The sequence below is a fragment of the Physcomitrium patens genome, chromosome 2 (genome assembly GCF_059467195.1).
Source record: "Physcomitrium patens ecotype Gransden chromosome 2, ASM5946719v1, whole genome shotgun sequence".
NCBI classification, from domain to species: domain Eukaryota; kingdom Viridiplantae; phylum Streptophyta; class Bryopsida; order Funariales; family Funariaceae; genus Physcomitrium; species Physcomitrium patens.
In genome coordinates this window covers 15,552,583-15,624,390 of record NC_143411.1, presented here as the reverse complement: position 1 = coordinate 15,624,390, position 71,808 = coordinate 15,552,583, and the positions used below count along the sequence as shown (strand labels likewise).

The following is a 71,808-nucleotide window of genomic DNA, read 5'->3' as shown; positions in this document are numbered from 1 at the left end:
AATAATAATATTAATTTTGTTATATATATTTTTTACTAAATTTTCTATTGTATATTCTTTTAAATTAATTATGTAGTATTTCTTGCATAAGTAACTTGCTATCTCTTACTTATTACTTTAATTATACTTGCCACTATCTTTTGAATTTAGATTATTCTTTTGCATCTTTTAAAATAATTTTAAAATTCTAGATAATCTCCATTAATATTACTAGTAAATAATGTATTTCAATTTTATTTTTATAATTTACTGCTTTTCTTTTAAATTGCTTTATCACTAGTGTTTATTTGTCACTTATATCACACTAGTCTTATTTTATTTATTTTTCTTGTATTTATTCTATATTATATTATTTATTCTTTGAACTTATTATGTAGTGATATTTTTATATTATAATTTATTTTTCTTCATTAATTACTATTATATTGCTACACGCTTATATATTTTATTTATAATATATAAATTTATATTGCTACTTTTTAATGAATCAAAGTTAAATAAATATTAATTATATTTACTAAAAATACTCTCTTTATATTAATATCATAAATATATATAGGTATTCTAAAATAATACCTATATGATTAAATAGAAGTAGATAAAGTAGATAAAAGTAGGTTAATTTTATTAATTCTTTCTAAAGAAGCTTCTTAAAAGTGAGTGAATTATCCCACTTCAATTATTGTATTTTGAATGGTACAGTCTATCTACCTTTAAATAAATAATTTTTTTTTCTAATATTAATCTTTTCCTTAAAGAAAGTGGATTATCCATCTTTATAGAAATTTTTATTTGATATTAGAAGTTACAGATTATCTTCTTCTAATTTTACATTTTTAACTTATTTGAATTGCCTATAGAAGGAAAGATTATGGATGGTACTCTCAACGAAAGTGAGAATAGATTTATAACTATTACAAATCTTCATAAGCTTATCAACACTTTACGAGTAGAAATCTCATGTATTTTCAATGTAAATCATGGGGTATTATTTCAATGCCTATAGAAGAAGTTCAGAGTTTGCAACAAGAAATTATGCTATTGAAAGAAGCAAATAGATCAAATTCAAAACTAAATCTAAAGAGATTTGTTTCTACAAGTATGATAAGGACAAGGATTAATATGCATGAGAAGTTTGATGGAACAAAATCAAAATCTCAAGGATTTTTGCAATAAGTCAAGCTCTGTCTAAGGTTGTATCCCTTCCAATATTCCATTGGATTTTCTCAAGTCGGATTAATAGGTACAGTTATATCATGAAGTGTTCTTTCTTGGTTTGTAACTTTAATAAAAAAAGGATTTGTGACTCCTTTATATTTTGAATTCATTCTTAAAAGTATTTATGGCTATATTCAGAGAAAGTGATAAAAAAAAATAGCAAAAATCAAGATTTTATTTTTGCAACAAGGATTACAGTCAACACTATATATGCTATTAAATTCTAAAACCTAACTTGCAACATAGATTGAAATGACAAAGCCCTTATCAATCAATTTTGATATAAATTAAAGAATAATATCAAAGATTTATTACTAATAATATCAAAAGAAGAATGAAATAGGACCAAATTATCTCAAAAACCTAAGACCTTTCTAATCTACAATAACATAAAGTCTCATTACAAAATAAGACGAAATAGACTTAAATAAATTAAATAAACTAAAAAAAATAGGATATGAAAGACGAAATTGACCAAACAAAAACTAAACAAAATAGAACCAAACATAAAGGTATAAAACCAAATTTTACTAAGAAAAAAGGTTTAAAGTCATACTTGACCAGATACTCCAAAAGGTCCTAACTAATCCTATTTATATCTTATTTTATCACCTTGGACTTTCTAGAATGTTCTTAGGTGATAGATCCTACCTAGATAACTACCTTAAATTCTTTTTTAAAAGATTTTATGATAGATTCTATCTAAATAATTATCCTAAATTCTTTTTAAAATGTTCTATGATGGATTCTACCTAATCTACTAACATATCTCTAATTCTAAAAACTTCCATGGTTCTAACTATCTATACAATTATTTTATCTATACCTTGTTATAGTTAGTCCTCCTCCACTACTGCAAAATATCCTTGTTTTACTCCCTATGGTATCTCCAAATTGTTTGTTGGAAATGGGTGAGGTTTTGTATAGGTTTTCACGTTCTATCATGAATAGGATAACTTTTCCAAAGAACTTTGTACTAAAGTTGTTGACATCTATTGCTACAACAAAGGTAGCAATGCTCCAAAATATTATCCACTTCATATTCTCATTGATCATCAATTATAATTAGTGGTGGTGGTAGATAGTATTGATCCAAAAAGTACTTTGGCTCAATATGAAATTCCTTCAGTTGCAAAATATGGAAGACTAGATGGATCCAAATATGTGGTGGAAGCTCAATGCGATATATGACATCAAAAATCACTACAGAAATGCAGAAAGGTCCAAGCCACCAAGGTACTAATTTACAGATTTGAGTTGATGTAGCGAGTGGCAAATTGGCATTAGAAAGTAATACTTGATTACACTCTTGGAAGGTCTTGTGTTACAAGTGGTTATCCGCATACTGCCTCTGTTAATTCTATGCAGTAAGAAAGTGGTATCATGCCTCTTGTAAGGCCATTATAAGTTGTTGTATAAATTCTATTGTTGTCAAGTTGTTGGTGTCAATGGAACAATAGAAAGTTGTTGGCATAATTGGATGCTCACTAGTATTAAAAAAAAATGGTGAATAATCGATATTTGCTTGAATACTATCATTGTAAGTAAATTCTAAGGATATTAAATATTCATCCCAATCATTATAATAAACCACTATAAATGCCCACAACATATCTACTAAGGTTTGATTTGCATGCTCTATTTTTCTATTTATTTGAAAATAGAAGAATGTAGATATAGCAAGTCGTGTACCTAGTAGCTTAAACAAGGCTTGCCAAAAACTTCCCTTGAAGCCTGGATCTCGATCTAAAATAATGACATAAAATAATCTATAATGACAAAAGACAGTATCAAAGAAGACTTGTACAAATGCAACGGTATTAATCTTCGAGCGCATCATAGCCAAGTAAAGTTGTTTTGAGAATCAATCTACAAAAATAGCAACCAAGGTATGATTCTACTGCAATCACGTAGTGAGATCTATAGTCACTTGCTTTCAACATGTTGTAAGTAGCAGAATTGGCTGCAATGATCTAAGAGATGTTGTGTTATGTATTTTATTATGTTGATATAATTTGTAGGAGTGTACAAAGGCTCAAACATCACAATCCAAACTTGCTCAAAACCATGTCCTTGAGATTCATCCTAGAGTCTTCTCTTGTCCAGATCTCTAAATATTGGGATGTCATATTTCTCTTGAAGTATGTACATTTGGAGTATAGCATTATTGGATACATAAATCTGCTTCTTAAAATAAAGCAAGCTATGACTAAGAGTGTAATCTTAATACTGTGTATTATCTACCTTCAGTCGATCACTAACCATATTAAAATAGAGCAAGCCTTTATTAGGAGTGTAATCTTGATACTATATATTATCTACCTTTAGTCAATCACTAACTATCTTAAAATAAGAATCTTAATATATAGCTTCTTTCTATTTTGCTTCTTTTTTTAGATTTGAAATGATACTACTAATGATAGTGATTTTTGCCTTGTCTCCTAATTTGTCCTTTAAGTCTGGTCTTTACAATATGTTGTCTAGTATAGTATGTTATCACCCTTGCTTATACTCAAGCTGTATATCACAAAGCTACAACCACTCTTACCAATAATGATGCCACAATTTTATATTTTTCAGATGCAAATCATGTAACAAGGATCGATGGTCAGTTTAAACAACCACTAGCTTCTCTAATAGCTAGTGTTACTACACCTTTGTGGCATGTAGAATCACTAATTGCTCTGAATCATATGCAAAGTAATTGCACCTTGTCTTTTTGAGCTTGTGTATTTCATATGCCACAAGTTGAAGGCTCCTACTAAAGTCTTGTTGAAGAACCACTCCAATAGTAAAGTCAAAAGCATCAATGTCAAGTGTAAAAGAAAATAAAGATCATAAGATTGCAATATTAGAGTAATAATGAGTGTCTCCTTCAACTTATCAAAGGCATTTTGTTACTCTAATTTTTATTCAAATGGAACATCCTTCTCCAATAGGTTTGTCAATGAGGCAATAATGTGAACAAATTGCCAAACAAAATGGCAATAATATCTAGCAAGGTCTAAAAATGAGCAAATTTTAGAAGCATCCTTGGAGGTTGGCCAATCTTCTACTGCTTTTATCTTATTTTGCTCCATATGCATGCCTTTGGAGGACACCACATATCCTAAATAGGTGACCTTTGATATCCAAAGTTCACATTTTCATTACTTACAATAGAAGCAAATATTTTGTAGCTAGTACGACACTTCTTATGGATATTACTTAAGTTCTTTATAGATTTTATTATATACAAGAATATCATCAATGAAGACAACTACATACTTGTTTAAAAGGTCTTGAAATAATCTATTTATTTGATCCATGAAAGAAGCTAGAACATTAGTGAGGCCAAAAGATAAAACTAACTATTCAAAATGTCTATAGCGCTTACAAAATATCATCTTTTTTACATCCTTTGGGTGCAAAGAGTACATATATTCTCTATAGTGATGTGCTTTGTTGAATGAGGTCTTTTTCTAAGAGTTCATCCAATGTCTTCCGTAGCTTTTCAAGTTCTTTTAGTACTAGGTAATAAATTGGTTGACTTCTTGGTTTGGTTTTAGGCAATAGTTCTATTTGAAAGAAGGCATCTCGATCAAGAAGCATGCCACTAGATAGGTTGGTTGAAAAGACATCATGATATTTTTATATAAGTTGTTCTACCTGTTCTACTTTTTTGCTTGTCTTTCCTACCATTGATGCAAGATTTGAAACCACAATATATACCAGTTGCTCATGTTATATTTGCTTCTTCATGAAAGTTGTTCCTATGAGTAAATCTTTGGTTGTAAATTACTTTTCTTCTTCACTTGATGCGGAGTTACAAAAGTCACCTTATGTCCTCCATCTTTAAAAAATATTGTCCTTGCTATTTAATCAACTTGCTTATTTCTCATCTATAGCCATGGTATATCAAAGATAATATAATAACTTAGCTTTATTACTTTGAATCTCTCTCTTAAAATATAGGTATTTTTCAATTTTAAGGTTTCTTCTTCTCATGTCTCATTTAATATGTTTTCTCAATCATCTACAAAGTATATACTTCCTCATTTGATTTCTTTAGTTTTAATTTCAAGGTGGTCAATAATTTTAGTTGAGATGCAATTTTTTGTATAGCCACAATCTATAAGTATTCAATATGGTTGTCATCTTAGTAGTTCCATTAAATGTACCAGTCGACTCTTTTTATAGTTGTTTGAAGCTATGTCATTTGTCTCTGAGAGACAATAGCTAATCCTAATATTGGCCTTTGGTGCCTTTATTAGGGAATCCCATTTTTTTTGCTCTAACTCATTATCGATTTGGTGAATATTAAGATTATGAAGCCTCCTTGTCATACTTGTGCTTGAATTTTGACGTTTTAAACAACCTCCAATCTAATGGCCTAGCTCTCAATAATAGAAACTTAATCCCTATTATATCAATATTTGTTATTTTTGTGGTATCAATGATCTTTGTAGGCCATCAATCTCCATTGGTGTTGGTTGTTATGCCATAGTATTAAATAGCAACATAAGACTTTATACTATAGATTGTGCTCTATAATTTTTGAAATCTATAGCATCAACCCTCTCTATAATTCAAATTGCCACTTCAAATGTTTGTGGATTCCTTAGCTCTACCTCTTGTTAGACCTAAGGTTTTAAATGTCATAGAAATCGATCCATCATCTCTACCTCTAAAACATTGCCAATTTGGAGACATAAAGACTTCAATTGGGAGATATAATCTTGCATAGACCTAGTTTGTATAAGATTTGGCAACTGATCACATTCTATCTTCTCAACATTGTAGGACCAAAATTGATTCCTTAACTTGATATGAAACTCTTGTCAATTACAAAATCTACCTTGAGCTCCATAATTTTTAATTCGATGTCACTACTAAATGGCTGTTGCATCTTTCAAATAGCTAGCTGCATATATAATCTCTTCAACAGTATTTGCTCGAGATATTTGGAGGTATTATTGCATGTTGAAGAACCATTGATATACATCTTCTAGTCTTAAAGTCTTAAAATATGTACTAGGCTTATTCAATTTTAACCTAGCAGATGTTGATTCTCTTGCCTTCAAGTCTTCTATTTGCCCTTGCAAAGTAGCTATTTGGCCTAAGAGGTGTTGTATTTGTACCTCCATCTTGGATTGCTTTGTAATATTTCTCATATTGTAATTTTTTTGGTAGACTCTGCTATTATAATGTCTTTTCATCTCTTGATTAACTTTTTAAGAGTAGCTTGTAGTAGCCTCAACATAGTACCTAATGTGACCACAATAACTGACGTTAGACTAGATGATGACTATTGATACTTTATCAAAAATAAATAGTCTAATACTTACTCTAATATCAATGAAACATGACCAGATTATCTCAAAAATCCAAGATCCTTTTAATCTACAATAACAAAAGGCTTCATAACAAAATAAAACAAAATAGATAAGAAAAAAATTGAATGGAATTAAATAGAATAGGACATGAAAGATAAAATTGAGCAAACGGAAATAAAATTGAACATAAAGATACAAAACCAAATTTTACTAAGAAAAAGGATCTGAAGCCATACTTGACCAGATGCCCCAAAAAGCCCTAGTCAGTGTTATATATACCTTATTTTACCACCTTGGACTTTCTAGAATATTCTTGGATAGTGGATCCTTTTTAAAATATTTTATAGTAGGCTCCACTTAGATTACTATCCTAAGCCTTTTTTAAAAGGTTTTATGGTAGGCTCTACCTAAATAACCGTTCTAAACTCAATGTTCAATGATGGATACTACCTACTCTATTAATATAAGTTTAATTCTAGAAACTTCTATGGTTTTAACTGTCTATACAATTATCTTATATATACACTGCTGTACAGAATCTTTGTAATAATTTATTATTTAAAACATTACATGTGATAATTGATTATTTAAAAGACATCAAGAACTTAGATCTAGCTAAAGACAAATAAATCAAATAATAACGGTAGCTTCTAAGTTTTCAGAAACTCATTCATTGAGGCCAAAATCAAAACAATTTAATATTATATGTTTTAAATCCTTCATAGAGAATGAAAAGATTTGATGATGTCAAAAAGGCTTATGCTTATATTATAGAGAAGCTAAATATATTGATCAACATTTTCTAAAGAAACAATACAACTACAAAATGAAAAGCATGGTTGCCAAAGAAAACAATTTATCAAAAAATAAGTTTTTTCAGCTATAATATTGTCACGGACACAAAATACACACTTGAAATCTAACAAGAAGTTCAAGAAGAAGTGGCAGAACTAGATTAAACAGATGAGTACAAGAACAACACCAGAAAGGTGAGCTAGAACTCCAAGAGATGTGTTGTCGAGACTGAAGAACCCTTCAGCCTCGACTCCTATATATACTACTGAATAGGAAGCTTCTCGAGCTACTTCCGCTAACTAGGATGCTCCTCCAACAACTTCTACTAATTAGGAAACTTCTCGAGCAACTTCCTAGAATCTATCAGAATATTTTAGAACCTTCTAAAAATATTCTTGAACCTTCTAAGAGAATCTTTAGGGAATATTCTAAGAATCTTCTAGAACCTTCTAAAGGAATCTTTAGAGAATATTCTAAAAGAATATTCGAAGAATCTTCCAATGTATGTCCATGACATCACCTCCTCTTCTAACTTCGAGGTCTCTGAGAAGCAATGTTGTTATCAGTCAATACCAACGCAAGAAAATGAAAATCTGTCGCATCACATCCGCTATGAATTCCAATTGTTGTTCGCGAGGCTAATGATTCATCGGCCCTTGGAGCCAACGGTAGTGACCAACACCTTCAACCTCTGACCAAGCGTGGACTTCTGTGTCTTCATTGTGAAACTGTCCTCCAAACACACCTTCTAGCTGACCGTCGTAGGCAGGCTCGACCTCAAATACAATTACTAGCGATCTGTTGCTCGGTATCCTCCGACGTCGTCATGGTGCAGGCGGTTCTTCATCTCGCAGTCGTCTTCGTGAGCTAGTCGCTTGAGATGACATAACAAGTGTAGTATCTTGACTATCCATGTCCAAAGGCTAAAATGATGAGAGCAAACTATAGTTGCTAACAAAGTTCTACACTATCGAACTATGGGTTTTGGAGGTGCCCTCCCCCCTTTTTATGCTACTTGATGAGCAAGCTTCAGCAAGAAGCTATCGTTGAATCGGCTTAGGTTTATGAGGATATCGTTGATGAAATTCTTGTACCTTTTTTGGTGCATTGGCAAGATTTTCGGCACGCTCCCACGTTCGTTCATTGATGTCGTATCCACTCCAATGCACTAAATACTCCAATTTTCTCCTATTACGCCGTGAATCTAATACCTTTTCCACCTCGTATTCCTCATGGTTTTCAATTTCGATACTTGGTGGCGGACTTTGTACTCTTTGGGGAAAAGCTGACTCTCGATAAGGTTCCAACAAAGACACATGAAAGACTGGATGTACCTTCATAGTAGCTGGTAACTCCAGACGATATGCCATCGGATTGATCTGCTTCTCGATAACAAATGGCCCTAATCTTCGATAGTCCAATTTGTCACATGGCCGCTTGGTCTTGATATTCCGTCGAAGAAGCCATACTTTACTTCCAACTTTAAAAGTAGGCGCCTCATTTCGATATTTATCTGCAGATGCCTTGTAACTCTCTTGGGCAGATTGCAATTGAAGCTTCAACGTCGCTTGAAGCTCCAATAGTTGCTTCACAAATCCTTCAGCTGCTGGGTTGTTATTTGCTGAAGAACTCAATAAATCGAGCTTGGGGTGGTATCCGTAGTTGGAGAAGAATGGTGTTTGTTGAGTTGACGCATGAAGAGTGTTGTTGTATGTGAACTCAGCAAGCGGTAGATATGCAGTCCAATCATCTTGTTGATAGTTGATGCTGCATCGTAAATATTGCTCCAAAACTTGATTCACCCGCTCCGTTTGACCGTCAGTTTGAAGATGAAAAGCCAAAGAGAGCTTAATATCCACCTTCAATATCTCAAAGAGAGACCTCCAAAACTTGGATACAAACTGAGTACCTCGATCCGACACAATATCATCTGGTAGGCCATGATAACGATATATGTTATCAAGAAAGAGTCTTGCAGTGTCTTTACTTGACGATGTTTTCTTGCAAGGCACGAAATGCACCATCTTTGTAAATCGATCCACCACAACAAAGATACTGTCAAATGAATTCGATGGCGGTAGGTCCGTAATGAAGTCCATAGAAACTGAAGACCATGGTCGATGCGGAATAGGCAATGGCTGAAGAAGTCCATACAGACGATGTCGAGGGATCTTAGATCTTGAACAAACATCACAAGAAAGGACAAATTCCTTGACATCCTTCCACATTTGGGGCTACCAAAAATCTCGTGAAATGAGCTCCAAAGTCTTGTTGAATCCAAAATGTCCCGCAGCTGGAAAGTCGTGGCGAGATTGAAGTACTCGGAGTCTAGTTGGTCCTTTTGGGATATACAACCGCTCTTCAAAATACAGAAGATCTCCCTCCACCTTAAACTTGTCATTATCGACACGTTGTTTGATGTCAAGAGCTATAGAATCCTCAATGGTCGCAGTACGTACCTCGCTGAGGAAGCCGTCATCGATAGTTGCAACAGTAGCAAAAATCCTGAATTTTTCTGGTTTCAACAATGTTGTACATTGTTGATCAAACGCTGCTTCTCCAGCCTTTGGCGCAAGATACAATCTCCTCGATAATGCGTCAGATAATCCTTGCTGTTTTCCAGGGCGGTAGGTGATAATAAAGTCAAATCGTGATAGAGACATATTCCATCGAGCTTGACGACGATTCAAAATTCGAGCTGTCATGAAGTACTCCAAATTCTTGTGGTCCGTATAAACAGTCACTGGATGTGCAGCTCCTTCGAGGAAGTGATGCCATTCTTGGAAGGCATCCACTATAGCAAGCAGCTCTTTGTCGTGGATCTCGTAGTTGATCTCAGCAGCAGAGAACTTCCGTGAATAGAACGCAACTGGGTGAAGCTTCTTGTCTATGCCCATCTGTGAAAGCACAGCTCCCAAAGCAAAATCTGAAGCATCGGTCTCTAAATAGAAAGCCTTTGCAAAGTCAGGGTGTACCAAGATTGGAGCCGTAGTGAATGTCGTCTTGAGATCTTGAAATGCTTTTGCTGCTTGTGATCCCCATTCGAGCTTGTCTTTGCTTGTTAGACCCGTGAGTGGTGCAGCAACTTGAGAATAATTCTTAATGAAGATCCGATAGAAGTTAGCAAATTCAAGAAAACACTGAACATCTCTAACCGTCTTCGGAACTTCCCAAGATATAATTGTTTCTACCTTTTTTGGATCCATCTTCAAGCCCTCTGTAGTCGCAATGAAGCCCAAAAATTCCATCTCATTCTGGTGAAATTGACACTTCTCCAACTTGGCGTAGAGTCCTCGTTCGCGTAGTTTTTCAAGAACCAAACAAACGTGCTTCTCATGTTCTTCTTCATTCTTGGAAAATATCAAAATATCATCCAGATAGATGAAAACAAAGTCATCGAGGTACTCCCGAAAGATGTCGTTCATCATATGCTGAAAGACCACTGGAGCATTGGTAAGACCAAAAGGCATGACATTATACTCAAAATGGCCATACCTTGTACGAAAGGCTGTCTTCCATTCATCTCCTTCTTTGATTCGCATAAGGTTGTAGGCTCCTCTTAAATCAATCTTTGTAAAAATCCTTGCACGTCCAAGTTGATCTAAGAGGCCGGAGATCAAAGGTAAGGGATATCGATTTTTCTTGGCCACCTTGTTGAGTCCTCGGTAGTCCACGCACATCCGCAGTGAGCCATCCTTTTTCTTCACGAATAGGATTGGTGCTCCAGCTGGCGACTTTGAATGTCGAATAAAATTCTTGGCTAGATTCTCATCGATGTATTTCCGCAATTCTGCCAACTCCGTCTGCGATAGGTTGTATATTGGACCAAAAGGTGGTTGCGCTCCTTCCTTTAAGTCTATGGCGCAATCATATGGTCGGTGTTCCGGCAGTATATCGGCGTTCTTCTTCTGAAACACGTCTTCAAAATCCCTATATTGCTCTGGTATATTCGATGTTGAGATATTCTCGCCGCTAGTTGGAGCTGCATAAATGACAAATGGTGCGCCTTCCTTGGACGATCTTAGGAACGCTCTCGCTCCAATAAACAAGGATTTCTTCATGTAGGTTCTACCAACAGGTTTATTATTATTTTTTTCAGGAAATGTTATCCTTCGTAGCCTCCAATCAATGGACGGATTATGATCTTCTAACCAAGAAAGACCAAGGATAACAGGGCTTGATGGGGTTCTAATAATATTAAAAATAACGTGACTACTATGGTCCTTAAACACCACTTCTATAGGTTCTGATTCGTGGGTAACGTTGCCTGACAATAAGGGTCGTCCATCTATCACCTCTACGTGAACAGGTTTGGATTTCTGTACTAAACGGATCTTGTGGCGTTTAGCAAACTCTTCATCTAAAAAACAAGTAGATGCCCCCGAATCCAATAAAGCTAAAGTTTTTTGTTTTTGAGGGCCTAAAAACAAAGGAATTGTAAAACAACGGGCAGGTTGGACAGAGAAGGAGGAACCTGATTGTTGTCGTGATATTAGATTGTCCAGCCGCACGGTTCCTACTGTGGCTGGGCGTCGTCGTTTTCCAGAATCATCGTACTTCTAGTCTTGACAGGGTGCCAATTTTGCTTCTTTGGGCAATTTCCAACCTTGTGACCTTCTTTTCCACAGTACAAACATAACCCTTCCTCTATACGCCGTTTCTTCTCTGTTGGAGTAAGAGATCGGACACGCGCCGTGTCGATTTACATGTCTGTTGCCTCCGAATGTGAGTTTAAGCTATTTGCAGACATAGTCACGTCGTAACGAGTCATTTGGTGTCTTGGACGTTGGTCTTGGCGACGCTGGAATAGGCGGTTATCACACTTTACAGCTTGGCTAATGGCTTCGTTGAGCGTTTGAGGATCAGGAAGAGATAACAGCAAGTCCTTCACATCATCCTTCAAGCCCCAATAAAACTGACTCACCAACGCCTCTTCACCCCAATTAATGTCACTTGCCAATTGTCTGAAATCCGAGGCATAGACTGATGTAGAGCGTGTTCCTTGTCGTAGCGATCGGATCTTTGTTGTAGCCCATCGAACTTTATCATGCTCGCCAGATGCTTCTGCAAATGCCTCCAAGAACGTTTCAAAGTTGCTCAGGATTGGCGATCGCTTCTCGAATAAGGGAGTAAACTAAGACAGAGCTTGTGCTGTAAGCAAGGTTCCAACAAGCCCAACACGCGCTTCCTCCGTCAGATAACGTTTGGGCTATAAAATTGTTATGAACCTGATTTGGTTGACAAAACCTCGAAACTTGGAACGAGTTCCATCAAACTTATCCGGAAGACTAACTCGAGGCTCCTTTCGTTGTAGGACTATTCGATCTTGTTGAAATGGAGGTAGAACTGCTTCTTCTGGCGCAGAAGTTTGAGACTGATATGCTTCAGATGGCGCTATCTCAGATGCTCCATTGTTATAGAGTCCTACCATGACTCCTTCGATCTTTGTTGTCCTATGTGACAACGAGGCAAGAGCATTTATGATGGCGTCTAGTTTGGATTCCAAACTTTCAGCCATTTTAACGTCTTAACCTTCGGCTAACCTTCAGAAAGAAGAAAAAAGAGTTTTGACAAGAGGACAATATTGGTTCAGAGGAGAGTACTCCGCAACCTCTAAAATGCCTTAAGACTCCAAGATGAGGGGTAATCCACTCTCTCCAAGAAGAATAAGGCTCCAATATTGAGAAAGAAGAGATATCACTTTAGAGGAGGGTAATCCGCAACCTCTAAAACACTAGTACACCTTCAAGAAGAGGGGTAATCCACTCTCTAACAAGAAAGAACTAGCTCTGATACCAGTGAAAATGCAATCTCGACAAACTGTCACGGACACAAAATACAGACTTGAAATCTAACAAGAAGTTCAAGAAGAAGTGGCAGAACTAGATTAAACAGATGAGTACAAGAACAACACCAGAAAGGTGAGCTAAAACTCCAAGAGATGTGTTGTCGAGACTGAAGAACCCTTCAGCCTCGACTCCTATATATACTACTGAATAGGAAGCTTCTCGAGCTACTTCCGCTTACTAGGACGCTTCTCCAACAACTTCTACTAATTAGGAAACTTCTCGAGCAACTTCCTAGAATCTATCAGAATATTCTAGAACCTTCTAAGAATATTCTAGAACCTTCTAAGAGAATCTTTAGGGAATATTCTAAGAACCTTCTAGAACCTTCTAAAGGAATCTTTAGAGAATCTTTAGAGAATATTCTAAAAGAATATTTGAAGAATCTTCCAATGTATGTCCATGACAAATATAGACCATACGGTTGGAATCTTAAGTAACTATTAATAAAGATCCTATTCTCTCCTCAGATTCTTCACTTTGTTTTACAATAGAAGTTTATTTAGGACCAAAAAATCATAAGGACTTAGCTTTGTTAGATTCAAGAACCTCAATCTATTTTATAGATGAAGATTTTGTTAAAAAATAAGAGATATCTTTAGTTAAAAAAACTAAACCTATATATGTAGAAGTCATAGATGGTCATTTGCCACCTTCTCAAAAGGTTACATAAGAGACTGTTTATTTAGATGTAGCAATTAAAGATCATAATAGCATAATAATATTTAATATAATAAAATCTCTATCCAATCCTATTATTTTAGGATTATCTTAGTCAAAAAAATATAATCCTCTGATAAATTGGATCTTTCGTAACCTTCATTTTTATGATTTTTTACTCTAGAATTTTATTAATCAAGTAGAAATACATAAGAATAGTACATCCAAATCCTTATTAGTAGGTATAAGAGCTTTTATGTATGGCACAAAAAAAGGATTATCTTTTGTTTTTTATGCCACATCCATTTTTGATAGCAAGAAGATATCAAGTGGTATTTTTAGCTAGTATCAAGATTTCTATGATATTTTTGAAAAAAAAAATATAGATATTTTTTTTAGAGAATCGTCCTTATAATTGTTCTATTGAACTTTACAAAGAAGCTCTACCACTATTTGGACCAATCCATAGCCTATCACAAAATGAATTTGTTGTACTCAAGGAATATATTTATGAGAATTAAGCTAAGAATTTCATATGTCATTCTAAATCTCTAGCTAGAGATCCTATCTTATTTGTGAAGAAAAAAAACAGATCTCTGCGGATGTATGTAGACTATCAAGGACTCAACAAGATCACCATTAATAATAGATATCCTCTACCTTTGATTTTAAGACTTTTTTATCAATTGAGTCAAGCAAAGATCTAAATAAAAATAGATCTACGAGGAATATATAATTTGGTATGCATTAAAGAAGAAGGTGAATAAAAAACTTCATTTCGAACTAGGTACCGACATTTTGAATATAATGTCATGTCTTTTGGACTCATGAATGCACGATCTATTTTTCAATATTTAATAAATGATGTCTTTTGTAAATTTCTTGATAATTTTGTGATCTATTATTTAGATGACATCTTAATCTACTCTAAAAACATAGAAGAGCATGAAATTTATATTTTTCGTGTGCTACAAAAATTTAAAGATGCAAGATTATATGCAAAGTTAGATAGTGTGTATTCCACACTACTCAAGTTTACTTCCTAGGATATAACATTTGCAACAAAAGGCTAATAATGGATTCAAAGAAAGTCCAGATTATCATAGATTGGGAGATTTTAAGAACAATAAGACACATACAATATTTTTTGGGCTTTGCCATTAACTATTGGATCTTCATCAAGAATTTTTTTCAAGTTGTAGCTCTATTTATACATTTGACTTGTAAAGAAAAACTTCAATAGAGTAAAGAAGCCAAAACATTATTTGATGCTTTAAAAAAAGAATTTACTTCTATACCAATGTTGTATTGTATTGACTTCTCCAAGGTATTTTTTATAGAAAAAAATGTATCAAACTTTGCCTTAGATGCAATATTATCACAAATGGAAGGAGATGACAAACTCCATCCAATAGCTTTTCATCCCAAAAAAATTTCAACAGCCAAGTTTAATTATGAGATCTATGACAAAGAGCTTCTTGCAATTATGAATTCATTTCAAGAATGGCATCATTAATTAGAAGGTGCCTTGAGTCCAGTCACAATATATACTAATTTTTAAGAACTTAAAGTATTTTATGTCAATGCATGTTTTGAATTACCGCCAAACTCGTTGGAGTATGTTTTTATCAAGATTTGATTTCAAGACTACTTATCAACCCTGAAAACAACAAGATTTGTTGGAACCCCTTTCTAAACATTTTTATTTTGCATCATAAGAAGGAGATTCATCTTTTGATCAAGAAAGAATAATTCTCTTCAAGCCAGAGCATTTTCACCTATGAACAATAAAATTAACATTGACTATTGATTCAACCTTTATCAAGCAAATTCAATCAAGTATGTCCTATAATCATCTTGTCTATGATATGAAGATTAATTCTTCTAAGTCTCACGATACTTCCAAGTTTGAATTTTAAAACAACCTACTTTATTTTAAGGGACGATTGTACATTTCAAAAGATAGAGAATAATTATTGGTTCTTTAAACTTCTCATGACTTTTTAGTAGTCAGACATTTTGGATACAATTAGACTTTGAAGCTAATATTGAAAGATTTTTGGTAGCCTCAAATGAGAAAAGTAATCAAAGACTAAGTACAATCATATGATATTTGTTCAAGATCCAAAACTCCTCACCATAGTCTTCTGTTTCTATGGATTTAATCATGGATCTTCTAGTCTCAAGTTTGTATGATTCTATATTTGCTGTAGTAGATCATTTTACCAAGATGACATATTTTGTACTATATTCAAAATCTATCACAAGTAAAAAAAAATCTAAGTTTTTTCTTAACAACATCTATTGTTATCACAATATTGTGTTGTGGTTTGGCTACTATATGAAAATAATGTAATTACGTTCTTAATATATAATTTATTAAGTAACATAGTAAGAGCCATGTTAGTAGATTTTAGTTGGTTGTAGAATATAATTTGATTATTATCTTAAGAAGAGGTTATTTAAAAAGATTACTATAAAATTTGTATAACTTTAATTTCCTTTTGATAGTGGCTTTTAAGATTGGTTTTGGTTGATAGTAACTTCTAAATATTTAGAGTCACCTTTATTAGACATTGGTGACATTTAAAAACTTATTTTGGTTCTTTTATTTAGTGTTTAAAGCATAAATTATGTAAATCTTATAAGAAAAAATATTGAAGAAGGATTTTGGTAGCAAAGGAAGTAATTAGGGCACTAATATAGATGAATGGAGGTGGATGATAAAAATCTCCATTCCTATTGGTCAAAAATCATGACCAATGGGCTTTGAGGAGGCTGCCTGAGGCCATATTAGAGATTAGGGTTAGTTTTTCGGACCCATTTAAACTTTGAAGGCTAGGATCAGCAATTTTAGGTTTCTAGCTATGGTTTTGGTACAAATCTTATATGATTTGGAGTTTATATGAAGGAGATATAGGTGCTCAAAGTTAAGGTATTGATTTGGAAGCTACTGTCACTCTTATTGACATAATGCACACGTACAAAGAGAAATTGAAGATCGACGATTGCGAATAAAAAGAACACTTTTTTGGCTACACTTTTTACATACTTTTTACTGTATTCTAAGTTGAAATGAAGGAGTTATTAGATTTTGAAGTCAGTGTATGCAATCTAAGGGTAGTAAGTGACCCGATTTACTAGTAGTTGTGTCTTGAGCTATATCTTGAGCAATTTGATAAGATTTTGGCTCAAAATTTCAAAAAATGTGTAATTTCATGTTAATAAACTTTGAACATAAGTTTAATGACATTTGAATATTGGGTTCTTGAGATATTAAGAAAATAGTGCTTAGGTGCTTGTAAATTAGGGTTTGGAGCATCTGCTAGGGTTTCTTAGATGCCAAAAGCTTGGGAGTGAATTTATAGTTGTTTTTTTTTTTTTGATAAAAGTGAAGGGTGATTTCTACCTATCCTATGAAATTGAAAAAAATTGAACAGTTAAATCAAGAGTTATGAATTTCTAAAGCTTAGAAAGAGAAAATCCTTTGAGGGAAAAATATATTTTGAAGGGATTTTGTTATATTTTGAGTTTTATGCAAATCAAAGGAGTTTTGGAAGATAAGATAAGATTCAAATAAAGATTTAAGCTAAACTCTCTATAGCTAGATACCTAGTGTATTTCTAGATAGCAAATCATGCCATATGACAACGGATTATCTAAAGCTATTATATTATATCCTTTTTTAAGATTTTATAAAATCCTTTTTAAGATTTTAAATATGAATATAAAGCTCCCTTTGGCTTTTCATTCTCAAATTGATGGACAAACGGAATGGGTGAATCAAGTTTCAGAGCAGTACTTAAGATGTTTCATTAATTATCATCAAGAAGATTAAACAACTCTTTTACCATTGGCAGAGTTTGTATACAATGATTTGATACATTCATCCATTCAAAAAATACCTTTCTTTGCCAATTATAATTATCATCCATAACTTGATACTTTTAACTTTTCAAAAGTTGATAATCTTACGGCAAAAGTTTTCATAAATTTTTTTTAGAAGTATATGCAATAATGAAGGTGCAATTAAAGGGAGCTCAAAGACAACAAAGAATCAATGCAGATGCCTATCTCAGAGAACAACCACAATTCAACATAAGTGACAAGGTATAGTTACTTTGTCACAATATCAATACTATCTATCCTTAAGACAAGTTCGATTACTATAAGCTTGGATCTTTTTTTATTAATAAATAAATAAATTATGTTACTTATTGATTATATCTACCAGAGTCTATGAAGATCTATCCTGTATTTTACATATCTCTTTTTGAATCATATAAGACAATGAATATCTTGAAAAGAAGACAAATGCTACTTCTTCTTATAGAAATAAATAATAATCAAGAATTTGAGGTAGAAGAAGTTTTAGATTCAAGGTGGTGCCAAAATAGGTTAAAATATCTTATTTACTGGCACAGATATGACATTAGAGAATGCACATAGAAGGCAGTAAAGAATCTTGTAAATACTACAATGAGAGTTGAAGCTTTTGATTGAAAACATCCATAAAAATCAAGATGAAGAATAGCAGATCTTTGCTATAAAAAAACAAGATCAAAAGAAGATAATACTCTATCTTTTATCTTTCTTTGTAGCTTCTATGTATTTGTAACGCTAAAGAGATGGAGAACCAACAACCAGCACATTCAACTAAAGAGCTTTTATTTGTTCATTTACCAAATGATACAATATGATTATCACAATCTTTAAGATGACATAATCAATATGAAGATCTTGAAGAACAACATATCATTCCTTGAATAGATGGCAAGATATAATGTGTTTGGTATCATGACTTTTGAAGACAGTCTTGATGTTTGATAATTTTATTAGACGTAAAAACAACTCATGACAGTATTTCAAATATTTTATTTGAAGAAGGTTAAAAATGCCTCAACAACCATCAAATAATAAGATCATCTTATTGCCTTGGTATAGAACATTATTGATGGCTGAGAGGACCTATCAACTGTCTTTGAAGAAAACTAAGATCAAAGTATGTGGCAAATACAATTTGTTGCATCTTAAATTTCATCAACACATAATGATCGCTCTTCATAGAATTCATCTCTAGAAGAGGAGATAATGTCATAGATATACATAGGTACTCTAATAAATACCTATATAATTAAGTAGAAAGTAAAAATAAAAAGTAAATAAAAATAAGTTAATTTTATAATATTTTTTAGATAAGCTTCCTAGAAGCTTTAAAGACTTTGTTTTGACTTTATATGTATGAAGTTGATTAGTAGGTTATTAATTTAGTCAATAAGTTAATCATTATGAGCTAAAATAAATCTCTACTAATTGAAAGTTTATTTTAACTCATAATAAGTGAATTAACTATGTGAATTTAAAATAAAGTTATTCTTTAAATTCTAATCCACTTATTACTTGTTATTATTTAAATTCTAATCCACTTATTACTTGTTCTTAAAACACCAAGTTATTCATCAAATCTTCTAACATTACTCACATTCACAATGATAATTCACTCTTTAATTTCATGCAAAATAATTCTTTCTTTTTCTTTTAACTAGATAATCTGGTTTAATTTTTATTTTATTTTATTTTATTTTTACTATTATTATTATCTTTTTTTATTATGCCATTTTTATTACGTGTTATTATTTTATTATTTTATCATTTTAAAAAAAAATAAAAATTTTTACTTCTTAAATAATTGATGGTAAAAGTAATTAATAAATTTATTATTTTTAATCCATAGTTACTATAATTTTTTAAAAGTTTGGATTAAAAATTAAAAGTTAAAAATTAAAATTAAATTTTTAAAAATAAAAATAAAATAAAATATTAAAAAAATAAAAGTTAAAAAATAAAAAATAAAAAATAAAAAAAAAGAGAGAGAAGATTAAAAGTTAAACATTAAAGCCAAAATTGAAATATAGAAGTTAAAATTTATTATAAAAAAATAAAAATAAGAATAAAAAAATAAAATAAAGAGAGGTATCAAGAGAAGTACCTTAACAACGCCCAAGGATTGAGGGAAGCACCTTCTTTTTACTCCAAAATTCGCCAAAAATCCAAATTAGCTCCAAATCTAGTGATTTTTATTGTGTTGGAAATTTAACTTCAAGAATCTCTTGCTTTGCAATTTTCGTGGAAATCTAGTACCTAAACTGCGAGCAATGCTTCTTCAAAGTTGGATCATTGGGCCTGCTACTACAGCCGACCCCCTTCACTCAAAAATTTGTTAAAAATTCAAAATTGCTTCAAATTCAATGCAATCTATGCCACTGGAAGATCAGCTTGAAAGTGCTTGTATTTCCAAAATTCTCAATCGCCTTTTCAAAATTGAGTTATTGAAATTGCCAAGGCAACCGCCTCCTTTGTACTAAAAAATTCACCAAAAATTCGTTTCAACTCCAAATTGAGCAGGCCTTAGCTCGTTGGAAAGGTGATAAAAAGGGCTACGTGATGAAAAATCTTCAATTACAAAACATAAAAAACCATAGACTGATTGAGGAAAATCCGAGGCTCGTCAACCCTTTTGACTATGGAAATGGTTGGTGACCACTAATTGCAAAGGGGCACCTTTTAAACCACAACAAGCACCACCCATGGCACAAAACCAATGCTCATATGTTCCTAAAGTTCACAATGAAATCTAAGATCAAGAAAGAAGCAAAAAAATAAGATTAGGATTAAGGTTGAGACCACATTTTGGTATGGCTTCACCCTCATCAAAAGAAAGACAGAGAGAGGCTTGAGAAACCAAACCATTCTTATACAATTGAGTGGTGGCTTGTGGAAGGGCGGCCACATCTCTACCCTTGATCTCTAAGATCCCTAATGTGGATCTACGGCCTTCTTTCATTCAAGAGCTAATTTTGTGACCAAAGTTGATGGCTCTTGTAAGTATAAAAAAAAAAAAAAAAAAAAAAAAAAAACTTTTTGATAAATCTAACTTAATCATTGTCTTTAAAACACCTTTTTATGCTAAGATTGACTACTCACATGCATCAATCTATGCTCCTTTGCAACTTTAATGAAGGTTTTTTACTTATAAGGATTTAGGTAATATTTGTAAAATTCTTCAAAAAATGAGAATTCCATTTCTATACTTTTACTTTGAAGGAAAGGGTGTTGATCTTATTTTCTTCACTCCACGTGGTACATTTGATGCCTCCATTGCATTTGAAAGGCTTCCATAAATTAGGAGAATCACTTTGCCACTTGGATTTATTGAATTTGGAAAAAAAATCTTCAAATCTATCATAATTAAACCTCACTATATTTTCTTTTTTCTTTTTTGACACCAAGACTACTTCTTTTGTAATTCCTCTAGTATTAGCTAACTAGAAAAATATAGTCTTTATAGTTTTTTCTCACTAAACTCTATCCTAGATAACATGTCCGCTACTAGCAATCTATTTTCTATTTTTTATTAAAATTCTAATATTAACTCATAAAATTTATGTTTTAAGCACAATAAGTGTATTTTTTATACTAAATATCAAAATGAGTCAATTCAATGGCTCACAACCACGTGTTGGTAGCTTGTAGAAGAAGATAACTATGTCGCATACATATAGAAAACTTACTTTGTAAGTTATGATATGTATCTTGCAAAGTCAACATGTTTTAGAGGTCCCATAGGACATTGCCACATAGCTCCTAATTAAGAGTATATATGGAGGCAAGAGTGAAGCCTTCTTCACTCTTGTCAATGCCTTTTTAGTCCTTAATCTTGTTTCTAAACTTTCTAATCTTCTTGTTTTTGGCAATAGCCATTCTAGTTCAATAATTCATCATCTTTGAGTGACTTTCTAGTTCTTTTCAATGTTTTAAGAGTGTATTGAAGATTTCTTTCTTCGAGATTCATGTCCTTGACAATTAGTTTATTAATACAAGTTCTTGACACAACCAACATCTTGGCTTTGAAACTTTTTATGTACACAAGAATGTGGATTTTTTTTAAGAGACATTTTACTAGTAACAAATTTATTTTACATTGTTTTTTAGAGAATGGTTGTTCAATTGAATTTACCATCCTTGTACTACCACCATCCCAAGCTTTGGATTTGGGAAAAGTTCATCCCTCCCACAAGTCGGCACCACGAAGGAAGGGACGGGAAGGGAGATGCACAGCTGGATACACCATCGTCGTCATCGCAATGCTGGAGGAGAGCAGCCCTCATCTCAGTCTGCATAATCATCACTGTCAATGTCGGCATCATCTATCTCTCTCTGTCTCTGCATCACACTCTTCTCTTCTTTATTCTCTCCTCCCCTCCCCTTCTCTTCTCTTCCCTTTCGTGCAATCCATCTGGTGCACCGGACAGCGTCAGCCCTGGTGGTTCCTGCAACTCAGCTCAGCTGGCTACCAATTAGGGTTCTCTGCTCCCCTGTTTCTTCTTCTTCCTCCTCCTCCTCCGCGCATGGCTTGCTGCTGACTCCGGTCTTGCTGAGTACAGGTTCGGAATTGATCCCAATTCTGGTTCTAGGGTTCCTGAGCGCGTGTTGGGGCGTTTCATGTTTGATGCGTTGACTCTCGTGGACAAGCAATGAGCCTCTTTGTTTCTTTTTTTCTTTTTATGATTTCCATCGATTAGGGGTTTGTGTTCTATCGGAGATGGTTTTTCGTAGATTACAGTTTTTGGATTGCCACAGTCTATGTTTGATTTACTTGGTATAGTTTAATCGGTTGTAGAGGCAGCTTTGATTGATCATTGGTCGGATCGCCAAGCACGTCACTTGCTTGAATCTTAAAGTTCTGCTGGGGTGCCCGTATTCAGGGTATGGAGTCGCAGCTGAGGCGTTCGGAATATCGAACTTCACACGAATTGAAAGGGAAAGGGAAGGATGATACTTCAAAAATGACAAAACCGCCCGGGTTCCACAACAAGTCCTCTACCGCGTTGGATCCTTATAGTAGTCTTTCCGTCTTTTCTTCTGGTGATTCCAGTGCTTTCAGTGGTAATGTACCAGATGTAGGGTCCTTTTTCGGCACTAGCAGCACGACTTCGTATCTGATGAACTCTGATTTCGATAGTTTATTTGACGATGCTACCCCAGAGGTTGCACTCAGCACTTCCATTGCTGCTCCAAGAGGCAATGAGGTCAAGCATTCAGCATTTAGTGCGGCCAAACTGCAAGGGTTGTTTCTGCCTTACCTTCCTCAAGACGATGCTGTGGCCGCGGGATTGGGGGAGAAGGATGGAGGAATTGATGCTTCAGAAGCACAGGAGGTCGTCGATTATTTAAATCAACAACTTGCTTTCCTCTTACGCTGCCCTCCACCGGAATTTTGGCAGAAAGGTATGCTTAATGCACTTCATTATTTGATGCACTCTTGTTTTATTTAAGCTGTCTGTCCCTTGTCTACATTAATAAGGGAGTTTTATTATGGCTTTTACGTGGTGTTTCTGGGGCCCTTGTTACTGCTAGCAAATGATACAAGCTTTTATTTAAATTATCATGTGTATCAGAAGGTGACAACCAGGTGCGTCCGGAAAATATCAATTAGAGGTTCTCCTCGTAACAGATAGTTGCGCTTTCAGTGTAAGATGTAGCTAACTGAAGATTAAAATATGCAGTTACAATGGATGAATCGCTGGATACCTTTATCGACAACTACCTTCATTTTCGAAGAAGATGGTATGATAGCACTGCATTCATAACGAGCAGCAAGCAGACAGCTGGGGTCATTGTTGGTGATGGAGACCTTAGTCGGAGAGTATTCATGCTTCTATACAGGATGTGAGTGCTCTCCCTTCTTACGATTTTTGTTCTATTGAATATATGTAGAGGCAGACATACACTTGTGGTTTCTCATTAGTTTATCAGCGTTATTCTATTGATGTTTGTTTTCAACCGTGTCAAATTTTGATTGCATGCTCTGGTGTTGCTGATTTTGGCGTATGTAAATGCGTTTTATTTCCGCAGTTCAACGCATCAAGAACCCGGATTACCATCTAGACAATGTTTATCCGCTAAAGAGCATGCCGGTAAGGTTTTCTATATGAAGTCTGCTGTCAGCCGTTTAGATCTTGATAAGTCTATTGTGTCTATTGTTGCGCTTTTGTGTTAATTTTTGAAGGTTTTATATGCCGAACCTAACCTTGCAGGCGATCCTAGATGCAAATAGTTTATTGGCTGGTTCATGCTCTGATGTTTGGTGGTATGGTGGTGTTCCTGCTTCAGGTCTTTTGAAGGACTTTAAGCTACTAAGTTTACCTAAGCTTCTAGATATTTGCGCTGTATACGAGCACGATAATCATGAATTGACCAGCCGTTTGGTAACTGTCTCCTCGTTATTTCTCAGTTTAGAAGAATCTTGTTTCTCGAGTTTGCTCTCATATTTTTTTTCTGTAATTGAAATTCGGGATTATCATTTGGAATTTGTGGGTATGGTTCAAGGTTTGCAATGTTTTTAGAGCTCAGCCCAGCTTCGCTAGTGAATTGGCCGCAATGGTGGCTCCAGTTTTGGAAAGAATTGATGCAGTGTATAACCGCTGCCACATAATGATGCTTGTGAGTGTTCAATACTGTTTCACAACTTTTTCTTTTCGTTGGGTTCATTTTCACTTTGCTTTCAGCTGCATCACAGATTCAAAGCTTCACAAACTCATGTTGCATTCTTATATGAACGGGAGTTTATGTGTTATTTTTTGAGCCTCTTTTTCTGCCATCTGCAATCATTGCAGAAGAGTGGAGTGGACGCAGCGAAGGAACAACCCACGGAGGTGATTGATATTTCATTGCCACGGATCAAATTCAATATTGTACCTGCTTAAAGGAAGTCTGAACTATTTAAGCAGCGGAGCAATTCGATGCCTGATATCATCATTTTATGTTGTTTTCGCTGACGTTCTCTAATATGATTTTTGGCGCAGATTGTGGAATACTTGAATGATGTGATTATCACGCTTGATTCTTTTATTAGGTCATATTCACCTGCAGCTTTTACTCTCATTACTGCCGGAACGACAAGGTACTTGCTTCTACTGACCATTTCTTTGCGGATCTTAAAAATGAAAACGTGATAAAATTGATCAAATCTGTTTTCAAATGTTCTTCTCAAAAATTGCCATTGGCATTACTCACACTTTATATTTGGTGTGGCAGTGAGAGGATTGGCATGTTCCTTCCTGCTCTAAGTGCAATCTACGAATACATGCTACCAGTATTGAGCAACTTAATTCAGAAATTGTCATCAGTGGAGGCCGTAGAGGCTGCTTGTCAAAATCAGGTGAAACGCCTCAAATCCAGAATTGTAAAATTTACCTGGAAAATCCTAGAAACATGCTTTCTGGAAACGGAAGATGAAGAAATTGCTAAATTTGGTGACTTTCCTAGTTTGGGTGGAACTGCTGAACCCATAAAGGCGATTTTTGATCCAATTGCGAAAGGGGAACTGTTAGTGCAAGCTGCTATTGTCATGACTCAAACTCTCGAAGAAAGCCATCTAGAAAAAGCTTTGGCATCTTTTGTTTCCAATAAATCAGGAACGCACATGGGAGCTCTTTTGCGTGTAATGGAAAAACGACATGGACTTTGTGAGGTAGTTCACGAGCGTTGCCAGAGTGGTGAGTATCTTCAGTCCTCTCCCAAGATTTTTTTGGTTGTTTGTAAGTACAGTTCCAAGTGAATAACGTTTAGAATCAAGAACTTGGGCACATTCTAGAGTTTAAAGTTATTAGAGATACCACTTGTGCCGTAATGCAACGGTAGTGCCAACGTTTAGTTTGTCGACGTGTTTTTTTCATTATATGACATGGTGAAACTTTCAAACACAAATAACGTACTACCGAATTAGTGTATGATTTAAATAACTTAGTATCCGATGTCAATCCGTCAACAGGAAATTACTCAGGATATAAATCTTGCATTGTAGTAAGTATATCTGCCGTTAATTGGGGACTTTTTGTAGATCAATCGGCCGCCTTTCAAGAAAATTTAGTGTCCAGCAATTACCAAGGAGCAGGGGAATCAAGTTTATTGGTTTATGATTGCAGGTTCATTACTCCTAGATGGTACTCAATATGAGTATCTGCTGTCCTTAGTTAGCGGGCGCCAAGCTCCGCGAGTATCCAACCAGAACGAACGGTTGAAAAAGCAGGACAACGTGCAGGAGGAAGAAGCAGTTATGTTACAATCGAAGATTAGTCAGGTCAAGGAAATATTTCCCGAGTTCGGAGATGGCTTTGTAGCTGTATGCTTGGAAGCATATGATAATGATCCTGAGAGAGTTATATCTTGCATTTTGGAGGATAAAATCCACCCCGACTTGGCTTCTTTGGACCGCACACTGCCCACAAAACCTAGCAGGAAAGTTGAATCTTCAAAAGACAAAGGGAAGGGCAAGTTACTTGAGGAACCTCGAGTGGAATCGAAAGGGAAGGGTGTCATTGGTTATGACGCCAGCGGCTCATCTGCCAGGGTTTCTTCTCGTACGCTGGATGGGAGTGCAACTAGTAGCGAAAGAGAGGGAACTCCAAGTAGAAGACCGTCATTTTCTGCTGCAGCTACGGAAGATTTATCGAAGGCACAAGCTGCCAACGCTAACCAAGGACGATTCATAAGACGTGGCAAACAAGATGGAACTTTCAACCAGTTCATCGATAGTAGGGAGAAAGATGCATCTATTAGTGCAACTCTTAGGGCTGCGAAACAGTATGAGTATGAAGATGAGTATGACGATTCATTTGATGATCTGGCAGGCACTTATTCAGCAGACATTGATAAAGAAGAAGAAACTGAGAATTTGGTAGATAAAAGCAAACGTTATTCTGCTTCTGGTAACGCTGTCGGTGAGGTCTTAGACCGGAAGTCCGACGGAAAAACGATCTTCACGAAAGGTGGGTTGCACCAACCAACGTCTGACCAAACTTCTGATCGCAGGCAGATCAGACAACACGAAGCCTCCAAGTCGAGAGGTCCAGCAGTGCTGCACATGCCAGACCCGATTTCCTCTGCTAACACTAGTAGGACAGGGCACCAGCTCTCGGGCCGTGGTGACCTTCAATCTACTTCTAATCGCAAGTCCACTTCTATAGCCCCTGAATCTAACAGCTCCGGTTGGGTTGCCCCATCTGATGAAAGTTTGTCTAAAATAGCAGTGAACCCTGCAGATGGGGGTAAGGTTCCACCATCTCAAGGAACTTCTGCATCTGCACGAGGGGGCAAGTCACAAAGAGGAAAAGGAAGAGGAAAAGGAAAAGCTGACCCAACTGCAAACTTCTATCTCAAGGATGGAAAGCTTTACACCTACAAGGTATCCGCCACTGTACCACAAGTGCTCCTTTTCTGGTCTAATTTGCTGGAATGTTGGTTTTTTGTAAATAAGCTGTATAGAATTTTTGTCAGCTTCTATGATTTTAGCTTCATGTATGTTGCGGCTTCTTTTTCCTCTTTTCTCACACATCTCTAAGAACATGTTCATGGAGCTACCTGTACGAAGTTGCCTATTATATCAAGGGATTAGGGAAGCAGCTTTGACCACTTGTTCCTAGATGGCACACGGATTTGTAATATTTGGTGGAGCAGTTCCAGTGTTTAATTCGGATATTTTCATTGTGCAGGTGGCTGGTGCAGAAGCGAGCTATGCTACGGTTGAAGAATATGAGGCCTCCCGCATGGAAGAAGAAGAGACGATGTTTGGTTTAGGAGCCGGTGGCAATGTGCCAGCCGTGATTGCAGATGAAAGAGAGAGTTCGGGGAACGTGGGCGCACAAATACCTGGTGGTAGAGGCTCAAGCACTCGGGGTAGAGGCGGTCCACCTGGCAGAGGACGTTATTCATCGAAATCTAACGATAACCACCGGAGAAAGGATCAGTCGATGAAGAAGCATTTTGCAGGTTTATCGGGCTTGTAAGGGACAACTCATGAAATGCAAGAAGATACAATAGTCCTCATTCAACGATATCCCAAAGCAGTTTTCATTTCTAGATTTGAAGTTATAGCATTGGCATAGCATTGCTTATCTAAAACTTAAAACGAATAGCTAATGCCCACGTGACGTTCTTAAGCTGAGTATATTTGAATGTTAATAGATGAGCTGGTTTATTAGACCTACGCATCAAAGGTTCAGCCTGTGATAGCACAGCTTGCAACCGTCATTAATACTTGGCCACAAGATCATTTATATAATGTACATCATCACTACAAGAAGTTCTATGTCATCCTAATATCAAAAATCCTTGGTTTACGGCAAAAGAGCTTAAATCTGCACCATAAACCCAAGAAACTTTTTTGGAGATTCGCAAATGTACATAAAGTTTACAAGATTGTCAAGGTTCTACGTATACGATCTGTGAATGTACAAGAGAGAATTCTGCTGCTCAGCACTATGTTCTCTTCAACTTGATTACCCTTAAAATGTTCGTCACCACGATCAGCACTTTGATCCCTACCTCTCTAGCCAGATCGCAACAGTTGTACACGTCAGGAGAGATGTGCAAAACATTCAGGGAGGCGTCTGATGAATATATCAATGGGTAGGTTGCGAACACAATCATGCTGCGAGTGCACACAACCCAAACTCTCGGTTTTATTACTGTCTACGGTTTGCACGTACTGGAACCTATCAGATTTAAACTCTGCTAAGTGATGGCCGACACAGTCGCAACTGTGATACGCATAACCAAGAGAAGTTATAAAAGCGCGTGAGAGCTTCAAATGCACTCTTCAGATTCGCTGTGGATCTCTGTAAAGAGAGAGTTGGAACTACATGGTTCCATCTGTAAGTTCATGGCAGACAGACTCACATTTGTGGCATCTGGTCTAAATCGATATCTGCACTAGAAGTTTGTTTGTTTGTTTGTTTGTTTGTTTGCTTGTTAAAAGAATCCCTTCGCGCCTAAACTACGATATCCTTCACTGGAAGTCCAACCTTCGTCTTGTCCTCGACGCCCTTCAGCATATTCTGCACCACATCGGCCTTAGTCTCCTCTACTTTCGCAGTATCCTTGGTAGTAAGTGCTTCTACCTTAGTCGCCTCACCTTTGCCTTTTTTGAAAGCGCCAGCATTCTTCAATTTAGGGTGGAGGGTACCTTTCTTATGTGCTGCTTTAGTGGCTGGATTACAATACCCACCACATTGTCAGGATACAGGCTCCCAGTGCTTTTAAATAGCTTCCCCCCACCAAAGCCATGCTCATAACAGCAGTACATATGCAAAGATTAGAATCAGCAATCAGCACAGAAGCGAAGGCTTAACAGACCGCATCATCGCACAGCCATGATTACAATAGTGGTACTTACCATCATTACCACCAATGTGTTCACCTCCGACAAAAACATTAGGCACTGTTCATTGCTTAGAGACTTCCCCAAGCTCATTTAGCATCTCAGCTCCATCCTCTGCCACCCCGACTAAAGTTAGAACACAGTTCATCTGACTTGAATAAATATCCCATTGAAGGACGTAGTGCTCAATCTCATACACCGATGGTGAATATGCTTTCACGAACGATTCACATGCATGCTCACGAACGAGACCTGCACTTAGGCTTCTATGGCTAGCATCTAGAACAAAAAGGAACATATTTGTAACACTTGCAACAGCAGGTATCCCTTTCACAGCGCTTGATATATTCCAGGGAAAACTTAAATAAGTCAGAATCCTAACCAACAGATGGCAAAAATCACTGATTCTGCTTTAGATGCTATGCACTGCTTACTTTGTACTTTGATTCGAACAGACTAGTCATGTTCTGAATCTGAGAGGAACCTGAATGTGAATACAAGATGGAAAATACAAAATAAACTTACTTTCTCTGTCGAGTTCTACCACTTTAGCTTCAGCCCCTAAACCCTTCAGGAGCTCCTTGACGTTTCGGCAGTAGGGGCAGTAACTCTTGCTGCAATTTTAAAGCCCATACAAGCAGTGGGTCAAGATCATGCTGTCTTCACATTCTACCACACTATAAAACTAACTGCCAACACTCCACGGTCCCAAAAATTGATCACATAGCATGAACTCTCATCTCCACGAGGGAAGCATTTTATGTGAAAATTGTTTACTTTTACAAGGACAAGATATCGATATCAAACAAAAATAAACAAAAAAATATCGCTAGCACAGTTCTCCATCTACAAGAGCACAAAGACAAATTCAAGAAACTGTCGGAGAAGAGTCTCTGGCCCTCAAAATCTAAGAGACGAGGTAGAGGGTCCCTTATACTTGCAATTGCATTGTGTATTTTACTTGAATGAAGACAATATATTTTTTTTTCTTTTCACTCAATCATTTAATAGAGCAATTCTGCAGCATCGGAAATCGGAGCACACCTGCAACTTAACCACCTTTTCAAGAGCTTTTAGAAGTGGAGTGGAAAATCCTTATGGAATGCCCACCTGAAAATAATGAGAGGATTCTGCAGTATCAACTCTTGAACCTTCTCGACTCCCATGGCTCCAACTCAAAAACAATCAAATTCCACGCAATAGCCTAATCTCTGTAGAGGCCAACTCAAAAGATTTAACTAAAAACAACCCCAACTCTCAAGCAAGCGTTTCAAGTTCCAGTGGCGTTTTGAGAAAATGATCTTGAGAACATTTTCTAATGAGTGAACGATCCCAGAATGCAAGAGGACGAGTTACAGAGTGGAACGAGGAAGCTTATTTACGCAGGAATAAGGGAAGGGAAGGGAGGAAAGGGAATTCTGAGTGAGTTAGGTGCATGGGAACGTGACAAATGGATGCGATGGCGACAGGTTTCATGCTCTCATTCATCCCCAACAATCCCCTCAAGCTGGAGATTTGATTCACTCCATTCTCACACACACACACAATTCTCTCTCTCACATTAAGAAGTAAAGAAACAGCTGAGCTGAGAGAGAGACAACAGGAGGCCCAGGCCCAGCGCCTTTTTTCCATCCATTCCTGCCCTTCTTTCATCCACTCTGGCAACATATTTGTTGTTTCAGAGGGTTCACTTGTACAATAATCCCTGTACAGCTGTGCTCTGTAGCTCTAGAAATAATTTCTTGATATATATATATATATATATATAAATATATATATATATAGATACTTTATATTTAGGGATGAAGTGAGAGATCTTAACTTTTAAATGTTTTGATTGGTTGAAATTGGAAAACATTTTAAAGTTGGCTTCATATTTAGATAAATAAGTCCAAAAGAACTAAGAGAAAAAGGTGAGGTAGAATACAGATTCTTACATGATAGTGAATAGTATTGTCAGCTAGAACCTTCCTTTGATAATAATATTGTATAGTATTGTATAGTATTATACATGATATTGAATAGTATTGTATCCAAAGGACAAGGTTTCCAAAAGACAACTTTTCTTCACCAAGCAAGGGACCTCAATAGGATCTGTGAACATGTTCTTTCAAAGTGGGCTTCAAGGTATAAAGTGCTAACACAACAATAACAAAAAACAATAATTATGATATATAAATTATCACATCAATACCAATACAAACTTTAGTGTTATATATTAAATTATCCTTTTCTTCAGAAACTTGTATTTTATTTCTTGTACACAACCCTTTATTGAACAAACACATGCAGAGTTGTTATTTAGGTTTGTAATCCTAAACAATCCAGATATATATATATATATATATATATATATATTAATCTCACACATGGTCACAGGCATTTTTTTCCTTAAAAATAATGAAATAATGGAACCTTAAGTTATCATGACGCATGTTATGCATATTGATATGCATCATTGTAATAAAATTATTCTCAAATTAAAAATATATTTAATTTTTTTCATATTTTTCTTAATTTAATGTTCATATTTAAAAAAAAAATGAACTACAATGTAATTTGCTTAATTGATTGAACTGCAATTTTTTAAAATAAAAATCTTTAATTTTTGAAAGCCAATTTATATAATTGTGGTTACAAATTGAAGGCATCGTTTTTACAAATTTATTTTATTTTATTTTATATAAAAGCGCACTGTCAAACAATTAAAGTTTTGATTGCGAGTTTGAAAATGGAATATTATTTTTATTTGAGTTAGTAGATTGAGAAAATATGTCAAAAACAGTAATGAACTAACTGTCAATGTGTAGTTAGTTCTAGACTAACAAATTGTATGAAGTGCAGATGATCAAAGAATACTTATTTGGGAAGGGGGGGGGTTTGAGTTTTAGAGTAATCTCTGGTCTTAGGGTAATCTTCTCCTTGTTGATGGGCCCCTGCCCTCCTCTTCTTCCTAAACTGCGGTATCTTTTGAAATGAGAAGATTGAGAGAATCTTAAGAGATCAGGTTTATCAATCTAAAAATACATAGACCTTGGGCTGCACAAAAGAGGGAAATGTCTGCCCGAAATAGCAAACGGTCCATTTCTTCACTGGGAGGAGGGGCAGCAGAAGCGGGCAGGAGCCTAGTCGGGCCACCAAGGAAGGGAGGGGGGGAGGGCGGAAGCGGGAACTTCAGGCGCTCCAACCCCTTCACTCATTCTTCTGCCGAGAGCGGGAGGGAGGTTCTGTGACCAAGTTCGCTATGGCGGGAAATCAAGTGCCGGAGCCCAAGCCTTGTGGGCAGCATTCCATCCCTTCCATGTTCACTAATCCTCGCATCCTGTAAGCTTTGCGCATATTTTTTCTTTATTTTAGAAATGAATTTGGAAAAATTTAATTGTTCAATTTAAAAATAAATTAATTGATCGATATGTAATCATGTTTTCAATTGCAGGTCGACTCATTTCCTGCTTGTCTTGAATTCTTGAGTCTATGCGTGACCACATGCGGCGCAATTTCTCTTGCAATGATGAAATGTTTTTCACGTATTGATTGATTGAGAATGGAGAATGGAAAATTTTCGATTATCGTGAATCAGAAATTTTGGAATGTAACCGTTGAGGATCGTAGAGTTGAGCCTGCATTGTGGTTTTTTTTAAAAAACCTTCTTACTATGTGTTGTTGCAGGGGTGGGCGATCAGGAAATGGTCGCTCTTTACCTCTCATGGATTTTCTGAACCGGAAATCCGAGAAACGTGCGTCACTTCAGGTGAGCTAATTCTCGGGGTTTCTGACACGCCTCTTGCACACACACATCATCATCATCAATGAGGCGTATACCGACTTTCAATTGGAGAGCTAGGCGGAACCTCGACAGTCATGATGTACATTAACAGTTCTCACATGAAATTTATTCTTAGATCCAACTGATTTTATATTGTGCAGGGCTGTGTAGTGGATGCTGGTTTGACTCCAGAAGTGATAGAGAGGTTAGATGCGTCTCGTAGGAACGATGCTAGGTAACCTGAAATTGATTTTATTTGATTCTGCAGCAGAGAAAATGTGATGCTGTTAAAACCGCTTTATTGTTCTGCCTTTTTTAAGATCTGTTCCGCTCTCAATCGTCTCAGCAAGGGAACTTATTCACATCGTTCGATTCTCAGTTCTTCCTTCATAATTCACTCACTGGATACTTTGCTTTTGCATAATTGCAGAAGCAATAAGCATTTCGAAAACAGGGAAGACTGCCATGGCATCGGGAAGGACTTAGTAAGTCAATGATTCTATTTTGCGATTGATTTGAAAATGATTTGGGACTCATGATGCAGCTCATTTTTCGTTCTCGTTTTCGTTCACTGAATGTGGTGCAAATTTATCGAGTTTCGTGTTTGCTTTGTTTCAGCAGAGTTTCCAGAGGAAGCTTCTTTGATTCTGCAAAAGAATTTAAAATTTTTGAGGTCAGAAAGCTCGCAAATGTTTAATATTCCAAAACCAAATTACCCCATAGTTGGCATCACATTGCAGGATACCTCTAGACAGGGTAAGGACATTAGTGAGTGTCGTACATCAAACCGCGAGCTGGTGTCTTCAACAAGCAAGCCGTGGAGAAGGGCCCAAGCATTTGCAGAGCCTAGCAATGGTAAGCTGAATGAATGTCTCGAAGATTCAACAGTCATATCTCACGCTCCCGACCGGTCCACGGGTCAAGTTCATATATCCCTCAAACTGGAGATATTCAACAGTCGAAGTAGTTCCAGTACTGCTGTGGAAGCACGCTGTGACTATGAATTCCTGGAACAAAATTCGGACAGGCTTATTCAAAGTAATGACACTCATCAATTTCAATGCCGTAGCATGAACTTCATTGATTTGACTGAAGATGAAGATCCGGCACTCCAGAGGTTGGGAGGCAAAAATCATTCACATGAGAACACTGAAACCCAAAGAAAGAGGAAAAGATCGCACGCTGTAGCCGCTGAGGAGGCAATGGCGAGGTGTCCCGTCTGCAATGATCTTTTCCCTCCACATGTATAGTGTTCTTTTCCCTTTCGCCTCTTGACAATTGAATGTCATGAGACATAGCAGTTTTTAACACGTCCCGAACATGACCTTGCAGTTTTTGATATGTCCCCATTATGACTTTTGCAGGTATTACAAGCCCACGTGGAATCCGAGCTAGATTCTTTGGTACTATTTATCTTAACCTTCTTCTCGACAGCCAGATTAATTAGGATTATCATTCGGTCTAAGCATTTGTGTCACTATCCAGTTGCGGAACTAAAGCATTCTGCCATTTCGTTGTGCAGGAGATGCTTGGAACAAGCTCAGAACCTGAAGCATACGAAGCACCCGGCTTTCATGTTCGTAGAAATGAATCTCAGGAAAATAAACAAGAGGATGGAAGTACGTGGGATCGTCATGACATAGCCTCAGGTATGAGCAATGCCATCGATATTAATGTGCAAGTGCAGAATATGTACTAGTTTCTGTGTACGGCATTCGAGCGTTTTTCTACATATTGGACTGGATCATGTGCGAATAGAAGTGTTTTCTGCTTTTTCCACGGTATTCCTCGTTAAGCTCGTGAAGTATATGCAGAATGCTCAACGCTGTTTAAAGAATCAAACTTCAAATCTAGGCCAAAACGAAGTCTGCTGGTGCTTGGAGATGAACCGAAGAACAGAAAACCGACCTTTCCGCGCGAGAGCAAGAAGCCTAACACTACCTTCAACCATTGTATGCTATTTTCTCGTCACCTTAGATATGAGTCACATCGAGTTGGTGTTTTCATGTAATTCAGAACTTCACAGAATGTGGGCACATAAATTATGTGACGTCTCATGATGCGTATACAATGTGTTCAAATGAAGCAGAGGAATAACAACGTTAAGAATTCTTACATATCAGACATCTTGCAGATGCCGATGGTGCTGGTTGGTTTGATGAAGGAGGAGTGGGTGTTGACGTAGAAGCCGTGGGTTCAGCCTGCATTTGGGAAGGTCTCGGATCCATGAGTTTTGGGGGAACGCTGTAATGCTTACTTGCTTAAACGCCAATGATAATTATCATGTCCTTTTCGCCTGCTTTTCACATAGAGAACGATAAAAGGGCTTGTAAATTCTAAACCTTTTATTTAATGTACATGTTTCAAGTATCCTCCGTGTTATATGCCGAAACATGCGTAAGTTTTTTTCATGTCTGATTATTTAGGAAACGGAGGTTTACGCAACTGTCATTGAATTTCATCACAAACTGCTGTTATGCCTCCATACGAATTGTTGTGGAATCTCGCCCTTCAGGTCAATCTGTAGCCTGAATACGCTAGTAATGCATAAATTATTACACAGAATAAAAATGTGGAATGTGAGAATATTCGAGATTGAAAATGAAATTGAGAAAAAGAGACTGGATGACTATAGAACACAAGGAAACCGCCAGCTTACAAATACAAAAGAATTAGAATATATCTCCTAGAACTTAAGAAGACAATGATACAGCTTTCTTCAACTTTGTCCTCAACCTCTCCACGGCAGTCTTCAGAGTTTCTTCGTCCTTACAGAAAGCAAATCTGACAAGGTTCTTGCCGTCTTCCGGGTTCGTGTAAAAGACGCTAGGTGGGATCGCTGCTATGCCAACTTCTTCAATCAAATACTTGCAGAAAGCAACATCGTTCTCAAATCCAAAAGGGGTATGATCTACCATGACGAAGTAGGTCCCTTCCGGTTCATAAACCTCAAACCCTACGCTATTCAAACCTTCGACAAGGATGTCCTTCTTAGCGCTGTAGCTTTTAATCAGCTCTGCATAGAATGAATCAGGTGCTCGCAATGCTTCTACAGATGCCCATTGGAGTGGCGTTGCAGTTGCAAAGGTTAAGTAAGAATGTGCCAAACGGATTCCCCGGGTCAGATGTGGTGGTGCCACAGCCCATCCAATTTTCCATCCTGTCAAAGAGAATGTCTTGCCCAAGGAATTCATCGTCACTGTCCTCTCATACATGCCATCCAGTGAAGCCAGCGACACGTGCTCTCCCTTGAAGACCAGCTTATTGTAGACCTCATCACAGAAGGCAAGGGTATTGTGTTCTTTGCATAAAGATGCGATGAGCTCCAGCTCATGCCGAGGAAACACCTTACCGGTAGGATTGTGAGGAGTGTTCACAAGAATTGCCCGAGTTTTGCTTGAGAACGCTGCACGAAGCTCCTCCTCTGGCACAGCAAATTCCGGAGCACGCATTGTAACTGTTTTCAGGATCGCACCAGACATGGACACAGTTGCTTGGTAAGAATCGTAGAAAGGTTCGAAGACGATAATCTCGTCTCCGGGGTTAACTAAACCTAAAACAGTGGCGGCAATTGCCTCAGTGCAGCCCGATGTAACTGTCACATGGGTTTCCGGGTCTACAACGATGCCGCTTTCTTTATTGAAGCTCTCTGCGATGGCCGCATTGAGCTGCGGTACACCAAAACCCCTCGCGTATTGATTCTTGCCACCGTCTCGGATGGCTTCAATTGCAGCATTCTTCACGAATTCGGGGCCATCGAAATTGGGAAAACCCTGGCCTAGATTGATTGCATTGTGCTTCGAGGCGAGGATGCTAATCTCAGTAAATATGGTGGTCTTGAACTGCTCAAGCCGCTTGGCAACCTGAACCTGAAAACCGGAATATGGTATAGATTTTAAAAAATAAATACACACGGTGATAATTACTTTCCACTCGCTCTCTCAACAGCACCTCTGTAAGGTGAAAACACCTCCAGAATTCAGGATATTTGTCTCTGTCCTGAAATGCGTCCTACATAAGCTTTGATTCTAATCTAGGCAAAAGAATTTGCAAATCCAGAGCAAGATGAAAAGAAATCTAGACTAGCAACAAAATTTCTCCACTGAAGTCCAGAAAACCTCAAAATCATTACTGTTCAAGCCAGGCACACTGTCTACCACCGCCCGAAAAAAAATGAAAAACATTCCCAGCACATGTAACAGGAATTGCCACAACCTGTAGCAATTCCACAAGAATATGGAAGTACGAAGGCCGCGCACCCTAGGAGGATCAGAATTCTGTGAAGCAGGCATGGCAGACTCCTGCGCTACGCCATTAATGGACAACGACAGAGACGCCATGGTTACCCCAGGCGACGACAATATTCCACCCTTCCGGCTTGCGCGGCGAGACCAGGCTGAAGACGAGAATCGAAGGCAGGGGGCAAATGAAGCCAGGCCTGGCATTAGTGATGCCAACGTCTTGGCGATCGCCAGCTCTTCTATCCTTGAAATCCAACAACAGCAGGACAGATCAAAGAGAGTGGAAGCAACTGAGATAGAAATGGGGTTGAAGCTCTCGTCGAGGAAAGCACATTCCCTTGCAGCAACATACTTTTTTCTTTGCAGCAAACAGCACTACAAAGCCTCACGAGATTCTCCAAGTTCTTTTCCATTCGCCCTTCACGTTTCTGTTCCTGCCCCTTGTTAGCGCGAGTGCCACATATATTAAAATATTATCTATGTAATCTGAGTCATGACACGTGAATATGCCTCAGGTAACAGAAGTCCTCCAAGAACCAAATTTAGAAAATGTCTCATCCAGCGTAAAGAAGCTTGAAACCCTAAATTGAACCTCAGCATATAAATGTGCTTGCTGTATTTGCGAAGGTTTCTATCGCGACGACCGAGGGCGGGATTTTGAAACTCCGGAGATAGCAGATTTCGGTGAGTGAGCTCGTTCAATGGGAATGGACAATGCCAATAAACAGTGCGATTTTTCCGAAGAAGGCACCTCCTATTCCAAATCTTTACTGTCTGTGATGGAGGCAAAGTGAGGAATAGCGGTGACTGTTGCTTTGCTGGCGATCAAATAAATGGGATGTTTTCTCGGTCTGCCTAGTTTGGGTAATGCTGATTGAGGCGGTAGGGCGGGGAGTTATTGACTTGATGAATGTAATTTGATTGGGTGTGTATTGGTGGTGAGAGAGACCTGGAAGCAGATTGCGTCGGAAGGAGCAGGTTCTGGAAGTTGAGAGAATAGGTTTGATTGATGTTTAAAATCTTGTTGGTTTTTGTCTAACATCAGTTTAAGGAGGGGAAGAGATACGATCATTTTGATGCTTTATAGCAGAACTTTCTCGCTTTGTAGTATTGATTGAGGAGTTCAAATTTGTTAGAAATTGTGGTTGTGGAGTTGCGAAGTGATGCATACTCCGAGGATATGAGAAGCTCGCGAAAGAGGAAAGAACAATCGCGGCTTGAATGCTTGATTGGCGATGTTTTGAGTTTTCTGTCTTCCTCGTTCTTGCGTTTGCTATCATTTTTTTCTTGGTTCTCATTTTCGTTTATTTTATTTATGTCAATCTGATGTCACTTATTACTTAACCTTTGATCTGTCATATCATGTTGGTTTTATCAGGGTGCGAGATCACGAGGGCACCCGCTACACCCCGCTGCTGTGCTTTCACCAATGGCAAGAAATGCTCTGCCTAGTGAGGCAGAAAGGTGCCATGAAATCTCCGCAAGCGAAATGCATGGCAGTCTGGCACCAGGCAAGAGACGGGCGGAGGGAACAAGGGCGGAGCTCATGAGGAAACGGGAGAGGAGAGAAACAGTTCCAGACAGCTGCGGAGGAGCAGGTGGTATGGTGGAGCGCACGCGAAAGAAAGAGGTGCGCAACCGCAGCAATGGAATGGGCCGAAGGTTCCAGAAAGTGGAAAGGATATGGACCGAGAGGATAAATTACTGCTTCAATGGCTTCTCTTAGCCTCCTCCTTTGCCTTCCCTTCCCTTGTCTCTTGCGTTTCTTGCAACATCTTCCATCGCCGATGGCATATCTACTACAAGCAGTGGTGAACACAAACATGAAAGCAGAAGTGCTGTCCACAGAGAGAGAGAGAGAGAGAGAGAGAGAGCCATGTGCGGATGTTGTAGATGTTGCATGGGTTGAGCTGCCTTTTGGTGTCGAGCAGAGGAGTCGAAGGATTGATCCGAAGTTGAAATGGAGTAGTCTACAACTGGATGTGAGGTTCCCGCTTTTAATGATTCCTTGTATTGGTCTCTAGAGGGCGGCAAAGGAGAGGGGGAGGGAGAAGGTGGGGGTTGCATTCAGGAATGATGTTCCTCCCTCTAGATACGTGCTTACTTCTCCTCCTCCTCCTCCTCCTGCTGCTGCCCTTGTCGTTTACTTCCTCTTCGTCTTCTAATTCTTCTGCGTAGAGTAGCGTAGGTTCAAGCGGCACTGGGCAAGGGAAGGTATCCCTTCCTGGAGCAGTTGTCGTGTTGAGCTTGGAATTGTGCTGCATTCTTCTCCTCCCATGCCATTGCCTTCCATGGATTGGGTTCCGTTTCAAGTATCCAGTTGTTCCTTCTAAAACTCGAACATGTTCCTCAACTTCTGGTGTCACCCAGAAGGTGAACTCAATTTTGAAATATCAATTTCTCGGGGAAAAACACTTGAATTTTGAATGTAGAAATCACAATGATTCTTCAGTGAGTGGGTATTTCTCATTAATTTACAATTGGATATAATTGTTAGGTGGACATTAAATGAAATTTATAATAGTTCAGCTGAATATCAATGTGAGTATTAATATGGTTGGTTGTCCATTTGAAAAAATGCTGAAGTTCGTAAAACATGTAGGAAACTGATCTCAAAGGTGATCTAAATCGAAGGAAAATTAATCATCAATTAGGGTAAGGGAAAAATACCAAGACTTGTCTTCTACTGATCACATGCATGATTTAATCGAGATAAATCATTGTACTTGAAGAGAAACCATGACTTGATGTAGGTGTAATCATTACAATGAATATGTTAAAACTAACAAAAATTAATATTATGTCAACAATATGTTACTGAAACATCCATTTTAGTACAATTTTTTTTATTATAAAATAATTAAATATTTATTATTACACTGATATATATATATATATATATATATATATATATATAATCATTTTTTATTGTTATAAGTCTTTGGTTTTTTTAACTATTTTTCTTTGCATTTCTGTAGTTTTAGATTTTGCAGAATATTACTGTATCGTTTCCTAATACTGCCATTATAGTTTCATATGCATGGACATACCACTACAAAATGTAAAAAAAATATTCAAACTTTGGTACGAACTAAAAATTGTTCTTTTTTTTTAAATGTCAGAACTAAAGTAAAAAGATAGAAGTTTGAAATGTTAGAATTCTTGAATTTAAAATGTTGTTTGAAATGTGTGTGTTTACGTCTATAAATATAAAAAATCCTTTTAAAAATCATCATTAGTATTACATTAATGTTTGAAAAATACTTTTAATCAACGTTATATAATTTCAAATGCTTAAATTTTTTTATTCTTTTTATGTATGTATGCTTTAAGGTTATAAATTTTGTGTTTTCTATGCTATCTCATTTTTATTTTATTACTTAAATTTTTTTATTGAATAATATTTATATTACCTTGTATTGTATTGAATCAATAATCATTATCATTAATGATAGATTTATATTTTAAACTGAAAATACTTATAATTTGAACACAAAACATGCCAACCAAATCCTACAAAACTAAAATACATAACCAATGCAACACAAAGAGAATCTTAGGAGTGTAGAAATAGCAACCAGTAAGAATTTCTGATTAGGTACACAAGCATGGTTACAGAGCCCTTGAGCAGAATCCTTCCCAAATTGCTCACTGCTGTACAACCTTTGGTTCCTCACAACATGTATTTTATTAGATTGAGTTGCAGGCAAACCTTGTCAGAACTGGAAGAGTGAATTGTGCCCTTTAGGATCTGTGTCTGGGCTTTCTGTTTTTATGAAACGTTGGAACAAAACATTGGACTGTTTTGGATAGAGTTCAGGCCCATTCCATCTGGTTGCCAAGGGAAAACATTTTGACGTTATGAACACCAAATATACCACAAGCCTGTGTGTGGGAAACTAAGTGATCAATAGTTTAAAATTCGAGAAAAACCGAATTCTCCTCGCAAGTTTCTTTAGGGAAGTCAATATTCATCTGGACTGCTAGAACAAACAAACACCCTAAGTAAAGGTTACGACCTCCCTTTTAATCGAGCTACAACAGAAGATCCTTATTCATTGTTGGACACATGTTGGAAGTGTGCCAACATATGATTCCCATTATTGTTACATTGTGAACGGAAGCTCGAGAGGCACCAAGTACCTTGACGAAATCAGAGTGATCCTAGTGCACCTTGTGACTATTTTGTGTCACAACCATAGCTGCAACATTTGTTGTAATTAGACTAGCAACATCTGTCTGCATTAGTCGAAACTCCCTATTTAGACGCACTAGCTTCACATTGCAGTCGAAGAGGACTCTTAACATTGACTCCGGAGACATCGGCGCACATTAAATTTTTATTTTTGCAATGCTCATAACTTCGGCCAAAATACACCTGAGCTCAGCAGGTCAAAAACTGATGTGCTGGCGCTTCATTAACCTTTTCTCGAAGCAGCTCCTCCTGGCTTCATAAGCCCTCTCTACCAGATAATACATACAAATCCATGCACTTGTTATTTGACCTCGCCGTTTTCTCTATTCAATGGGTTCAATGTGTTCCTGTTCTTTATGACTCGTAGTTATCGGCCTTATTTGAGAGAATAACAGTGTAGTGCGCAAAAATTATAGATCATGCCTCATTCAATTGTGCGTCATGTTGGATCGTGCCAGCTGTGCGCCAGTATCAGTATTCTCGATCTATATGACAAAACGCTCGCAAACTGCCAACGATCATTTGGAAGCTGAAGCCTCCACTTGAATTGTTGATAAGTGCTGTTCTCAAGTTTGTGTCAGTTTATATGTTGAGCTGATTATACGGACCTGAAACGACAGATACAACATTACATTTCCTACTGCGCTTCACCTTGAATATTCAATCCCCTTAATCAAGAATTGAGACCCATAATCCGCAGCAGCGGCTATGCAACATTAACTGGTGTTTATCGCAATACCTTAAAAAACAGAACAATTACAGTAAAAAATAACTGCAACAAAGCAACAGTGTCGCAAATCACCTCACCACTCCGATCGATGCCATTGCTGTGAAAAAGTGTGCAGTCCACGAGGTATTCATTGTTTGGCATTCTTGTCCTAACTCACGAATCGTTCCTGTTGCTAAATGTCAGGTGAGGAAGGCGATGACCACAGAGCCTACAAACCTCCCGTCGTCTCCCTCCTTCAGAATAGGATCCCAATCTGCCTCACAGATGCCACCAGACTAAGTCCTCTCCCACGAATTCGTCGTTTTGTCCGAGTGGATTATTCTACTTTTAATATACAAAATGTCGAATAGCATACTGTCACTCTTAGGTGTCTTTCCTAACAGACTCAATAATTTCACATGAATTATCCAACCGGGCATTTGGTGTGTAAAAAAGAAAACAAAAATGCAGTGCAACTTTCAATAACATTACCAACAGTACTTTCAAGTATAGTTCATTGGGGAGATTTCAATTTGATGAAGAAAAGAAAAAACTCTGAATAAACGAAGTAATTACTGCACGGTGCAAAGGTACAAGAGATTTGTGATTCACTTCTCACAGGTCAAGGATCACACAACGCTCCCTCCTCCGTTTCAGTACATAACACTGGTGGACGGGTGAGAGCATAAATGGAGCACAAACAGTGCATTCAGTGTTGGAAACGAACGTCAGTCATAAGGCAAAGATTGTGATGTAAAAAATTAAATAATAGAGGACGGAAACATCTCCGCAATAAAATATTCTGCATCTCTGCAGTCACTGAATTGTAAACTCAGGACTTGTCCCTCCAGCTTAGAAGGGGCCGTTTGGAAACTGTAGATTCGATCAAAACATACACATGCAATGAGACGCACCATATGGGCCTACCGAATAACACATGCTACAAACTCGAAAAACCTTGCAAGCTTAGCAAACTAGTATTCCGGTGGCTCGCAAGAAAGTACAGAAAATACAACTTCGCATTAAAGCAATGAGGTGGAACACAGGATCATCCGTAAAATCAACATGAATATTTTCAGCACATGACAGCAGACGTGACACCAACCTCATGAAGCTAGCACTCATTCAGTGCGCTTCAAACGTTGGAAATAAATGTAAGCGTGTTTTTCTCCCAGGCACATCAATAAGGTTCGTGCACAAGCCAAGGGATCATAATCAAACAAAAGTCTATGTTCCTCAGAGAAAAACAACAGAAAATTGACGGATCTGTGTGAACTCAATAATGTACAACTTAGTCGACAGGGAAGTTTAGCAGTGGATTCTCTCAAGCGCAAAGCGAACCTAATGTGTAACCAATCTTCCTTCCCGTCCCTATTTGAATTCCTATAAAGAGCATTGGTGGAATACTACCTGATCAGAAACGTCGGACCCAGGAGAAGGCTTTATGAATACTACTGTACATATGAAATCCCAAAACCGATTAAATAACATACAGATATCCTGTTCGAAGGAAGTTCTCAATTCAATGTGTCTCGGTATTATCGTCATTAAGTTCAAGTGTTGCCCATAATAAGGCAGTCGACTTTGGACCAACTGCTTCTGGAGACATCTTGAGGACCTCTGCTAACATGTTTGTAATCTTCCGCATGGATGGCCTTCGATTCCTGGACAAGAGGCAAAGCTGGATAATCTTGCAGAGCGCAACCAAGTCGTCGTGATTATACGATTTAAGAGATGGATCAACCATGTACCACACCATCTTTGAATCGCTCAGATATTCGTTTGCCCAGTCCACAAGATTTCCTGTCAGTTCACTGTGCTGGACGCGTCCGCTAATAATCTCTAGTAATAACAAACCAAAGGCGTACATGTTACTCTCGAAGTCTGGACTAAGGCGATCCGAGCCCTCAGAATCATCATAACCAATTACTCGAGGCGCCAACCAACTGTTCTTTTGACGTTCAGATCTTGTTAAGGACATCTTTGATACTCCGAAATTCGCAACTTTTGCAGCGTAGTCATCAGTCAAAAAGATGGAATTCGAGTCCAAATTCAGGTGACTCGCAGGCGGGACAAGCTCATGATGCATGTACGACAGCCCATAAGCCGTCCCCATGATGATGCGCATGCGGGTAGCCCAGTCCAAATGCTCGCTCTCCTTGTTGTGAAGATGGTCATACAAAGTTCCATTGCTGGCATACTCAAAGACGAGAATACGAGTGAAAGGCTCCTCTTCAGAAGTATATCCAACAAGGTTGACTAAGTGGGGATGTCTCATTCTTGCAAGAGCCTCGACTTTCCGGCGGAAGGATAATTCTTTCTGTGTGCTCCAGTTCTCTATAGAAACACGCATACTGGTGGCAGCGATCTCTGTCCCATTGGAAAGAGTTCCTTTGTACACGATATTGTCCGAAGAAGATCCTATGATATTACTGAAGTCCTCACAAGCCACCTCAACTTCCTCCCTTCTAAGGAGAGGTGCCTCAGTGCCAAACACGCGCTGCAGCTGCCCACTCATCCCTTGCTTCCAAGGACGCACAGCCGTGGACCGTCTCTTGTAACGGAAATAGGCAATTGCTGATATCGAAATCACGATCACTATGACAAGAGCAGAGCCAAAGCCTAAAAGGTACACCAAGCTCTTGCTCAGTTCACCAGAATCTGTTGGCGAGGAGGGAACAGGAGCTCCTTCTTCCAGAAGGTTCCTTTTAATGTGAGGCCCGACATCAACGCCCAACCGGCGGAAATTAACATTCATCCTCGCCTCTTGCAATACACGACCAGACACCGAGGCCCCAAAAACAAACAAACCAACCAGCACCCCCACCAGATTCGGCTTTGAAGCTTTCATCTTCATTGTATTCGTAGAGCCCTACTTGTTCGGAAACCCTGTTCTGCACTTCCTTCGCTGCGTCTTCGCCTCTTTCGCTTTTCCAGTCTCCCAGACGCTACAAAGTGGTTGTTCTTGCTTCAAGATTACAAAACCTAGGTAAGCCATATCTGCTTACTCATGCCCTTGCATGGAACACCAGTGTTCCATTCGGAAGGAAAACCTACCTACCTTCTACCACGGCTTCGATTTGGGCTTCAATTTCGACTTCGATTCATTCCGGGAAACCACCCGAAAGCCAAGTGCACGGCTGTACCCACAAAATAAGCAATGCCTATCCCTTGAGCACCTGCCCATTCAATCCACACGATGAAATGACATGCAGCAATCCGTCGTTGATTACAGAAGATGTTCCTTCAATGCTCCTACCCTGCCCACCTGAAAACATACAACGCTTAATTCTGGCTTCACTAAGAAAATATCTCTTGAACAAAGATTGCCAAAATAAAAAGAAGAAAAAGGAGAAGAAAAAATGAGGAAGTCTCAAGATGAGCTGGTCTAGCGATTTACAAAGCCTTACACGACAGTTTTACATGATCACACAACTGTTCAACGGTAATCTTGATTAGCTACAAGAATCGCCAGCAAGAAGCGCCATACTCGATTCTCCTCATCCAGAATGGCACCTGCCATGACTCTTCATACAGCGAGATAGACATGCAAGTCTGGCTATGACCAGAGATCAAACACCTTCTTGATCACGCAATCAATTCTCTTCGAGCGCGAAGACTACTAACCCACAGCAACCAAACCCAGACTCGCCCGGCACATCACATACATCAAACTCCTAAAGCACTCTAGGGTCGCACCTTTGATGAACGCGAACCTCGAGAAAATCGCCACCGAGAAGAAGAAACAGCTGGTTCTGTCGTGGCGATTTCATGAACAAGCGCAGTATTGAACTCCGACGCTTCCTAGACAGCCGGCAATGGGATTGAATTTTTAGGACGGAGAGGAACTGCACAGAAGGGATGGATGGGAGGCACGCAGGACAAGGCCGGTCGTTGATGACGACGTTGACGGAACCAAAAGAGAAAAGGAGGGAGGGAAGTGCAATCAGCACAAAGGTCGTTGAAAGGCGGCCCGTGCGAAAGAGGGGTCTAGCAAGGTGGGTCTTTGAAAGACGACCGGGCCATGACTAAACAGGATACCCAAGGAAAGAGAGGGCGCTGGAGGAGAGGGGGTCTAGAAAAGGAGCACGACGATCGCGGACATTGTCGATGGCTGAACGGGATTCCGGGGGGGAGGATGCGACTCAGCCCTCACCTCTAATCCTGCAGAAACAGCAGCAGCATTCGCGTTCCTGTGGGGGGAGGAAGAGGGATGGAGGGTCTCCTCCTCCTTCTGCTCCTCCTCCGCAGCTGCTAGGAATGTCCCGAATCCTCGTTTTCGCCTCTGCCCTGCACTCACTCACACACTCCTTCCCCTCCCTCCCTCAATCAATCAATCAGTGAGTCAGCCAGTGAGTCCGCATGGCTGACTCACCTCCCTCCCTCCTTCCCTCTCTCCCTGTGCTTACTTGATGTTTTTATTGTTGCTCCCACCACCAATACCACTCCTGATTGCTTTAGTTGGGCTCAATTCCTCCGCTCTCAGCCACGATGACCCCACACAGCGCTCTCTCTCGTCTCTCGTCTATCTCGTCCCTCTTCTTTGTGTGTGGGTGCGTGTGACCCCACCAGTTGTCGTGTACTGCCCAGTCAGACATTTGCTAAGCTTTCTACTCCCTGCCCCCAAAGCTAAGATAAGCCTCCTTCATTCCCTACTACTGCTCGTCCTCGTCCACCTTTTGTCTCATCATCCATATGATCTCTCTCCCTAAGAAGACTCACCATTTGTACTCTACACTCCACTCTTGCTTACCACCTACATCAGTCCTTCCCTCCTCCTTCACTTCCCTCCTACCTGCCTAGCCTCCCTCTCACCCACCCACCCACCCACTTGTCCCCCTCCATGCTTTGCTTTGCTTTCAGTGTAGATTTTGAAGAAGTTGCTTAGTCACCTTACATTCCATAGTTCCCTATTCATGTAACCTCTCCTTCCTTGATCTTTATTCCATCCTATAAATGCACATGCAGTTCAAGTATCCAATACATGCTGCATGGTTGCACAATGCTGTGGTTCCAAATTAGAACATGTACTCTTAACCAATATCATCACACATCTACCTTCCAATTTTGATACTTCACATAAGACATCTTGGTAGTATTCTTAATTTCTAATATTTTCATCATATTTTAAATATTAAAATGATATCATCTTTTTATTTCAAAATATTCTTATATATATATATATATATATATATATATGTACACACACACACATACATATACATACATGCAAATGCCTGTAACATATTTCTAGTGAATTGAATAATAACAATAACATATTTTTAGTGAATTGAATAATAAAAATAACGTCAAATTTAGTAGAAGAAATATATCACCATATGTGTATTTGTATTCTTATGATAACAAATAGCAATCAAAATCAACAAAAAAATAATTGACTATTTAAAATAAAAAATAACACAAAATAAAACTATATGTGAAATCCAATTTTTTAAAATATCATATTCCTAATATAAATACAAGTGCAATTTATTAGAAAATATATTAATTTTTTTAAGCTTTTTTATTTTTTATGTTATATGTTTTTTTGCTTTTGGTATATACAAGTCAATTTTTTAAAAATTGAAATTCCTTTAAAATAAAATTAATGACTCAATTCTTATTTCTGATCATTTTATGTTTTTTTTTATGCACATGAACATCAAAAAACAAAAACAAAAACAAAAAATTAAAATAAATATTTAAATGTATACATTATGATTTTTTAAAATTTATTTTAATATATTAGTTATTGATTAAAGGCTTTCTTCACTAATGTCTTTGTCAACAAATTAATAAGCAAGTCCTTTGTTGCACAATACTTCAAATCAATTACTCTCATTTCAATCTTCTCTCTTATAAAGTGATAACAAACTTCAATGTATTTGGTCCTTAAATGATATTTTGGATTCTTTGCAAAAATAAGACATCTTTGATTATCATAGTCCATTGGAGTTGCTTCTATTTGTACTATTCTAATGTCTTCTAAAAGTTGTATTAGATATATTATCTCTATTGTACCAAGGCTTCTTGCCATGTATTTTACCTCTATTATTGAACTTACAATTGTCAATTGTCACTTGTAATTCTATAAAATAGATTTTATTCCAATATAGAATACATACCTTATTATTGACCTTCTATCATTTATATCTGTAATCCAATCTACATCACAATTATTATGCAAAATAATAATATTATTTTTAAAAGACAATTTTAAGTGCAAAGTGTCTTTTAAATATTTCATGATCTCTTTGATGGTAGCTCAATAGATTGATCTAGCTTTTTATATGTATTGGCTCATAACTCTCACTACATATGCAAGATCCATCTTTGTGCCAATCATTGCATACATAAGTGAATCTATTGCTATCTTGTATGAAATACCTTGTATTTAAACTTCAACTTCATCAAACTCTTTATCTGTGAGCTTCATCAACTTTAAATTGGTGTCCAATGGTGTACCTATAGGCTTACACTCCTTTGTATTGAATCATTACAACACCTCTTTAATATACTTGTTTTGTCCATTATAATAGTCTTCTTAGCATGATCTTTCATAAATTCTATTTCTAAACAATAATGAAGCTCTTCCAAATGACTTATCTTATATTCTTTTTCTAACTTTATTTTTAACCAATCTATCATCTTCAACGTATTGATTAAGATGATCAAATTATGAATATAAAAGACAACAATCAATAAAAATTTATTTGATTTCATTTCATATATAAAGTAATCAACTTCACTCCTTAAAAATCCTTCAATCACAAAGAATATATCAATATATTAGTATTAGGTCCTTAGTAATTACTTAAGTATATATAAAGATTTTTTTAACTTATAAACAAAGTGTTGTTTGATTTTTTCAATAAATTCTTGAAGTTGATTTATGTAGATGTCTTTTTCTAATTTTTCATTCAAAAAAACTATCTTTATATCTATTTGATATATTTTCAAGTCCATTGTTATCTTTATTACTACAATGATTCTAATAGTAGTGGATTTGGCCATGAAAATAAATGTCTTATTGAAATCAATACCAAAAACTTTTAAATAGCCTTTAGCAATAAGTCTAGCTTTATAAATTTACAACATTAATCATTCTACCCCTCTTGATTCTAAACACTCACTTATAATTAATTGAAGATCAATTTGGAGGAAATTGAATCAATTCCATATACTATTATCTATAAATGATTTGAATTCTTCTTTTATGTCCTCCTCGCACTTCATTGCATCCATGGATTTTATTACATTAGACAAACTCAATGGATTAACAAAGAGCACAATATTGGTATGTTCTTCATTTATTTGAAGAAAAATATAGTTCTTATATTATTCATCAAGTTTTTTTTTTTTTTTTTTTTTTTTTTTTTTTTTTTTTTTCAAAAAATATCTCCTTTCATTTGATGAAGATTCACATTCATATATTCTAAGGTTTCTAAAAGCTTCTTTTATCTTAAAACTTGTCTCTTCACATTCAAAGATTACTACTTGTTGTTTTCGTTGTGTTCAAGCTTCAGTATTCCAAAGCAATTGAACTAATAGAGGTGGATTTGAACATGCGAAAAGACTCGTTATATGAATTGGGTCTGTTAGTGTTACAATTGACTGTACTCTGGCTATCTAAAATCATTTATCAAACTACAAAATACCAAGGCTTACTACTTCCATCTTAATTCAACCCATAATCTATTCTACGACTATCAATTCAACAATACTTCTATATTCTTATCCATTCATCTTCAACTTACTTTCTTTGTGATTTATATATATTCAATTATTGATCTCCAGCTTACCTATTGTATTCAATTTTTCAATTCATTACACAGAATTTAATATCTCGGCTTGTGATTCTCATAGTTTGGCTCCGATCTCCTTTTTTTCAACCTCTTTATCCTACCAAAAGATGGACCATCCGCCAACGGATTCCAAAGGTTATGGCTATTTGAATTCTTAATCATTTATTCTAATAACAACCTAATGTTACCAACTAAACTACCTAACCATCAGTCTAATTCTCAAGGTTATCAATAACCAACTAATAACTTACCACAAAATTTATTTACCTATTCTACATAGTCCCACTCCTAATTGTGCAGTGCCTTTGCAAACACACAATTGTTACCTATCTAAAAACTACTTAAAAAAACTCTACAAAGGTACTATTTCCTTTGGCCCACCCAATTGATCATTTACTACATTATCAAATATGTATTCCACCGAATCTGGTTCCAATTGCAAATCTTCTTCCTCTTTTTCTAGTCCGTCCATCAACTCCTTCCTCAATTGGTTTGAGAGATCTTCATTATACTCTCCCAATTCACGAACTTGAGCCTCCAATTTCAAGATCTGGACATCACGAAGTTTCAATTGATGTTGCTCTTGACTCATCCATTCTGGAACATCTTCAATTGACAATTGTGACTGGCTCCTCACTATTAACTCTTAACTGGAACTACTACTCTCGAAAATACAAGAAATACAAGAAAATGGCACTTCAGCCAACTCAAAACAACACCACAGAATGAATTTAACTGATGCCCCACTCCTATTGTTTTACTCTCTGGTGATAATGACAACATGTTATCCATATTGTCCATGGAAGGTAATGGGAAGTAATCTTTCTTGGTAGCCATATTAAGTTTTCAGAAATCCTAACAAATTCAGATTTTTCCGTTCTTTTTCGGGACCATCAAAATTGGAGAAACTCACTCACTATTCGATACTAGATAAATAAAACCAACTGCAAGAAGCTTGTCCAATTCTTCCTTCACCATGAAGGAATATTTAGGATTAAGGCAATATTGCCTCTACCGTATCGATTTAATGTTCTTCTCTAAAATGATACGATGTTCACAGACTTCAATAGGGATACCTTTTAGATCAACATAAGTCCAAGCAAAAGCTGATTTATGATGTAAGAAAATTTTTGTCCAGCAAGTTAAGTCATGTTCTTTAATATCTTCATATACCTTAATTGTCTGAGGCTTGTTGTGGTCGCCAAATTGATAGTTTGACATAAAGGTGAACGGCGATGTTCTGTTTCAATTCTTGCGTGGATTTCAAATCAGTCGGTAAGTCCGACATGTACAAAGTATTGAATCTTAAGTCCAGGGCACTCACATGGTGCACATCATACTTAGACATCCAATCAATACTAACTTTAGTAGAGATTTCCAAATCTGTCGAGTATATCAAGTACTTCCCCAGACCGCCACATTGATACACCATTCCAAGGTATTGATTTGCTTCCACGGATGCCTCCGTAATCGGTGCTATTACATCATCATCAGTACTAAATTCATCGTCTGATGTCAATTTAGATGTTGACAATTGAGATTCCCCATGATAGTGTACTGGGTACATTTGTAACACTATTTTATCTCTGCCCTTGCCAATTATCAAAGTACCCTAACTCCAATCGTTTTTGGCCTTTGCTTGATAAAGCCAAGGTCGTCCCAATAAAATTGGATATGATAAAGTCAAATGTTGTAATCGAAAGATGATGTAGTCAATTTCATATGCAATACCAGTAATTATAGTTTGAATACTCCATAGAATATCCATTGGTTTAATCCGGCTATGATCTGCCATCTTTAACACCAATGTTGTGGATACTAAGTTTTCCAAATCTAAAGCATCTATTGTATCAACATTCATTAAATTGACGTTGGAACCACCATCCACCTGAACACCCGAGATCATAACATCATCAATCAAAACATCGATGATTGGTGCACCTAGGTCAAGGTTCAAACTGACTTCACAAACTTTCTTATTGCGTTGCTTATGCTATATTAACAATAAATTTAATATAGATTGATACTCTGATGCGACTGCTAGAAGTTGCTTCATAGAGATAGAAGACCAAATAGGGTCCAGATCCTTCAAAATGTGATAGGGTTCCATATGTAAGGTAATACCCAATGCCATTTTTTTTTATTGGGTTGAATTTAACTCCGAGAGGTAAGATATTCTTCCATCTTGGATTTGGAATTAGAATAGTAGCTTGAATCGAAACCAAAGCCTCTATAATCAGTATCTCATTGGAATATACAACCAAATCAAGTCTTATATTGAGTGAGGGGCCTATTTCAGGACCTTGATTGGATCGCCCCATAATTGGGTCCAATTGGTCCTTCGCTTCAGGATCACCTAAATATTGAATTGGTCCATTTCCCTTTTGCTGACTTCTTGTAAGAACAGCTTAAACTACTTCTACTTGATGAACTAGTGATTCCTGTATCCTATTATTTTTTTCCTCTATAATTTGCTTAGTTGATTGTATCTTCTAATCATGATTATTAGGATTAAATGGAACATTACATTGATAATGAAAATGATCCGATTGCTTACAATTTCCACATATTGGAGCATATTCATCTATAAACCTTCGATTAGGGCATTTATTGGCATAATGACCAATTTCTCGGCACCGGTAGCAACATAGTGATTTTTGGCCCATACGGTCAGGTGCACTTGGAGTCTCCACTAGAATATATCTACTAGGTCAATTTCAAGTAGCCATAGTAAATGATCCTGGCTGATCAGTTGATTCTGGTCGAGAATTGGACTGTTGAATTGATATAGTTTGAAAATTATTCCCTTAATTATTTCCACTGTTCTACATCTTTGTTCCATAAACCAAATTATAATTAGTATTTTAAAAATTTCCAAAGCCACGATTAAGTCGATTTGAGAATTTACTATTCCAACCACCAATATTTCCAGTCTGTACTTGATTAATATCCCATTGAGTTGGCTGTATTGTTTGGTTATTGAACTGTTGTTGCCTTTGTAAATGCCAGCAGTTTTGGGTAGGGTGCTTTATAAGGGATAAGGTCATTTTGATATGAATTGTCCATCACGTAGACAAACGGATATTCAATGTATATTTTGTAGAAAATAAGATGTCATTATTATTGGTGCTATTGCTTGGAGTGGTGTAGCATTAATCGATTATTGCAACATAACATTCTTCATGTTGGAGTCAACCATTTGTGGATAATTATCCATCGACACATTTTTTAGTTGTATTTGTTGGCTTCCTGAACTTAGAATCATCGTAGATTCGCTTCTTGTTAACAATTGGTCATAATGACATTCTTTCCACACCTTGCTTGTGCCAATGATGCTTCTACCATAGCTGGTCGAGCCTCTTTTACAAACATTTTTAATTCTAATGGATGCAAACCATTAATTAATATTGACAATATAAACGCCTCTCGCATTTGATTATTTGACCATTTACAAAGTATATCTATGATCCGACCATAATAGGACTCTACTGATTCCTCTACAAACATCCTACTATTTATAAAACTTTCTCCAAGTCGATCTTCAAATCCAATTGGTCTAAAATGGATTAAAAAGACATTCCTCAAGGCCTCCCAATTGAAAAATCTACCCACTTGTTTTCGATTATACCATTCAAAAGCTGTATCTTTTAAAGTTGTTGGCAACCATCTCAACCAAATGTCTTCAGATCTACTATAATCAGCCATGGAGGCTGTCAAGAATTGATCAAGATCAGAGCTCAGTATTGTATTACATGCTATCTAGCTTGAGAATGTATCAGATATTTGGCTATGGAAGATAACACGATGTTTTGTAAGTATCCAAGTAGTCTAATGGATTTCAACTATCTAAAGACAAACTATTTTGGATTTGAATATAAAAGCTTAATCCCAATACAAAGTACTTAGAACACTATTTTTAATAGCTTTTAGATATTATAAGCATAGATTCTTTTATTATTTATTATTTATTATTTTTATTTCATTTATTTATTTATTTATTTTTATTTATTTATTTATTTTATTTATTTTTTGTAAATCCTAACCCTAGACAGTGAGCCTTGGCAAGCTGTAATTCTCAATCTGACTATTTGATTGTTGTGAGACTTCTACTACTAGTGTCTTTATAAGTCTTCTAAATGCTCAAGAAGTTTAATCCAATCCAACTTATAGATTACAAGAACACCGTAAATCCATGTTGAAGTTCCTTGATTGCTATCTAGAAAGTTAATGACAAACTTTAACTACCAATTTCTCCTTCTCTGACTGTTAATTCTCATTCACACTTTGTGTGCAGCTCTGCCTTTAAGTCCTCGACTTATTGTGTCAAAATTCACCTTATTCCAGTTGGTAGATCTCAAATATTATAAAAATCCTAAAAAACTCTAATATGCCAACTTCTTATACATCTTTATACTAATGATCAGATATCTTCTATCCATATCGTAAGATTAATACAAATTTTTGCATGTACTTAGGATACTCAACCATCTAGACACTTCTAAAATTTCAACCACAGATGTCTCTCTAATTTTGTAAAACAGTCAAGAGTACTAGCCTTTACTTTATTACAAAAATCCAATTCATCAATACAAACACTGACTTTGAGCAACGATTGCAAATTCTAATCAAATCTTATGAAATCCAATTCTACACCTTTTGAAGGAGCTTGAAGCTAGCTCCTTCAAAATTTCCAATTCCCAAAATCTCGATCTTCACTTGCCCTTTTTTTTTTCTTCTCTTCTCGTTCAACTCCATAAGGTCCTCCTTTTCTTCCACCCTGGACTCCAAATTAGAACATTAGACTAGCTTCTATGGAATTCTTGCCTCTAAGAGGATCTTTCCACGAAACGAACGTTTCTTCGAAATGACATAGAGAACAGAACATCTTGAAATGGAATCAAAGCCTCTGTATTTGGGACCTCATTGGATTGCCCAACCAAGTCAGGTCTCATACTGGATAAGAAGCCCATACCATGACCTGGATTGGATGTCCTCGTAAATAGGTCAAATTGGCCCTTTACATTAGATTCACCTGAATATTGAATTGGTCCTTTCTCCTTTTGTCGACTCTTGGTAAGAATGGCTTGCACTCATTCCATCTAATTTACCAGAGAATCTTGAGGACCTCAATTTATTCCCTAAATTGATCCTTGGCTTTGGATCTACTAATTTCGATTATTGAAATTGAATGGAGCATTACATTGCTGATAAGTATGCCCCAACTGCTTGCTATTTCCACACATTGGCGTATAAATGTCAATGGTTGTGGAATTGGGACACTCAGTAGCATAATGACCAATCTGTCTACAATAGAAACAAAGAAGTGGTCTTCTTGTACCTCTATTTGGCATATTAGGTGTCTCCAATGGTACATACCTACTAGGCTTGTTCCTTGTAAGGTTAGAAAATGATATTGGTCGTCTTGTTGATACGGAGGGTACTTACTTTGATGACGTCAATGGAGCATATGCTGTTATCATGTTTGATAGTATAGCTTGCAATGGGGTGACATTAACTGGCTTCTGAATATTGACATTGGAATTGGCCATTGTTTCTAATATCTAAGATGACTAAATATAAATAAATATTTTTCATTTATATTTTCACTATATAGTTGTGTTGCAACACGACATCCATTCCCTCTGAACCTTTGCATTCTTTGGTATGCACCAAATAATCTAGTTGTTGTTTGATTTATAAAATATTTTCCAAGTCTTCGTCCAAATCTTCTTTGTCACTTTTGTTATCTAAGTCAATTTCATCTTCATGTTGAGGAATATCTTTGTCTTTACCAAGGTCTTCTATATTTATTTCTATGTATCTTTATTTAAATATTTTTACTCGCTTCCCTGCAATTGGTATTTTAAATCTTGTTCTATCTAACTCCCGCAATGAGTAAGTTGCATTATCATGAACAATTGTTCCCACATATGGTCTAAACCATTACTTAGAAAACTTTCTTGAAGTACTATGTTGATTGTCTAAGCTACTATCATAGACCAAAATCCAATCACCTTCTTCAATTGCTTTAGGCCTCAATCGATGTTGCTTATCAAATTGTGCCTTATTTTCTAACCTTGATCGTTTTAACCTTTCTAATGCTATTTACACATCTTTCGATCTTTGCTCTAATTGTTGAATTCTAATAGCTAGAAGTTCTTCTCTTATCAATCCATCTTCCCATGGTAGCACACTCTAAGTAGGTACTTTTTTTTCAATTGGCATAATTGATTTTTGGCCTATCATAAGCTCAATAGGCATATATCTCGTTACTAAGTTATGAGTTGTTCGATCAATCCATAATGCAAATGAAAAAAGTCGTGGCCATTCTCTAATCCTCCCATTACAAGCTTTAACTAATGCTTTTACAATCAGTGGATAACTAGGCTCACTTTTTGCATTTCCTTCTGGATTATAAGTAATAGTCAGTGATAGTTTAATTCCACATCTTTCAAAGAATTCACGAGCTTCTTATGCATTTAATTCTCTACAATTTGGAGTGATTTTTTTTACACATCCGTAGCAGAAAATAACATCTTTAAGCAAAAATCTACAAATTCCTTCCGTAGATTTTGTTCTCAATGTTCTTTCTTCTATTTGATTTGATAAATCTTCATGGGCTAAGACCAAATATCTCATTTGCTATAACTCGATTGGCATAATAACCAAATCAACAATCCATATAAAATGAATAGCTAGAGGATATGTAGGATGAAGACCATCTCGATGTCGTATATTAGAATACGTTTGAAAAATTTCACATGACTCTACAAATAAGAGCACATCTTGATACATATTTTTTCACCAATATTATTCCTTAAGCTTAGCAAAAGTAGCCCAAATTCCTCTATGTCCTGTCCATAAACTATCATGAAATCCCTTTAATAATTTTTGTTTTTCTTCTTTATTGCCTATCACTCTTTGTGGCATTCCAATTCCTTTCTTTGGTCTCTTCCATAAGAATCCTTCTTGAAGCAAAAATTCATATGTTTTTTTTCTTATTTGTTTAAATTTTTTTGTAGACCAATTTTTTTACTTAGTCAAGGTATCCAAGTAATGACTAATATCCAATAATTCTCCCTCATAAAATTCTTCAAGAAATAGCTTGTCTTCTTTATTAAGATTTGATACTGAATAGAATTTTGATCCAACATCATCAATATCTTCAACCATTTCATCTTCTCTTTCATATCTTGCTCTAGATAGCATGTCTGCTACTAAATTATCTTTTTCAACAACAATCTTAAATTCTAGATTTAATGACTTAATATAAGCAATCCATCTTAACATTGTAATATCCGACGTTGAAGAATTAGTAATCATTCCAAGTAATGGCAAGCAATCCATTTCAATTATTACTGCTGCACCAATCAAATAATTCCTTTCACCTTTCATAGCCGAAACAACTCTCCAAAGTTTTCTTTTGACTTGCAAATATGCATGTTGACAAGTATTTAAAACTTTAGCTCCAAATCGAACTGCAAATCTATTTCTACTTGAATCATCTTCACCCACAATCCATCTAATAGCAATATGACTGATATCCACAGTAAGAATTACTTGTCTATTACAGTCATAATCAATTTTTCTTAAAATTGGAGGTATCACCAATAACACCTTTAGCTTCTGCATTGCTTCAGTTGCTTTCTTTCCCATATAAATCGATAATTTGTACGTAATAATTCATACAATAGATCTGTTATATAAACATAATGAGGAATCCATATATAATAAAATACACAAGCTCCTAAAAACTTGCGTACTTCTGTTAAAGAGTCACATGAATCCTTCATCCTTCCAATTGCATCAACTTTGCTTGGATCTGGCTTTCTCCCATAAAACCCACATAAATGCCTAAGAATAAGAACTTCATCAAAGGCACCTTCATCTCGTAAGAGTACCTCCTTTTATGTACCTCCATAATCTCGCTTTATAGTGGTACTTCCCCAAAATCCTTAAATCCTTCAACAATCCTTGGCAATGGTTTTTCCCTCAATCTATCTCAATTCCATTCATGATTAGGAGGTACTATTAGAAATTATACAACTTTCCTTCCATCTTCACTATGTATCCTTACATAAGCAGAACCATCGCTAAGTACTTTTGTTTCCATCCGTGTTGCCATAATATAAGGTTGTCCTAAAATCAATGGATAAGACATTATATCTTGAACACAGAAATGTTGTTCTGTTGTAACATCTCTCATCCAAATTTTGACATCTCGATAAGCTCCATATAATTTGCCTCGTGTATTATTAGCTGCTCGTATTGCCCATCCATGTTCCATATCAATTGGTCCTTTCCGCTTGTTATAAAGATCCTTAGACATAAGATTCATTTCAGAACCATGGTCAACTAAAGTAATAATTGGTTCTTCTATATTTCTTACTTTCACCAATACTTCAATAGTTGTCCTTGTCCAATATTTTTGAATATATTGGCTTGAAGCTTCTATTTCTTTATCAATATAATCTTCAAAACGTACTCGTTGATTATATCCATTCTTTTCATTTGTTGATTGCTTGTAACCATTGTCAACCTCTTCTTCATCTTTATATAATCTTGCATCAATAGCATGACTCATTCCAGCTTCATCCATTAATTGCCTCTTTCGCTTAATGCTGTCAATGATAATATCATGAAACTTCTTCTTTGTAATTTCCAAAATTTCTTTCAATGTGAATTCCACCTTAGCATTTAATATACATTCTTCCAACACTCTTTTTAAATTTATTGTCGGTTCAATATCAGAAAATAGCTTATAAGTATTTGATTAACTTTTTTCTTTTGTCTCATTTATTTATTTGTTTTTTTTGATGATGCCGAAGTATCTTGTATAGGCAATTCTTATGAAGTTGCCTCACGAGCCTTGTCTCCTGAAGTTTACTTCTTAGAAGAATTTCCTTCTTTTGTATCATCAAAATTTCTTCGTCTCTTTTCTTCCATCAAAGCTTCATGTTGGCTCTTATGCATGAATTAAAAGAGACTCAACAGGATCTTTCCAATGTGTTGTATCTTTTATTATAGTTGCAGTCTTTAATAACGCTTCTCGAGGAATTTTTCCTTTTCACATTGTGAAAATAGCAGAAGTCCAAAATTCACTAGTTTCTATACTTCCACTAAAGTCATCATCTACTTTAGCACCATAACTTACACTCTCTCATATTGCTATTCCATGTTCTATTAAATAATCTTGAATCAATGCTCTCATACCTCTTTTGCCAAAATCGGTTTGAAGGAGATCTTTTATATCTTTTAATACAATCTTTCTATCTTTTTAGTAAATAACTTTTTGCTGCACCATATTATTAAATTCACTGCAATCCTTCTTAGTATGTGAAATGTCATCACACCAGATACATCTTTGTACATACCCTTGTTTTGAAACATTCTTCAAATTATTTGTAGAAGTATTTTCCTCAAGTCTTGTCAATTTGATTTGAAGATCTTGCATTCCACATATAATTTCTTCAATCTCCATCTCTCCTTTCTTCAATAAAGATGTTGAAGGTTGAATAGTAGACATTGTTGATCGTGTTGTATGTACTAGAATTTTAGGTGCTTGTACTACTTTTGGAATATTACTCCTATCCTTCCTCTTTTCTCTTTTTGTAAGCAAATCCACCATATTTTCAACATTTTTCTACTTTGTTGTCAATCCTTCATCTTCTTCTTTGTCTTTAAGAAGCAACTCCAATTTCTCTTATAACTCTCCATCAGCAGCTTGAAGAAATAATTCAACCTTGTTCGGCTCTAATGTCAATTTTCTATCTTTGATAATTGAGAATACTGCCTCTCAAATTCCTTTAGTAGCTCTGTTGCTTGCAAATTCTTACAAGGCCGCTCAATCCATTCTAGAAATAGTTTTTTAGTAACACGATCAGTGTCCTCCAAGAAACATTTGTCTTTTAATGCATGTGAAAAAATCTTCTATGAATTTCCATAATACTCCATAATTGTTGTAATATTCTTTCTTATTTCCGATATTATGGCAAGTCCAAATAATTCAACCATCTTCTTCTCAGAAACCTGATTTAATTCCATTTCTTGAACATAACATCTTAAATATCTTGAAATATCCCTTCTATCAAATTGATCAATTTTATTGATCACTACTTGTAATGCTTTGGTTGCTGAATCTTCTTTGCGATCATTGCTTTATTGTTGCTGCATAAATAATGATAAGGCTTGAAATATACCAGCAATGGACGGATCCATGTACATACCTTGTCCTTTAGAAGAAGCTCCACTTGAAGCTACTTCAAAATTTTTATTTGCGTTTTCCATAAAAAAAAAAAAAAATAAACAAATACCAATATCTCTCTTTTGAAGCGTTTCATGTTCGATTCATCTCTTATGTCATATTACGTGCTGTGTTGCTTGAAAATGCACCAGGTATCTGGTTGTGGAAGAAAAAATAATGTTTTGTAAATATCCAAGTAGTCTAATGGATTTCAACTATCTAAACACAAACTATTTTGGATTTTAATATAAAAGCTTAATCCCAATACAAAGTACTTAGAACACTATTTTTAATAGCTTCTGGATATTATAAGCATAGATTCTTTTATTATTTTTTATTTTTATTTTATTTCATTTATTTATTTATTTATTTTTATTTATTTATTTTATTTATTTTTTGTAAATCCTAACCCTAGACAGTGAGCCTTGGTAAGCTGTAATTCTCAATCTGACTATTCGATTGTAGTGAGACTTCTACTACTAGTGTCTTTACAAGTCTTCTAAATGCTCAAGAAGTTCAATCTAATCCAACTTATAGATTACAAGAACATCGTAAATCCATACTAAAGTCCCTTGACTGCCGCCTAGAAGATTAATGACGAACTTTAACTACCAATTTTTCCTTCTCTGACCTTTAATTCTCATTCATACTTTGTGTGCAGCTCTGCTTTTAAGTCCTCGACTTATTATGTCAAAATTCACCTTATTCCAATCGGTAGATCTCAAATATTATAAAAATCCTAAACAATTCTAATATGTCAACTTCTGATACATCTTTATACTAATGATCAAATATCTTCTATCCATATCATAAGATTAATACAAATTTTTTTATATACTTAGTATACTCAACCATCTAAACACCTCTAAAATTTCAACCACAGATGTCTCTCCAATTTTTTAAAATAGTCAAGAGTACTAGCCTTTACTTTATTGCAAAAATCCAATTCACCAATACAAACGTTGACTTTGAGCAACGATTGCAAATTCCTCTCAAATCCTATGAAATCCAATTCTATACCTTTTGAAGGAGCTTGAAGCTAGCTCTCCGATTCCCAAAATCTTGATCTTCAAATGCCTCTTTTCTTTTCCTCTCTTCTTCTTTAACTCCATTGTCATATGGCGTGATTTGCTATCTGGGAATACACTGGGTATCTAGCTGTAGAGAGTGTACCTTAAACCTTTATATGATTCTTTTCTTAGCTTCCAAAACTCCTTTATTTTTGTATAAAACTCCAAATATAACAAAATCCCTTCAAAACATATTTTTCCCACGAAGGGTTTTCTCACCCCAAACTTTAGAAAATCATAACTATTGATCTAACTATTCAGTTTGTTTCAAAATTACAAGATAGGTAGAATTTATCCTTAAATTTTACCACAAAAAAAACCAACTACAAATTCACTTTCAATCTTTTGGCATATAAGAAACCCTAGCAGACACTCCAAACCGTAATTTACAAGCACCCGAAAAACTATTTTCCTTATATCTCAAAAACCCGAACTCCAAATGTTATAAAACTTACTCACAAAGTTTATTAACATGAAATTACACATCTCTTGAAATTTTGAGCCAAAAACCTTGTCAAATTGCTGAAGATATAGCTCAAGAGACAAACATTAGTAAATTGGTTTACTTACTATCCTTAGATTGCATGTGCTGACTTCAAAATCCAATAACTTCTTCATCCCAACTTAGAATGAAGTAAGCAATATGTGAAAAGTATAGCCGCAAAAGTGCTCTCTTCAATCGCAATCGCCGATCTTCAATTGCCATCCGTACACGTGTGTTATGTCCAAAAGCGTGACAGTAGGTCCAAAACTAACACCTTAACTTTGAGCACCTCTAACTTCTTCATAAAAATCCCAAATGACACCAAACTTGCACCAAAACCTTAACCAAAAACTTAAACCTTCTGACCCTAGCTTTCAAAGTTCAAATTCCTCGAGAAACTAACCCTAATCCCTAATATGGCCTCGGGCAGCCTCCTCAAAGCCCATTGGTCATGATTTTTGACCAATAGGAATGGACATTTTCATCATCCATTTCCATTCATCTATATTGGTGCCCTACTTAGTCCCTTTGCTACCAAAATCCTTCTTTAATCTTTTTTCTTATAAGATTTACATAATGTATGCTCTAAACACCAAATAAAAGAACCAAAATAAGTTTTTAAATATCACCAATGTCTAACAAAGGTGACTCTAAATATTTAGAAGTTACTATCAACCAAAACCAATCTTAAAAGCCACTATCAAAAGGAAATTAAAGTTATACAAATTCTATAGTAATCTTTTTAAACAACCTCTTCTCAAAGTAATAATCAAATTATATTCTATAACCAACTAAAATCTATTAACATGGCTCTCATCATATTACATAGTAAATTATATATTAAGTATATAATTACATTATTTTCATATAGTAGCCAAACCACAACACGACATGATAAGGTCCCCCTATTCTTCTACCTTGGACTCCAAATTGGAACAGCAGACCCGCCTCCATGGAATTCCCGCCTCTAAGAAAATCTTTCCACGGAACGAACGTTTCCTTGAAATGGCATAGAGAACGGAACAACTTGAAATGGAATCAAAGCCTTTGTATTTGGGACCTCATTGGATTGTCCAACTGAGTCAGGTCTCATACTGGGTAAGAGGCCTATATAAGGACCTAGATTAGATGTCCTCGTAATTGGGTCAAATTGGCCCTTTACATCAGATTTATCTAAATATTGAATTGGTCCTTTCTCCTTTTATTGACTCTTGATAAGAATGGCTCGCACTCATTTCATCTAATTTATCAAAGAATCTTGAGGATCTCAATTTATTCCCTCAATTGATCCTTGGCTTTGGATCTGCTGATCCCGATTATTGAAATTGAACGGAGCATTACATTGTTGATAAGTATGTCCCAACTGCTTGCTATTTCGACACATTGGCACGTAAATGTCAGTGGCTCTGAAATTGGAACATTCACTAGTATAATGACCAATCTGTGTGCAATAGAAACAACAAAGTGGTCTTCTTGTATCTCCATCTGGAATATTGGGTGTCTCCAGCAGTATATATCTACTAGGCTTGTTCTATGTAGGATTAGAAAATGATCTTGGTCGTCCTGTTGGTACGGAGGATACTTGGTTTGATGACGCTAGTGGAGCATATGCTATTATTATGTTTGGTGGTACAACTTGTAATGAGGTGACATTAATTAGCCCTGAATATTGGCATTAGAATTAGCCACTATTTCCAACATCCAAGATGACTAAATATTAATAAATCTTGTCCATTTATATTTTCACCATATATTCGTGTTGCAACATGATACTGGCCAATCACTTAAAGTAGGTAATGGTGCCATACTTGTAGTTCGGTCTTTTACTGCTCTCATTTGTACTGCAATTGATACTACTGGCACTCCTGCGGCTATTGGTGTTATCACTGGTCTCTTTGCTATTTGAATTTGAATTTTTCTTCTTTTGGTTTACTTAGACATACAATTCCTTTTTATCGTTCCCGTAGGAGATTTCTTATGTGTTATCGCTCCTATCTTTCTTTAGCTTGTTGATTAATTCTTTGATATTCCTCTCCTTCATGATTATCACTCATAATCTTTCATTCTTCTTTATAAAATCAATACTACCTTGAATTATAACTCACATATTTGTAATCCTAAAACTGATTCTTTTCACGTTCTCATTCAACATATAATTCCATCTCTCATACAATCAATTTCTAACATTTCATATTGTTTTCATTTCTCCGATAGAGGTGCCAAAATGTTGTTCTCATTGTATTCAAGCTTTAGTATTTCAAAGCAATTGAATTAATAAAGGTGGATTTGGACATGGGTAAAGACTGATTATATGAATTGGATCTGTTAGTGTTACAATTGACTGTATTGTGGCTATCTGAAATCAATTATCAAACTACAAAACACCAAGGCTTACTACTTTTATCTTAATTCAACCCATAATCCATTCTACGACTATCAATTCAACAATACTTCCATATTTTTTTCCGTTCATCTCCCACTGACTCTCTTTGTGGTTTATATATATTCATTTACTGATCTTTAGCTTATCTATTGTATTCAGTTTCTTAATTCATCACACAGAATTCAATATCTTGTCTTATGACTCTCACACTTTGGCTCCGATGTCCCTTTCTTCAACTTCTTTATCCTACCAAAAGATGGACCGTCAGCCAGTAGATTCCAAAGGTTATGGCCCTTTGAATTCTTAACTATTTATTCTACTAACAACTTATTGTTATCAATTAAACTGCCTAACCATTAGACTAATTCTTAAGGTTATCAATAACCAACTAGTAACTTATCACAAAATTTATTTACCTATTCTACACTACTCTTCATTGTCATTGTTTTTAATATTTTGATTATTTTTACTACTGGTACAAAAGAAATTGTATTTTTATTGTCAAGAGCCAAGCTATCAGATTGAAGATTGTCCAAAGTATCAAATTTCAAGCACCAACAAAAGAAGGCAGGTTCACAATCTCAAAATTCATCAAGTCAATAATGAGATAAAGAAAAACAATGAATTTCTTTAGTAAAGGCGCCGAGATTGAGTACTTAGGATAGCTATTGTCTGTCAAAGATAAATAACATGGCCTTTGACAACTATAATAAGAGTTGATTGATGCATCTAATGAGATTACTAAGAAGACAACCATATCAAGTGCTTGCAAATTGTGTCCCTACAAAAAATTACATCTCAACTAAATTATCGATTGGCTTGGAATTAACATTAAAGCAATCAAAAGAAGAAGTGTATATCTTACAAATGATCAAAAGAACGTATTGAATGAAACATGTGAAGATGAAACCTTGAGGTTGAGAGACACCTACATCTTAAGAAAGAAGTTCAAGGTGACAAAGCTAAGATATGATATTATCTTTGGTATGCAATGGCTAGAGATGAGAATTAAGTAAAATGATTGAGTGGCAAGGACAATCTCTTTTGAAGATGGTAGATACAAGGTGATTCTTTACAACTTCATATCAAGTGAAGAAGAAAGATAATATGCAACTAAAGACTTATTCATAGGGACGACCTTTATGAAGAAGCAAATACAGCATATGCAATTGGTATATGTGGTGGTTCCAAATCTTGCATCAGTGGTGGGCAAGACAATTGATGGAGTATAAGGGGTAAAAAAAAAACTCATACAAGAATATCAAGTTGTCTTTTCAATTGACATACGTAATAGTGTGCCTCTTGATTAAGGTGCTTCTTTTCAAATTAAACTATTGCGTGGAGCCAAACCAGCAAGTTGATCAATTTATTCCCTAATATCAAAAGAACTTGAAGAGTTGTAAAAGACATTAGACAAACTCTTGGAGAAGGGCCTCATTTGAAAAAGCACATCACCATAGGAAGCACTTATATTCTTTACACCTAAGAAGGAAGGTGGACTTTGTCTTTGCATTGATTATCAAGGCCTCAATAAGTAGACTCATCAGAATGTACATCCATTTCTACATGTGGATGACCTTCTTGACCAAATTTGAGTTGCGATCATCTTTAGTAAATTAGATCTTTAGAGCAGCCATTGGCAGATACCTATTGCAAGAGAGGATGTAGAAAAGATGACATTTTATATATGCTATGGATATTTTGAATGGTTGGTTTTACCTTTTGATCTCACAAATGCTCCAACCTCTTTCATAGGTCACATGAATAAATTATTTTGGGACCTTTTGAACAAGTATGTAGTTATCTTCATTGATGATATCTTTATATATAATAAAATCTCTAGAAAGCATGAACAATACCTACAAGAAGTGCTACATCAACTATAAGATAGTTGCTTCTATTGTAAGCAATCAAAATATAAACTTTAGAAGTCGAAAGTTGCATTTTTAGAGCATGTGGTATCCTCCAAAGATGTGCATATGGAACAAGATAAGGTGAAAGCAATGGAGGATTGACCAACCTCCAAGGATGCTTCTGAAGTTTGCTCATTTTTAGGCCTTACTAGGTATTATCGCCATTTTGTTTGGTAATTTGTACACAATATTGTCTCATTGAAAAACCTATTGGAGAAGGATGCACTATTTGAATAGAAACCGAAATAAGAAAGTGCCTTTGATAGGTTGAAAGAGGCACTCATTATTGTTCAAATATTGCAACCATATGATTTTAACCTTCCTTGTATAGTTGACATTGATGCTTCCAACTTTGCTATTCGATAATCCTTCAATAATACTTTTATAGGGGCCTTCAACTAGTGGAATATAAATTAGTCAAGCTTAGAAAAACAGAGCACAAATACTCTATATATGATTAAAAGTAATTAGCAATTGTATATGCTATAAAGGTATGGCAATACTATTTGTTGGGAAAAAAAATGGTTGTTTGGATTGACTATCAATCCTTGCTACTCGATTTATATCTAAAAAATATGAAATCACAACATCAGTGTTGAGAAGAAAAATTACAACTTTTTGATATCTAGCTTGAGTACAAGCAAAAACAACAATATACTATGCCTGATAACTCATTATAGAGACCAAATTTGAAAGAAAAATTGAGAGAGAAAGTGGAAGTCGCTACCATTAGTAGTATTATTTCAAATCTAACTAAAGAGATAGAATGGAAGGAAGCTATGGATTGAGATGCTTATTTCAAATTGGTTATCAATCAACTAAAAGTGGGTTATATATAATATCAAGATTATATTTTTAATCATGGCTTGCTCTATTTCAAAATTTTTTTTTATATACTTGACAATACTATGTTCCAAATGCACATACTTGAAGAAAAATATGATATCCCAATATTTTGACATCTAAGGCAAGGAAAGACTCTAGAACGGATCTCAAGGATATAGTTTTGGATAAGTTTGGATTGTGATGTTTAAGCTTTTGTATGCTCTTTCTAATCATGTCAATGTAATAAAGCACACAATATAGCGTCTCTTCGACTATTGCAGCCAATTTTGCTACCTATAATATATTAAAAGAAATTGACTATGGATTTTATTACATATTTGCTGCAAATGCCTCATAATCATATTGTAATTGCTATCTTTGTAGATCGATGCTTGAAGCAACTTTACTTGGTTGTGATGTGCTTAAATATTGATGTCCTAATACTTCTATGAGACTTCTTAGATACCATCTTTTGTCACCATGAATTATCTCATGTCATCATTTTAAATCGGAATCTATACTTAACAAGAAGTTTTTGGCAAGTTTTGTTTAAGCTACTAAATACACAACTTATCATGTCTTCAGCCTTCTATCTCTAAATAGATAGACAAATAGAGTATGCAAATCGAAACTTAGAAAGATATGCTATGAGCATTTGTGGTGGTTCATTATAATGATTAGGATGAATATTTGATGGCCTTGCAGTTTGCTTATAATCATAGTATTCAAACAAGTACTAGTCATTCACCATTTTTTTTTAATATCAATCACCATCTGATTAAGTCAACAACCCTTTATTGTTCAATCGACACCAACAACCTAACAATGGAAGAATTTATACGACTTATAAAGACCTTACAAGAGGCAAAATATTACCTCTTTATTATACAGAATTGATTGAAGCAGTATGCAGATAATTATTGGCAACACCAGATCTTTTGGAAGGATGATCAAGTGTTATTCTCCAATGCTAACTTGCCACTTGCTACATCAACTCAAATTCATAAACTAGCACTTTGATAGCTTAGACCTTTTCATATTTTTGTAATAATTTTTGATGTCACATATTGCCTTGAGATTTTCTTACATATTCGAATCCATCTAGACTTCTATATTTCATAACTAAACAAATTTTATACTAAGCCAAAGTACAATTCAGATCAATACTAAGCACCTCTACCTGTACTTGTAGTTGATGACCAATAAGAGTATAAAATAGACAACATTTTGGAGTATACCTATCTTTGCAATGGTAATGGACATCAACAATTTCAGTACAAAGTTCTTTAGAAAGGTTATGCCATCTATGATGCAACATGGAAACTTACACAAAACGTCATCTATTGCCAAAAGATAATTTGGAGATACCATTGAGAGCAAAATGGTGATATTTTACATTTATAGAAGGAAATTAATTATAACAAGATATAATTAAGATATTTGTATTATTGATATATAAGAATAGTTAGTTAAAATCATGTTTGAAAAGTTATGAAAGTTTTTATAGTTACGATTAGGTTAGTGGATCAAGTAAGATCCATCATCGAATATTTTAGAAAGAAATTAAGATGGTTATCTAAATAGGATCTAGCATAAAATCTTCTAAAAGGAATTTAAGGTAGTTATCTAATTAGACTCTATCATCTAGGAATATTTTAGAAAGACCATGGTAGTAGAATAAAGTATAAATAGGATTGGCCACGGCCTTCTAACGCATCTAATTAGGTATGGCTTTGGATCTTTTTTCTTAATAAAATTGGATTTTATATCTTTTTATTTTATTTGTATTTTATTCTAATTTTAATTGCTCAATTTTATCTTCTATATCCCATTGTGTTTAGTTTTATGCAATTCTGATTTGGTCCGGTTTGTCATACCTTGTGATGAGATTTTATGTTGCTATGGATTGGAAAGATCTTGGATACTTGAAATAGACTGGTCCTATTTCAAATCAACTATATACATATATAAAATCAAATACATATCTATGAAGCTTCTAAAAAGCTTTGCCATAAAAAAATATGAAATCTACATATATTTATTTTCTATTTAGTACTTCTTATCTAAATAAATATGTATGTCTAACATTACTCTCCCTTCTAGGAGCAAGTTCCATAAAGAGCGATCATCTTATGTTGAAAAAGTCAAAGATATGGCATATTGTGTTTGCTACATACTCTGATCTTTATTCCCTTAAGAAGTAGTTGATAGATCTTCTTAATTATCAAAAGTATTTTATATGAAGGCAAAAAAACCATCTTTTTATTTGATTATTATTGAAGCTTTGATATCTTCTTTCAAATAAAATATTTAAAACAATGTTAGTAGTCATTTCTACCTCTAATAAAATCACCAAACATTGTGAGTTTCTTCTGAGGTCATGCTACCAAAATTATTGTATGTTGCCATCTATTTGAAGAAGAATATATCATTCTCAAAAATCTTCATCTCTATTATATTATCTTGAAAGGCTATGACAATTATAATGTCTTGTCTGATGAATCAAATAATAATAGCTTTTGAATTGAATATGTTGATTATTGGTTCTTCATCTCTTAAGTACTTCAAATACAAAAAAATTACAAAAAAATTACAAAAAAATTTAGAAAGTAGAATGCTATCTTTTTTGGATCTTGTTTTTTTTATAATAAAGATTTTTTATTCTTTATCTTAGATTTGATGGATATTATCAATGAAAAGCATTAATCTTCTTTGCTGTATTTGTATGATTTTTTATTGACTTCCATGTATATTTATGAATATCATATTTGTGCCAATAAACAAGATATAATAATCTATTTTGATACAACCTTGAATTTAAGACTTCTTCTACTTCAAATTCTTGATTACTATTCACTTCTACAAAAAGAAGTGACATTTGTCTTTTTTCCAATATATTCATTGTCTTATAAAGTTTAAAAAGATATACATAGAATATAAGATGGATCTTTATAAATTTTGATAGATGTAATAAAAAAATTAGATTGATTTGTTCACAAATAAGAAATGGTCTAAGTTTACAATAATCCTACTTGTTACAAGAGCAACTAATTTTGATACTATGACAAAATAATCATATCTTGTTGCAAATATAGAATTAAAATTTCTTCTTGTCATAGGTATTTTCATTGGTCTTTTTTCATTCTTGAACTTCTTTTAATTATGTTTTCATTGTTGTTTGTAGCTCAAATAAATAATTTGTCAAATCATTAGTTATAAGATTATCAATTTTTGTAAATTCAAAAGCATCAAGTTGTATATGATAATAATAATTAGTAAAAAATGATGTTTTTTATATAGAAGAATATACCATTTTATTATAAACAAATTCTACTAATAGCAAAAGAATCGTCTAATCAACTTATTGGTTGTTGATAGTATACTTGAAATACTCTTCTTGAATATGGTTTACTTACTCTATTTGTGCCATGATTTGAAGATGAAGAACCAAAGATAATTTTATGTACACCTTTAGAATCATAAAAAAGATTTTTTAAAATCTTGATACAAATTGAGTTTTTCTATATAATATAATATCTTTGAATAATTTATAATAGAAATAGATATATCAGAGACATTAATCTTGAAGAAAGAAAATCCTCAATACACTCTTATATCAATAAAAAGAACTAAAAAGTCACTCAAAAGGTGATGTAATATTAAACTAGAATGGCTATTGTCAAAAACAAGAATACTAAAAAGTCTTGAAATATGATTAAGGATTTGAAAGGCATTGACAAGAATATAGAAGGCTTTACATTGCCTTTATATATACTCTTAATTAGGAGCTATGTTGCCATATCTTATAGGACCTCCAAAACATGTTGACTTTGTTAGCGACATGTCTTAACTTGCAAGGCAAATTATCTTTGTATGTGCCATATAATTAGCTTGTTCCACAAGCTACTACATAGAGTTGATTTGTCATACAAGCTACCAACACGTGATTAACTTGTTGGCTATATTTCTATCCTAAAAATACATCTAAAATCATAATCACGTCTATGAAGCTTCTAAAAAGGTTTTCTAAAAGACTTCATGAAATTAATCTATATTATCCTACTTCTACCTAATCATATAAGTAACTATTGAGATAAATATATATATTCGTGACATTATCTTCTCTTTTGGAGACAAGTTCTATAAGGAGTGGTTTTCATATGTTGAGGAAGTCCAAGATATTACAAATTATATTTGCCACATAATCTAATCTTTGCTTGCTTTGAAGCTAGTTGATAGGCCTTCTCAACCATTGATAGTCTTCTATACTACTGTAAAAAGACCATCCTATTATTTTTTCATTGTTGAGGCTTTCATAACTTCTTTCAAATAAAACATTTAAAACACCATCAAGATCTGTTCTTGAGGATCTTCATCTCAATTTTTTCATCTTAAAGGTTGTGACAATTACCATATCTCATCTAATAAGTTTGTAAATGAAAGCTCTTGAATTAAATCTGTTGGTTGTTGATTCTCCATCTCTTTAGCGTTACAAATATACAAAAGCTACAAAAAAAGATAGAAGGTAGAATATTATCTTCTTTTGATCTTATTTCTTTTATAGCAAAGATTTATTATTCTTCATCTTTGTTTTTATAGATTTTATTGATGAAAGGCTTCAACTCTCTTTGCTATATTTGTAAGTTTCTTCAATGGCTCCCATGTAGATTCACTAATATCATATCCATACTAATGAATAAGATACTTCAATCTATTTTAGTGCCACCTTGAGTCTAAGACTTCTTCTACCTTGAATTCTTGATTATAATCCACTTCTATAGGAGGAGGTGGCATTTATCTTCTTTTCAAGATTTTCACTATCTTGTATGGTTTAAGAAGAGATACGTGAAATACACAATAGATCTTCATAGACTCTAGTAAATGTAATTTATAAGCAACATGATTGATTTATTTACAAATAGGAAAAGATCTTAGTTTATAATAGCCTAACTTATTACAAGAACAAGTAGTCTTGATATTGTGACAAAGTATTATATCTTGTTACCTACATTGAATTATAGTTTCTCATTGTGATAGGCATCCTCATTGGTCTTTTGCCATTCTTGAGCTTCTTTTGATTGTATTTTCACTGTTACATGTAGCTCTAACAAATGATTTGT

The 71,808-nt window shown here is 35.5% G+C and overlaps 5 protein-coding genes and 2 long non-coding RNA genes across 12 annotated transcripts; 3 read left to right on the top strand and 4 right to left on the bottom strand.

Moving 5' to 3' along the window:
* Positions 1–21,985: 21,985 nt before the first annotated feature.
* On the top strand, positions 21,986–28,065 carry LOC112278351 (uncharacterized). Its single transcript, XM_024511699.2, has 11 exons — positions 21,986–22,278; positions 22,600–23,122; positions 23,401–23,563; positions 23,750–23,811; positions 24,008–24,102; positions 24,224–24,337; positions 24,511–24,549; positions 24,700–24,797; positions 24,932–25,392; positions 25,822–27,080; positions 27,388–28,065. The coding sequence occupies exons 2-11, from the start codon at positions 22,603–22,605 to the stop codon at positions 27,679–27,681; spliced, it is 3,105 nt and encodes a 1,034-aa protein (XP_024367467.1). The 5' UTR covers positions 21,986–22,278; positions 22,600–22,602; the 3' UTR covers positions 27,682–28,065.
* A 206-nt stretch (positions 28,066–28,271) lies between these two features.
* On the bottom strand, positions 28,272–30,462 carry LOC112278358 (glutaredoxin-like). Its single transcript, XM_090247725.1, has 4 exons — positions 30,165–30,462; positions 29,580–29,668; positions 29,070–29,168; positions 28,272–28,883 (listed from the first exon to the last, which is right to left on the bottom strand). Exons 1-3 carry the CDS (start codon positions 30,218–30,220, stop codon positions 29,119–29,121), a joined length of 195 nt encoding a protein of 64 aa, XP_090103851.1. The 5' UTR covers positions 30,221–30,462; the 3' UTR covers positions 28,272–28,883; positions 29,070–29,118.
* Positions 30,392–35,190, top strand: LOC112278263 (uncharacterized). Its single transcript, XM_024511488.3, has 10 exons — positions 30,392–30,523; positions 32,128–32,378; positions 32,724–32,805; positions 32,982–33,055; positions 33,251–33,305; positions 33,561–34,064; positions 34,185–34,223; positions 34,343–34,469; positions 34,635–34,772; positions 34,955–35,190. Exons 1-10 carry the CDS (start codon positions 30,392–30,394, stop codon positions 35,068–35,070), a joined length of 1,518 nt encoding a protein of 505 aa, XP_024367256.2. The 3' UTR covers positions 35,071–35,190.
* A 199-nt stretch (positions 35,191–35,389) lies between these two features.
* LOC112278258 (uncharacterized) lies at positions 35,390–37,466 on the bottom strand. Its single transcript, XM_024511475.3, has 2 exons — positions 37,080–37,466; positions 35,390–36,689 (listed from the first exon to the last, which is right to left on the bottom strand). The coding sequence occupies exons 1-2, from the start codon at positions 37,263–37,265 to the stop codon at positions 35,514–35,516; spliced, it is 1,362 nt and encodes a 453-aa protein (XP_024367243.1). The 5' UTR covers positions 37,266–37,466; the 3' UTR covers positions 35,390–35,513.
* Positions 37,467–37,706: 240 nt separating this feature from the next.
* On the top strand, positions 37,707–39,488 carry LOC112278266 (uncharacterized). Of its 3 annotated transcripts, none has more exons than XR_002968642.3 (2): positions 37,707–37,745; positions 38,440–39,488. It is a non-coding gene; the product is annotated as an uncharacterized LOC112278266 (long non-coding RNA). The 3 variants fall into 3 exon arrangements; XR_012219584.2 differs by having other exon boundaries at positions 37,707–37,925; XR_012219585.2 differs by lacking the exon at positions 37,707–37,745 and adding an exon at positions 37,949–38,061.
* A 2,239-nt stretch (positions 39,489–41,727) lies between these two features.
* Positions 41,728–42,202, bottom strand: LOC149989760 (uncharacterized). Of its 2 annotated transcripts, none has more exons than XR_016501026.1 (2): positions 42,064–42,202; positions 41,728–41,864 (listed from the first exon to the last, which is right to left on the bottom strand). It is a non-coding gene; the product is annotated as an uncharacterized LOC149989760 (long non-coding RNA). The 2 variants fall into 2 exon arrangements; XR_016501025.1 differs by having other exon boundaries at positions 42,059–42,163.
* An 813-nt stretch (positions 42,203–43,015) lies between these two features.
* On the bottom strand, positions 43,016–46,344 carry LOC112278838 (protein MALE DISCOVERER 1). Of its 3 annotated transcripts, none has more exons than XM_024512679.3 (2): positions 45,665–46,344; positions 43,016–45,233 (listed from the first exon to the last, which is right to left on the bottom strand). In XM_024512679.3, exon 2 carries the CDS (start codon positions 44,820–44,822, stop codon positions 43,488–43,490), a length of 1,335 nt encoding a protein of 444 aa, XP_024368447.1. In that variant the 5' UTR covers positions 44,823–45,233; positions 45,665–46,344; the 3' UTR covers positions 43,016–43,487. The 3 variants fall into 3 exon arrangements, with proteins under 3 accessions (XP_024368447.1, XP_090103826.1, XP_090103825.1); XM_090247700.1 differs by having other exon boundaries at positions 43,175–45,225; positions 45,665–46,080; XM_090247699.1 differs by lacking the exon at positions 45,665–46,344 and adding an exon at positions 45,376–45,642 and having other exon boundaries at positions 43,175–45,233.
* Between the last annotated feature and the right edge of the window lie 25,464 nt (positions 46,345–71,808).

Excerpts from the sequence above, each read along its gene's own strand:
- LOC112278263 (XM_024511488.3), top strand. The coding sequence starts at position 30,392 with ATGCAAGAGGACGAGTTACAGAGTGGAACGAGGAAGCTTATTTACGCA. Across the intron at positions 30,524-32,127 it reads AATGGATGCGATGGCGACAG|CAAACGGTCCATTTCTTCAC; the intron begins GTTTCATGCTCT and ends TGCCCGAAATAG. Across the intron at positions 34,773-34,954 it reads TAACACTACCTTCAACCATT|ATGCCGATGGTGCTGGTTGG; the intron begins GTATGCTATTTT and ends GACATCTTGCAG.
- LOC112278258 (XM_024511475.3), bottom strand. The coding sequence starts at position 37,265 with ATGCCAGGCCTGGCTTCATTTGCCCCCTGCCTTCGATTCTCGTCTTCA. Across the intron at positions 36,690-37,079 it reads AGAATTCTGATCCTCCTAGG|GTTCAGGTTGCCAAGCGGCT; the intron begins GTGCGCGGCCTT and ends TCCGGTTTTCAG.
- LOC112278358 (XM_090247725.1), bottom strand. The coding sequence starts at position 30,220 with ATGGGAGTCGAGAAGGTTCAAGAGTTGATACTGCAGAATCCTCTCATT. Across the intron at positions 29,669-30,164 it reads AATCCTCTCATTATTTTCAG|CAAGAGTTACTGCCCCTACT; the intron begins GTGGGCATTCCA and ends TTAAAATTGCAG. Across the intron at positions 29,169-29,579 it reads GGTAGAACTCGACAGAGAAA|AGGATGGAGCTGAGATGCTA; the intron begins GTAAGTTTATTT and ends TCGGGGTGGCAG.
- LOC112278351 (XM_024511699.2), top strand. The coding sequence starts at position 22,603 with ATGGAGTCGCAGCTGAGGCGTTCGGAATATCGAACTTCACACGAATTG. Across the intron at positions 23,564-23,749 it reads TTCATGCTTCTATACAGGAT|TTCAACGCATCAAGAACCCG; the intron begins GTGAGTGCTCTC and ends TTATTTCCGCAG. Across the intron at positions 24,103-24,223 it reads ATGAATTGACCAGCCGTTTG|GTTTGCAATGTTTTTAGAGC; the intron begins GTAACTGTCTCC and ends GTATGGTTCAAG.
- LOC112278838 (XM_024512679.3), bottom strand. The coding sequence starts at position 44,822 with ATGAAGATGAAAGCTTCAAAGCCGAATCTGGTGGGGGTGCTGGTTGGT.